This window comes from Pinus tabuliformis, chromosome X, assembly GCF_031772625.1.
Source record: "Pinus tabuliformis cultivar Carrire ecotype Pingquan chromosome X, CPIR1, whole genome shotgun sequence".
In the NCBI taxonomy this organism is placed as follows: domain Eukaryota; kingdom Viridiplantae; phylum Streptophyta; class Pinopsida; order Pinales; family Pinaceae; genus Pinus; species Pinus tabuliformis.
The window spans coordinates 153,224,588-153,296,676 of NC_142308.1; the positions used below are offsets into that span (position 1 = coordinate 153,224,588).

The 72,089-nt window shown below is 35.8% G+C and overlaps 1 protein-coding gene across 2 annotated transcripts; it reads right to left on the reverse strand.

Annotated features, from left to right (window-relative positions):
- Positions 1-27,830: 27,830 nt before the first annotated feature.
- Positions 27,831-38,147, reverse strand: LOC149138906 (uncharacterized). 2 transcript variants are annotated; one of them, XM_089448398.1, is made up of 5 exons: positions 37,873-38,020; positions 28,818-28,942; positions 28,540-28,626; positions 28,354-28,446; positions 27,838-28,181 (listed from the first exon to the last, which is right to left on the reverse strand). In XM_089448398.1, the coding sequence occupies exons 2-5, from the start codon at positions 28,863-28,865 to the stop codon at positions 27,984-27,986; spliced, it is 426 nt and encodes a 141-aa protein (XP_089304524.1). In that variant the 5' UTR covers positions 28,866-28,942; positions 37,873-38,020; the 3' UTR covers positions 27,838-27,983. The 2 variants fall into 2 exon arrangements, with proteins under 2 accessions (XP_089304525.1, XP_089304524.1); XM_089448399.1 differs by lacking the exon at positions 28,818-28,942 and having other exon boundaries at positions 27,831-28,181; positions 37,873-38,147.
- Between the last annotated feature and the right edge of the window lie 33,942 nt (positions 38,148-72,089).

Genomic DNA, 72,089 nt, shown 5'->3' on the forward strand with positions numbered 1-72,089 from the left:
ATTGATAGAGTCCTGATAGGAATGCCAACTCTTCGGAAGACCAAGAAGAGCCAAGCTCACCAAGTCCTCATCATCGACAGTCACCCCCACACTTCCCAGCTCATCCCGGCATTGGGTGAATTTCGTGAGATACTTGGGTATACTTTCGCCTTTCTCACATTTGATGTTTTTGAGTTTATCCTTGAGCGCCAACTTCCTCTGGTCGCTCTTGCTTTGGAATAGATCTGTCAACACTTTCCACATCAAGTATGGAGAAGCCTTTCCATGAAGGTTGGACACAATGTGATCCTTCACGCCCTCCAACAGAATCCTTTGACACTTTGCTGTCTTCTTTTGCCAAACCTCAGCTTCGGCAGCATCAGTAGGCTTTGGGACATCATTCTCTATGAACTCCTTCAGCCCATTTTCATCTAACACCGCCTCCATCCTGTCTTTCCATGCAATATAGTTCGAGCTGCCCTCAAGGGCATACTCCAATCGCAATCCGTTGAAAGACATTGCAACTTTGACACCAAGAAAACACTGCTGCAAACTCGAATTCCACCAGCTCAAAACTAAACCGCTTTTGATCTAAAATTCATGAGAACAAAGTATTTCTCGTACATAGATTGACTGTATGGGCATTCACCGGATATCTCACCTTGCAAAAGAAGGATGAATCCAGAGGCTACCTTGCCCGATTACAGACTCTGCCTGAAGAAATAAAATGTAAACACTTTCTGAATAATAGATCTAATGATCAACAGCTCTGATACCATGTAGAAATTTTGGATAATATGACACTTATTCACATAGATTATCCCGATTATACACTATTTCGGAATACATGCATAATACATAACCTCCTCTACGTTGATCATCAATTTAGCAGCATTAAAAACAATGAAACATCAATCACATGCGCACATTAACACAGTATGTAACCCGGGGAAAGCATATAGCTGAAAACCCCACACTATCTGTATATTATAATGATTGAGAACATGTAACAATACATAGTACAATACTCCTCACAAATACTCAGTACTATCTCCACCTATTACACACAAAACTAGCTCAGATCTGAACAAGTCACAGGTTCAAATCTCCTTCGCTGCTTTGCCTGCCTCCACTGCACAATGCTGCAAGAAATCACTCAAACTGGAAACCACGTGAGCACAAGCTATATTTCTTGGTATTGGCCACAACTGTGCAATACTCATTGGCATAACTCAATCCCATTGATTGTGCAAGATCCCATGCACAACTATAGTCACAACTGATAGCAATCTCAACCTCTAACACCTGTCTCCATTGAACTGTACATGCACTGAGTTAACTGATGTATTCTTTAGTTTCTTTATGAGTTAATAATTAATTCACACAACTCATCATTAGTCTATTTGTAGTTAGACTAATTACAACTAGTTCAACCAAGTCAAACTGAACACAACTCCATCAACTCCACATCCAACTCCACCAAACTCAATTGCTTGAGTTCTAACTGAAGTCATGCATGCAATAGCTCAAATGACTCACAAAAAAAGCATATTTCCTTCTGACAGCTGCATGTGCCACATCTGTAGCTCAAACTGAAGTGCTCCAAGAGGATAAGATCATGTTTAGAGTCTAAATATTATTATGAGATAATAATATCCGACTGTTTCTATTTTTAGCTTGGTAGTCTAAAAATAGAATCCGCCCATATATCTAAAAATAGAACTCCATCTATTTTTACCAACATGACCAATCATCCACAAATAACATACTGCAACTCATAGACCATGATCCATATGTCTAAAAATAGACTTTGCGCCATAATTTTCCTGCGGGCCCACTTAGTGAAGGCGACTCCTTTCCACTAAGCTCCATCATCTTGTTGCATTCTCAACAATGGACACACGGATGAAGAACACTCGTCAGTAGAAGATCCAAATATATCGGGTTGACAAAGCTAGCCAACTCCTTCATGAAGTTAAGTGGCTCACCTGGGACCAAGTTCAACAGAAGTTTCCCCATCTCATGGAGGCACTCAACGCAATGGGGACCATTGCTTCATAAGGGGGGAGGAATGATCCAGGTGGATATTGGTGGCCACCCACCTATTCCACTTGGACCCACAACATTGTCTCTTTCAATTTTTCGGTTCCCTTAATTGTAGCACAATTTGGCAGTTTTTCGAGTCCTGTAATTTCAGAATTATTTTAAATCCCTAAACAACGTTTTTAAGGAAAACAGAAATATTGGAAATGTCTTGAATTAACACATTTGTTTGTTTCTAGCCTCTTCTTCGAGATCTTCTAAAAGAGGTATTATGATAGCTAAACAGAGATCGTATGCCAAAGTTATGACCCCGGAAAGTTGATGTACCAATTTACCCAAACGAGGCCCATAGGTTTGGCAGTTCATCTCCTAGGGTTAGGTTTTTGGATGTTTAGGGGTTTCCATTATTTCTTAATAATAAATAAGCCTTTAAGTCTAATTGTAACACAGTTCAGAGGCATGTAGCTGCCACATATCTTCTAAGAGATAAGCTACCATCGCCCGAGCTAGTTTATTTCCATTCTGTTTGTAAGCATATTTCAATATTATGATATTAATGAAATGAAGTGTTATTTCTGTTGCATTTATGTATTTATGGTTATATGTGTAATTTGTTGCATTCCTGTTTAAGTTTGAATTAGTGGTATCAGAGCAATCTACTCTTTCTCTGTTTTTTTTTTTCACGTCCCCAATGAGGTTAGGGTATATGGAGTTAGGGCTCGATCTAGTTGAACCTTTGCAAGACTAGCCTCACAAACCCCAACGGCCTCTGATGGCGGAAGAAAATAAAGATGAGGGGGTGAGATATCCTTTCAAAATATTTCTCGAGGAAGCTCTCGAGCGATAGAGGAACGCGATGATTGATAAATTTACCCAGATCCTTCGACGTCTACCCATAGGCGATGCATCTTCATCCAGCAGCCACTTTGGAGGCGCCACTCCTTTTAAGGTACAAGCTAACTTCGATATTCCCGTATTTGAGGGACAGATAGATACAGACACTGTAGATAAATGTTGAATTAGTTGGAAGGATATTTTTCTGTTCATGACTTTTCCAATCGGGAAAAGATTACTTTTTCACTTCTCAAAGCTGCCCCACACGTTAAGGACTGGTGGGAAACCTACTATGAACAAAAGGACAAGAGTGAATCCTCACTGTTTTCAGCCACACCCACTTGGGATTATTTTCGATACGCCATCAAGGAACAATATTACCATGTCTCGAGCTATGAAGATAAATACATAAAGTGGACCACACTACGACAGGGAAGGGACCAAGATGTGTCAAAGTTCACAAACATTTTCCAAACCCTCCACACGAAGTTGGGTATCAAGGATTCTGAGTGATCTGAACTTAAATATGAACACAACAACTTGTAGATATAATCATAAACACAGAGATGCAATAGAAAATTACTTCATTTCATTAATAGAAAAATACTAAACCATGCTTATAAATAGAATGGAAATAAGATAGCTCAGGCGATGGTAGCTTATCTATGAGAAGAGATGTGGCATCTACATGCCTCTAAATTGTGTTACAATGAGGCTCAAGGGCCTATTTATTATTGAAAAACATGAGCAAACCCTAAACAACCAAAACCCTAACCCCAGGAGATGTAACACCAAGAGTTTGTGGGCCCCGTTGGGTAGCCAACTTCCCGGGGTCGTAACTTGGTCATATTATCTCCATTTGGCACATACAATACCTTGTTGGAAAGGTATTGCCGAGTATGATAGGTTTCGCCCTAGGATCCTACCTATAGTTTTGGGCTTGTCACGGACCCCAAAAAATGGTCGTTTAGAGGGTCAAAACTGCTCCAGAAGTTCAAGACCCGAAAAAATGCTAAAAATAGTAAATGCTGAAATGAACAAGGAAAAATATGAAACTGACTGGGGGCTCTAAGTGGAATAGGTGGGTGGCAACCAATATCCACCTGGATCAATCTTCCCCCCTTAGGAAGAAATGGTCCCCATTGCATGCAGAGCCTCCATGAGATGAGGAAATTTCTGTTGAACTTGGTCCTTGGTGAACCACTTGCCCTTGCAAAGGAGTTGGCCTGCTTTGACAATTCAATATAACTGTATCCTTTATTGTCAAGTGTTCTTGATCTGTGTGTCCATGATCTGATTAGTTGTGGCCTGTTCCATGTAGTCCGGGTTGAGCTCTGTTGGTGTGAATTGTTATGCAATGTCAGATGTGTCCAACAATGGTGGAAAACATGGTCGAAGGCAATCTACATTGAACACTAGGTGCAGACCAAGGAACGGTGGGATTCTAAGCTCGAAGTCATTGTCACCAATAACCTTGGTGATGGTGTATAGCCCATATCGGAGCGGATGAAGCTTGCGGTGGGGTCCAGCAAGGCGCTCCTTTTGAAAATGTAGCCAAAATTTGTTGCCCACCTGGAATTTGCGCGACACTCAATGCTAATCATGGCGTTGCTTGTACTTAACATTAGATCTGTCTAATATATCATGGACCTATTGGTGAATGTGTTGAATGTGCTCAATGAAGTGTTTAGCCCTTTCAACTTCATACTGAACATGAGCTGAATCTACCTGAGTGGCTGCAAATGGTATGGCCACATCAATGGGGCATAATGGCTGAAATCCCAGCCCTTCCCGAAACTAGCTGTGGCTTGTTGAGTTGTGGAGAGCTCCGTTGTAGATGTTTTGAACATAGTGGAGACTTTCATCCCACATGCGTGGATGGTTCGATTTGTACATGTGCAGATTGTGTACAATCATCTCGTTGACAACCTCTGTTTTGCCATCAGTTTGGAGATGGAAAGTTGTGGACTTAATAAGTTTGGTGTCTAGCATCGACCAAAGACTTGACCAAAATGCACTCAGGAATATGTTTTCCCGATCTGAGACAATGGATTGTGGGATTCCAAATTCTACCCACACTCGCTCAAAGAAGAGCTTAGCAGTGGCTTCTGCTGTGATACTCTTGTTGTAGGCCACCATGATGGCCATCTTAGAGAATCTATTGACGACCACGAAAATGCAATCATTTATGTGCTTAGTAGAAGGAAGGCCTGACATGTAATCCATGGAGACAGACTCCCAAGGTCGCCTAGGAGTAGGTAAAGGAGTATACAGGCCTTGCTTCTTGATAGTTGGCTTGGAAATGGCGTAGACGGCGCAGGATCTAATGTACTTCCCAAAATCCTGATGAAGTTTTGGCCAATAAAAATACTTCTACAATACCACCATTATTTTCTCTACTTTGAAATGTCCAGTGACCTAACTGTAGTGCGTCTCCCATATCATCTTGGCACGCTGACTTGAAGGAACACCGATGTGTCCCAGGTGGCATAATAGTGCATCCTGAAAGCGAAAATTTAGAATTTTCTCCCCTTCTAGGAGTGTCTGGAGCATGCTGCCGAAATTTGGATCGCTCTTGTAAAGATGCGGCCACCCTAATGTCTCGTGCCCAAAGGAGTCGAGCCTAGTGATCAACGCCATGACCGATGGTCGGCTGAGGAAATCAACAACGTTATTGGTCTTACTCTTCTTATACTTAATGTTCAAATGGAACTATGTAGATAGGTGGACCATTTCTGATGGCGATCATTATGCAAATTTCCTTGTGTTTGTATGAACTGTAGAGGTTGGTTTTCTGTGTCGATGACCATTTCCTTCTCTAGAATGTCATGCTTCCATTGACGGTAGGCCTGCACAATGGAATACATTTATTTTTCGTAAGTGGGGTACTTTTGGACTGTGTCTGAAAGTGTGTCATTGTGATAAGCCATTGGATGCCCATGTTGAGTAAGAACCGCACCAATAGCATAGTCGGAGGCAGCTGTCTCAATCTCAAATGGTTGTTGCAGGTTTGGTAATGTGAGCACTAGTGCAGAACAAAGGCGATTCTTCAACTTAGAGAATGATTTTTTTTGGGTTTTCGACCAAAAAAAAATTTGCTTTCGCTCTGCCCTTTGTGACTTGACTTAAAGGCCAAGTGATATGAGAGAACCCCAACACGAACCTATGATAGAAATTGGAAAGAACCAAAAATATGCGGAGCTCTGTTAGAGTGGTTAGGGCTGGCCAATCCTGAATAACTTGTATCTTGGATGTGTCCACATGTACACCCTGTTCATTAATGATGTATCCCAGACATTGAACCTGGGTCAGGCCAAAGATGCATTTCTCCAAGTTAGCACACAACTTGTGTTGTTGCAGGGTTTGAAGGCCCTGTCAAATATGGTGGAGGTGTTCTTCCCAAATCTGGCTAAAGATCAAGGTTTCATCTAAATATACCACCACGAATTTATTGGTGAAGGGTCGCAAGATGTCATCCATCAATCTCATGAAGGTTGCGGGGGTGTTCGTCAATTTGAATGGCATGACCAACCATTAGAAAATTCCCTCCTTGGATTTGAAGGTAGTCTTCCAAACATCAGAGGGTTCGATAGGTATCTAGTGATAACCTGACTTCAAGTCAATATTGCTGAAATATTTTCCCCCTTTGAGTTAGTCCAGAAGGTCATCAATCTGTGGGATTGGGTACCTATTTTGGGCAATGATCTTGTTCAGCGCCCAATAGTCAATACATAGCCTCCAGGTCCCATCCTTCTTATGTACCAATACAATCGGTCTCCCACAAGGTGATGAGCTTGGCTTGATGTGCCCTTTCTGTAATAGTTTCTGAATCTGCCTCTTGATCTCATCATTCTCCAGAACATAGCGTTGATAGATCGGTCCATTGGGCAACGACACGCCTGGGGTCAGATCGATGTAGTGCTTGACCTGACAGTGCAGAGGTACCCCTATGGGTGAGGCAAAAATATCCCTGTACTCCTCCACAACCTTGTCCATCTGTTGTTGCTATGCAGAGGAGCCCTGCCTAAAAGTCATGGCCAAAACATTCTTCTTTCCCTGGGGGCGAATCATAAGGAAAACAAATTTCCTGGTCTAGAAAATGATTTTACTACATTGCTTTGCAGTGATCAAAGAGATGTCGGTAAGGAGGGCTACCTCCAGTATTCAGTACAACTTATTAGCCAAAGTAATAATCACAGAGTGAGGTCTAGACTCATATACAACATGTCGCTTCCACAAGTACGGTTGTCCTAACAATACATCACCAACTTCAAGAGGAGCAACGTCACACAGTACCTCATCTATGAAGGGCTTGATGTTGTAGGGAAGGCGACACTACTGGCTGACGCGAAGATCTCATCCTTGGTGAAGTCACCTGATGGTGTATGTCATGGATGTGTTGTAGTCTTTAGGCCTAGATGCTTCACGGCCTCTGCTGAAATGAGGTTCTTTTGGCTCCCGCTGTCGACAATGAACTGCAACGAAGAACCCTTCACTCACATCTGTGAGTGGAAGAGGCGTTCCCCCTTGTCTAGATCTTTAGGTTCAATCTTCTGGATCTTGGTGGTGGCCACGATGGCACTAGGCTCTACATCAATGATATGCTTCCCTTTATCAGTTTCTTTATCAGGTTCTAATTCACAGTCGGAACCTTCGTCTGATTTGGAAGCCTTCAACTTGGCTGCTAGTGACTTCTTGGCCCAACACTCACTTGTATTATAAATGGAAGAATTATGGAGCTCACACCATTGTTCCGTGTCCTTCTTCGTCTTCATGGTGTTGTTCTTTGCTTGCGGCTTTTGCGGGATATCCTGGGTAGCCTCGCCTTGGCTTGGTCCTTTGTTTTGTGGTTTGGGTGTGCAATTTCCTTGCTTTTGATTTGCAGATCCAAAGTCCCGCTTCTTTCGTTTAAACTTCTGCTCAATCTTGACAGCGTACCGATACACTGTGCCAAGCGAGGAAATGTCCAGGAACTCCATCTCGTCCTGGATGTACTTGTGTAGATAGTCGCGATACTTGAGCACCAAATGCCGCTCAGTATCCTTGATACCCAACTTCGTGTGAAGGGTATGGAAAATATTTGTGAACTCTAGCACATCTTGGTCCCTTCCTTGCCGTAACTTGGTCCACTTTCTGTCTTTATCTTCATAGCTCTCAACAAGGTAATATTGTTCCTTGATGGCATCTCAGAAAGAATTCCAAGTGGGTGCGGCTGAAAACAACGAGGGTTCACTCTCGTCCTTTTGTTCATAGTAGGTTTCCCACTAGTCCTTGACGTGTGGGGTGGCTTTGAGAAGTGCAAAAGTAATATTTTCCTGATTGGAAAAGTCATGAACTGAAAAATATCCTTCCAATAGATTTAACCATTTATCTACGGCATCTGCATCTATCAGGCCTTCGAATATGGGAATATCGAAGTTAACTTGTACCTTAAAAGGAGTGGTGCCTCCAGAGTGGCTGTTGGATGAAGATGCATCGCCTATGGGTAGTTGTCGAAGGATCTGGGAAAATTTATCCATCATTGCATCCATCTTTCGTTCGAGGGCTTCCTTGAGCAACATTTTGAAAGGATCTTCTACCCTCTCGCCTTTCTTTTCTTCCGCCATGGGAGGTCATCAGGTTTTGCGAGGCTGATCTTGAAATGGTTCAACCAAATCAAGCCCTAACTCCTTATACCCTGACCTTGTTGGGGACATGCAAAGAAAAACAGAGAAAGAGAAGACCGCTCTGATACCACTGATCCAAACTTAAACATGAATGCAACAACTTACATATATAATCATAAACACAGAGATGCAGCAGAAAAACACTTCATTTCATTAATATAAAAATATTGAACTATGCTTACAAACAGAATGGAAATAAGATAGCTCAGGCGATGGTAGCTTATCTCTGAGAAGAGATGTGGCGGCTACATGCCTCTGAACTATGTTACAATGAGGCTCAAGGGCCTATTTATTATTTGAAAACATGAGAAAACCCTAACCCCATGAGATGTAACACCAAGAGCTTGTGGGCCTTGTTGGGGTTAGTTGGGCAACCAACTGCCCGGGGTTGTAACTTGGTCATATTATCTCTATTTGTATGATACCTTGTTGGAAAGGTCTCACTGAGTACAACATGTTTCACCGTAGACCCCTGCTGATGGCTATTGGCCTCCCACGGACCCCAAAAAAACACCGTTTAGGGGGTCAAAACCGTTCTGGAAGTTCAAGATCTGAAAAACTACTAAAAATAGTAAATGCTAAAATGAACAAGGAAAAAGATAAAACTGACTGGGGGGTCTAGGTGGAATAGGCGGGTGGCCACCGATATCCACCTGGATCATTGAGCGACATTTGGTACTCAAGTACCGTGGCTGCTTACACAAGCACATCCAGGACGAGATGGAGTTCTTGGACATCTCCTCGTTCGACATGACATACCGATACACTATCAAGATTGAGAAAAAGTTTAAAGAAAATAAGGGAGACTTTGGATCTGTGAATCTAAAGCAAGGAAATGCACCCCTAAACCACAAAGCCAAGGCAGGGTGACCTAGGAAAACCCGTTGAAGCTACAAGAAAAGAAAAACACCACAAAGAAAAAGAAGGACATAGGAAAATGGTGTTAGTTCCATAAGAGCTCCACTCACAACAAAAGTGAGTGTTGGGCCAAGCAGTCTCTAGTGGTCGAGCTGAAGGCTTCCGAATCAGACGCATGTTCTGACTCTGAGTCAAAACTTGACAAGGGGAATGAAAAAGGGAAGAAGATTATTAATGTGGAGCCCAGTGCCACCGTGGCCACCACCAAGATCTAGAAGAATGATCCTGAAGATCTAGAGGAGGGGGAACGCCTCTTCCACTCACAGATTTGGGTGAAAGGTTCTTTGCTGTAGTTCATTGTCAACAATGGGAGCCAAAAGAACCTCATTTCAGTAGAGGTCGTGAAGTGGTTGGGCCTATTGACGAAAGCACTTCCGTAGCCGTACACCATCAGGTGGCTTCACCAAGGACGAGCTCTCCATGTCAGCCATCAATGCTGCCTTCCCTACAACATCAAGCTCTTCACAGATGAGGTTTTGTGTGATGTTGGCTCTCTTGAAATTTGTGATGTATTATTAGGACATCAATACTTATGGAAGTGACATGCTTTATATGAGTCTAGACCTCGCTCTGTGATTATTACTTTGGGCAATATGTTGTATAGGATACCAGAGGTAGCCCCTCCTACTACCATCTCTTTGATCACTGCAAAGCAATGCAGTAAGATAATTTCCCAGACCAGGAAATTTGTTTTTTCTTACAATTCACCCTTAGCACAAGAAGAAGGTTGTGGCCATGACTTCTAGAAAAGGGCTCCTCCACACAACAACAATAGATGGACAAGGTCGTGGAGGAGTACAGGGACATTTTCACCTCACCTACAAGGGTACCTCTGCACTGTCAGGTCAAGCACTCCATCAATTTGATCCTGGGCGCGCCGTTACCCAATGGACCAATCTATCGACGCTCTATTCTGGAGAACGATGAGATCAAGAGGCAGATTTAGGAGTCGTTGCAGAAAAGGAACATCAGGCCAAGCTCATCACCCTGTGGGAGTCCGATTGTATTGGTACAGAAGAAGGATGAGACCTAGAGACTCTATATTGACTATCGGGCGTTGAATAAGATCACTACCTAGAATAGGTACTCAATCCCATGGATTGATGACCTTCTGGGACCACGCAAGGGGGGCAAATATTTCAGCAAGATTGACTTGAAGTTCGGTTATCACCAGGTGCCTATCGAACCCTCTGATGTGTGTAAGACTGCCTTCATATCCAAGGAGGGCCTTTTCGAATGGTTGGCCATGCCTTTTGGGTTGACAAATGCCCTCGCAACCTTCATGAGATTGATGGATGAAATCTTGCAACCCTTCACCAATACATTCGTGATGGTGTATTTAGATGACATCTTGATTTTCAGCTAGAGTTGGGAAGAGCACCTCTGCCATATTCGACAAGTCCTTTAAACCCCATGACAACACAAGTGTTAGAAAATTATATATTACAAAGCAATGGAACACATAAAATATTGCAGAAACATAAACACAGAAAATGCATGAAACAAGAGAGACAAAAATATATGTGGTTCACCCAATTTGGGCTACGTCCACAGCGAAACAATCAATCCTTCCTTTTATATTATCCAGCGAAATGAAGAGATACAACCTATATTAGATCCGCTGTAATTCCCTCTTCGCTCTCACACAATCTCCTCTATCTTTCTCGCTTAGAATACACATATATTCAACTGCAATACAATTCCCTCATATGTAGCGAGGGGTTTCCTTCTAGCGAAAAAAGGCATAAATTAAACATAACTTCTACCATTAGATCTCCACCTAATAAACGACCTAGATTGGCTATGAAATTACAACATTTTACAAGGAAATTTTACATCTATTTTTACTTTCGAGGGCATTGCCCCCGAACCCTTGCCAGGGGGGGCCTCATAAAATCATTGTCATCCCCCTTTGGACCTCCCTGACAGAAATTAAACGATGGGCGGGAACTGGGGTCCAATGTGGTGATACCTCTGAATAAAGAAGATAATCAAGATCCACACCCAACAATCTCCCACTTGGAGACTGATGATAGCAACTCCACCGCTAATTCATTTGCTAGACAATGAATCCACTTTGGACCTAGTTATTTCTTATCTTCATCATCATACTTGAAGACCAATTGAAAATGACCAAAATCTCAGTTTCTCCCTAGTTACAACTTTTGTTAACATATCTGTAGGATTCTGGATAGTGTGTATCTTGTCCAGCTTCAACTGTCCATCTTCCAACACTGGATGTATAAAATGGTACTTGAGTTGTATATGTTTAGTCTTAGAATGAAATGCTGAGTTCTTTGCAAGATTAATGGCACTCTGGCTGTTACTATATAACCTGCCCAACTCCTGCTTCTTACCCAATTCATCCAAAAACCTTTGCAACCAATTCATTCTTTACTAGCCTCTATAGAAGAAACATACTCTGCTTCTATCGTTGAAAGTGCAACAACACTTTGCAATTTTGAAACCTAACTCACATATGTTCTACCTACAATAAACACATACACTGTGGTGCTCCTCCTATTATCTTTATCACCTACCATATCTGCATCAACATATCCCTGTAGAGCAATATTTCAATGACCAAAACATAATGCTTGATATGCGGTACCTCTCAAATACTTGAGAATCCACTTTACTGCCATCCAATGTTCTTTTTTTGGATTGTTCATGTACCCGCGTACAACTCCCACTGCATGTGCAATATCAGGCCTTGTGCAGACCATTGCATACATTAAGCTTCCAACTGCTGATGCATATGGAACTTTATACATATAATCCATCTCTTCCTGAACCTTGGGACACATCTCCTTACTTAGTTTGAAATGGCTAGCCAAAGGTGTAGTAACTGGTTTTGCGTTCTTCATATTAAATCTTTCCAACACCTTTTGTATGTACTCACTCTGAGACAATGTTAATTTGTGATTTTTCTTGTCTCTAGTTATTTTCATACCAAGGATTTGTTTTGCAGCACCCAAATCCTTCATTGCAAATGAATTTGTCAATTTTCCTTTGAGCACATTTATTTCCTGCATGTTAGACCCTGCAACAAGCATGTCATCTACATACAATAGCAATATAATATAGTTTCCATCATTTTGCCTTTTGAGATAAACACAATGATCAGAGTGACATCTAGTATAACCTTGTTCAGACATAAACCTGTCAAATTTTAGATACCACTACCTTGGAGCCTGTTTTAAGCCATACAAGCTCTTCTTCAACCTGCACACTAGTTTCTCCTTCCCTTTGACCTCATATCCTTGTGGCTGCTACATATAGATCTCTTCCTCCAAATCCCCATGGAGAAAGGTCGTCTTTACATATAACTACTCAAGATGCAAATCTTCTGCTGCTATTAGACTTAAAATAGTTCTGATTGAAGTCATTTTAACAACAGGAGAAAATATTTCATCAAAGTCAATACCTTTCTTCTGTGAAAATCCCTTCACCACAAGTTTAGCTTTATACCTTTTTCTACCTCCATCTTCTTTCTTCAACCTATAAACCCATTTATTCTGCAATGTTGTTTTACCTGCAAGCAACCTGACTAAGTCCCAAGTTTGGTTATGTACCAATGAGTCCATCTCTTATTTCATGGCTAGCTCCCACTTTTTCCTAGTTTCTACCTGCACTGCTTCTTCATAACATTCCGGTTCACTAGAATCAATCAACAATACATAATATAATGAAGGAGAGTATCGTTCAGGGGGTCTACTTATCCTGGTAGATCTTCTCACACCACTTTCACATGTTTGAGGTGCCTGTTGCTGTTGTGGTTGCTGTTGTTGTTCTGGCTGTTGATCATTTTGATTTTCAGGCACCTTTACTTTTTCCGTGATCTCATCAAGCACTATGTATTCTCTATTTTATTTTTCCTATTTCTTTTCCTGCATATGATCCTTATATAAGACCTTTTCATTGAATATGACATCTCTACTCCTAATGATTTTGTGATTTTCATAATCATATAAGTGATAACCAAAATCATTAACACTATATCTAATAAAGGTACATTTCTTTGATTTCTCCTCAAGTTTTTTTCTATTTTCTTTATTAATGTGGACGAACGCTTCACAACCAAAAGTCTTTAAAAAAGAGTAGTTTACCTTTTTACTTGTCCATGCCTCCTCTGGACCTCCATCTAAGGAACTTGAAGGCCTTCTATTTATTAGATAAACAACATTATCTACAGCATCTGCCCAAAATTGTAAAGACAATTTTGCATGCAATCTCATGCACCTTGCATGCTCCATGATTGTCCTGTTCATCCTTTCTGACACACCATTTTCTGGTGGTGTTCTTGGAACTATTTTCTCTCTGCTAATTCCATGCTCTAAAAAGTACTTATCAAACACATTGCTGCAATATTCACCTCCATTTTCTGATTTGAGACACTTCAACCTTTTTCCTGTCTCATTTTCAACCAAAGCTTTCTATTTCTTGAAAGTATCAAATACATCAGATTTATTTCGAATATAATAAATCCAAATTTTTCTGGTTGCGTCATCAATAAAAGTAACATAATAGTGAGAGCCACCGAGAGATGATACCTGAGAAGGTCTCCATACATCTGTATGCACAAGCTCTAGTTTTTCATTCTTCTTTTCTTTCCCAACTCTCAGAAATCTGAATCTCTTTTGTTTTCCATAAACACAATTCTCACAGAATTCTAAATCAACATGCTTCAAACCTCGCAACAAATTTCTTGAGTGAAGAATCTGCACCCCCTTCTCACTCATGTGCCTAAGCCTGTGATGCCACAATACTTTATCTGCTCATGTAGAGGTTAAAGCATTAACATAATTAGAAATATCATTGCATAAATACAATGTACCAACATTTTCTCCTTTTGCTATTACCAAGGCTCCTTCAGTGACCTTCCAGGTTTTATCTGTAAAAGTAGTTACACAACCTTAACCTTCCAACTGTCCTATTGAAATTAGATTTTTCTTCAGATCTGGAACATGCCTTACCTCCTTCAATAGCCATTGGTTTTCATTCTAGCGTTTTATGAAAACTTTACCCATTCCAATGATTTTACAAGGTTTATCATCACCCAAATGAACCTGTCCAAAATCTCCTTGAACATAATCATGAAAATGTTCCCTATCATGTGTGACATGGAATGAGGTCCTTGAATCTACCACTCAGGCATCAATAATATTTTCTAAAGAAATAATCAAAGCATCTTGCAACACATCACCAGTCACATTCGCTTCATGATTGTTTTCTTGTTGTGTGTCTCTCTCTTTTCCCTTCTGAGACTTGCAATCTTTCTTCAGGTTTCCTTTCTTCCAATAATGAAAATTCCAATATGGCTTGTTTGAAGCAGCGAAACCCTAGTATCCAAAGCTATGATACCAAATGTTATGCAACCAATTTACAAAACAAAAGAAAAGATAGCTCAACGACTTGAAAATAAGCCTATTCGAAGGGGCAACCTCCTTTACATGATAAATGAACAATTCTTGGATGCTACAAATGACCATACTTCATTTGTATATATAGGAGTCTAAAGGGTCACAATATAATTAGGGCTATAACAATAATAATGTACGGGCACAATAATAACAATAGTGAGCTTCTATGGGGCACAACAATAACAGTATGGGGCCTACATGGGGCACAACAATAACAATATGGGGGGGGCTACACTAGTATTATGAGGACCTAACTGATTCTTAGTTTTTATTTTACTTACAAATAAATATATACTCATTAAAAATTCAACATATTATTTATAAAAATAAATAAATAAATATTCAATTAATTGAGTTATTGGGTGGTTGCATTCAATCATTGTGATCCTCCTCATCCAGGTTCAAGTCTTGTAATTTGACATGTATAAGTTATGCCTAACAACTCTTTTTCCAATGATTCCTAATACTTTTTTTTTTAAAAATATATTCATTAAAAACTCAACATATCATTTATTAAACTTGATATTATTAAACTAGCCTAGATCCATCTTAAATCCACATCTACCAAGTGCCAAGAGGGATCAAATCTAAAAGATTTGCACCTCAAGATATTTGATCCCTCTCAGTACTTCGTAGATCTAGATTTAAGATGAATATAGACTAGTAGAGTATATATATATTGTTTTCCTTCTTTGGTACATGGTATTGGCCCATGGTATTAATCTATGGCATTGGTGTACATTTGTTAGATGTATGAACAAATCAAATTAAAATAAAATATATGTAGTATTTTGACCTCTTTATGCGTTTAGAATATTAAGTGAGAAATGAATTACAACTGTTTGGGCACATGGTATTAATAATCCATGATATTGTAACAAAGTAAAATATATGTAGTATTTTGACCTCTTCATGGGTTTAGAATGTTAAGTAAAGAGTCAAACGAAATACATTTGTTTAGGCACATGGTATTAATAATCCATAATATTGTAATTTTTTTTTAATCCATAATATTGTAATTTGATTGAGTTAAAATATTTATAAAGCAAGATAAGATTACATCTTTTCTGTATTAAGTATTCTTATCTTTTCTATATTAAAGAAAAAGCACCTGAGTAAAAAAAAAGTTGTTATAAATTAAAAATATTAAATTTATATAAAAACAAATAATTAGAGTTAGATTTTATAATTAATTAAAAACAAAAATTATCTCATGAATAATCAATCAAATTTGCTTTCCACGAGTCAACTTTGTGATGATATTTGTAATAGCAATTAAATTTGATTATTCATACCTATCTAAAAGGTGCCAAAGTCAATTTTATGATAACATTTATGATATCATTTAATTTTATGATTGGTAATGCTCGTCTCAAAAGTAGTATGCTGTCTACCATGTGAATTCGTACGCTGGCCGTGGGTCGCATGAAAATATATTTAAAAAAGGGTGATATATCCTTTTTGTAAAAGGAATATTTGATAGGGAATTAGTAATTTTTCTACATATATGTAACAACCCATAAGTTAGATATATGTAATAACTGGTAAGTTATATATATTAAAATTTTATATTTCAGGATAGGATTGAAATGCTTGGAGATCATTGCAATCGCAGTCGCAGAAAGTATATAATAGAAAATAAAGTAAATAATGTTGATACTTATATTTTCAACTGCTAAAATAAATATTAAAAATTAAAAATAAAAATAATTTTATGGTATTTACTCATGGTAATAAAAGTAATAAAAAAACATTAAAATAAAAAAGAAAACTTTAAGGTATTAACTCATGGTATTCATGTGGAATATAGCCTATTTAAAAAGTGAAACTAAACTAGTCTAGATTCATCGTAATTCCAAATATACTAAATAAACCTCTTTTAAAATAAAAAAATATGTGATCCCTCTTAACACTTGATAAATCCAAAATTAAATTAAATCTAACCTGATTTAAATTATCAAATAATTACATCTTACTTAATATTACTTTAAAAATTACACTTATTTAATTTATAATAAATGAATAAAGCCACTCATTTTTTTTAACTCAGAAGTTTTTGAGTTATAGAAATGATAAAAGTTAGATAAAAGGAGTTGTTATTAACTTTATTGGACGTTACAATATTTAAAAAAAGTCACGGTTAAATAATTTTTTTGGTTAAAGTTTATATTCATTGAATTTAGAAAAAAGTTATAATCCATTTTATTTATATAATATATTGATTTACACATATTTTTTAATTTATACAATACATTGATCTACAATTTTTTTTATGACACTGATTTTAATTTTATATACAATATATTGATTTACAAATATTTTTAAATTTCATTGATTTTAATTTGTTTTGGTGGGACTAATTTTAATTTTATATATCATACAATATATTCATTTACAACTATTTTTTAAATGTTTTGATTTTAATTTTATATATGACGAAATGAAGAAAAGTTTTAAGGGTTAATTTAAGTGGTCATAATAATATATTAGATATTTCTTTTATGTTTGAGATATCTTAAGTTACTCTTTCTATATAGTTCTAAGAGTTAGTTTAAGTATTCATGAATTAAGTATGACATGTTCCTTATTTGTCATTTAGGTGAGGTGCGGATCTTTGGACACCCATTGACAATGATGAAGTTTCTAAAGATTTTTCATGTTTAGTTATATATATTATTATTATTTTGTTTTGTATCCCAGAGGAACCCAACAGTTTGCCTGACACGTAACTACTAGTAAGCATATGGGGGTCTACGACTTGTCCTCCTCTCATGAACCAAGTTACAATCGGGAGATTTGAACCTTGGATCTCTCAGTTTTCACAGATTTCAGATTACTTCGATCACCAATTGAGCTGCTGCAAAGACCATGTTTGGTTATATATATATATATATATATATATATATATATATATATATATATATATATATATATATATAAACAAAATTTGTCCCATTTTTAAATCTATAAGGAATGATAAGATTGTTGGTACCTTATCATTTTTATCAATGATTAGTTAAAATTTAAATTCAAGTGTCGTGTTTTAGTAGCTTGAGCGATTGGAATGGTTTGTTCTGTCATTCATTTGGGTTAAATTTCAGTGGACATGTTTGACTTGTCATAAGGCTCAAGGAGTAGGGCCCCTCACCACACAAAGTCTCTGGTCTTGCTTTGTCATAAGTTATTGGTTTATTTGGCTTGTGGACTATTGGATATACTCTTTGTGTTATAGTGGAGTAGTTGGGTGCAGATTGTTCTCTCATCTATCAATGTTCAATTCTAAGGGACACATTTGTCTCGTTGGGATAGGCTCAAGAAGTAGGCTCTCCCACCATGTAGAGTCTTGAGTCTTACTAAATAATAAATCATTGGTATATCCAAATTAATTTGAATGGACCTGTGTTCCAATTGACATGATAAGTCCTATGTTGGAGTGAATTCTTTAATGATATACTTGATCTTGGAGGGCATATGACACCGTGTTGTATCCCATATTCTCATGAGGAAGCATATGGCACTTGCCCCTCCTCTATCCTCTCGAGACACCCCTAACGAGGAACTTTTCTCAAAAAGTTGATTTAGTTAAATTTAACCACATAAAATCATGATTATGATAATGATATTTTATCATTTTAAAAATAATATAGATGGATTTTGTTATGTAACTAATTCATAAAACAAAAGAAAATATAGTTCAACAACTTGAAAATAAGCCTCTTCGAGGGGGCAACCTCCTTTAAATCAAATAAATGAATAATTCTTAGATGCTACAAATGACAATACCTTCTTTGTTTATATAGGATTCTAAAGGGTCACAATATAATTATGGCCTACAGAACAATAATAATGTAAGGGAACAATAATAACAATAGTGGGCTTCTATGAGGCACAACAATAACAATATGGGGGCTACACTAGTATTATAGGGACCTAACATGCCCCTCTCCTTCAAACAGGTGTTGTTCCCAATGCTTAAGTAGTTTTCTTTTGTATAAAACATTCATCCTCCCATGTGGAACCTTCCGTGGGTAAGTTATTCCACTTAATGAGATATTCTGAAATTGATCGATTTCATAGCTGCTAGATTCTTGTTTCCATGATTTCTTCAGCCTCTAATATGATTTGTACTTCCTCATCAAGTTTTGGCAATATAGTTTGAACTGGAAGCTTGTCACCTATAACCTTCTTCAAACACGAAACATGGAAAATCGAGTGTATTCATGAAGATGCAAGTAGCTCCAATTTGTATGCCATAGTACCAATATTTTGCAATACCTTATAATGGCCATAATACTTGGGAGATAATTTATTATACTTCTTAGCTTGCTTGAGTGAAATTTGCTTGTATGGTTGTAGCTGTAAAAGTACCCAATCACCCATGTCAAAACTTATTTCGCTGCGATGTTGATATGCTTGTTGCTTCATTCGATTCTGCACTAGAGTAAGATTATCCTTTAAGAGTTGGAGAACTTGTTGTTGATGTTTGATGTGGTCTTCCACTGCTTGAACCTTAGTATTGTCTCTTAGATATGATTTGATGGATGGTGGATGATATTCGTAAAGTGCCATAAATGGGGCCATTTTTTTGTGGTATAGAAGGACGTGTTATACCACAATTTTTCCAGAGGTAACCACTTGACCCATTTTGTTTGTTTATCAAATACAAAGAAAAAAATATATCCTTCCAAACATTTGTTCACTATCTCAGTTTGCCCATCAGATTGAGGATGATGAGATGAGTTATGAGCCAATTGAGGACCAAGACAAGAAAATAATTTTGTTTAAAAATTTCCAGTGAAAATGGGATCTCTATCACTTACAATAATCTTTGGATTTCCATGTAACTTTTGAACTGTTTCCACAAATGCAGTAGCGACTATAATGGATTTGAAAGGATGAGATAGAGCACAAAAGTGTGCATACTTGGTAAGTGTACCAACTACCACCATGACGACACTCTTTCCTTTGGACTTGGGTATACCTGTGATAAAATCCATTGAGACCTCCCAAAATTGACTTGGAATCGCCAATGGCTGTAAAAGACTCGAAGTTTTAATTGGCTCGACTTTATTTTGTTGGAAAACCAAACATTCAGCAACAAACTTCTGAACATTAGATTTAAGGCCATGCAAAAAACATTCCTACTTGACCCTGTGGTAAGTTTTTAAAAGTCTCGAGTGCCCTCCTGTAGGAGAGGTGTGCAATTCCAAACGATTTTTTTTTTAGTTTGGAATTCTTACATAGATATAAGCGATCCTTGTACCATATTGAATCATTTTTCTAGATAAGAGTACCAGATGCACTAGGATCTTGCTGCAACTTTTCAATGAGTGTCCACAATTGTTCATGATTCTTCCATTCATTCCTTGCTTCATTTATCCAATTAGGTAGGATAATAGAAATGGAACAAAGTAATTTCTCCACATCCTCATCCTTTCTTGAGAGTGCATTTGCAACAAAATTTTTCTTCCCTTTCTTGTAGAAGATTTCAAAGTCATAATCCAACATCTTTGTGATCCATTTTTGCTGCTCTTTTGAATATAATGTTTGTTCCAATAAGTATTTAAGGCTATCGTGATCTGTTTTTACCTTGAAGTGTCTTCCAATTATGTAAGGGCGTCATTGCTTCAGGGCATGTAGAATTGCCAACATTTCCTTCTCATAAATGGGTTTGTGTAAATTCTTTCCTTTGATTAGATGACTTTCAAAGGCAACGAGTCTTCCTTTTTGCATTAAAACAACTCCAATTCCATTTCCTAAGGCATCACATTCCAAAATAAAGGTTTTTATGAAGTCTGGTGTAGCTAAGATCGAAGCTCAATAGATTGCCTCTTTAAGATATTCAAAGGCCTTAGTTGCTTATGGAGTCCAAGAAAATCACCTTTCTTCAGTAATGTTGTTAGAGGTGCTACTATTTTTCCATAATTCTTAACAAACTTGCGATAATACCCTATCAACCCGAGTAATCCTCGAAGTTGTCTTAAAGTTGTGGAGATTTTCCATTCCTTGATGGCTTTAATTTTGTTAGGGTCTACCTTAACACCCCTGTGAGATAAAATATGACCCAAATTTTCCACCTCCTGTACCCCAAAGAAAAATTTGGAGGTTTTTGCATACAATTGTTTCTCTTCCAATAGTTTGAGAAACCTGTCAACATGTTGAACATGATCCTTCCAAGAAATAGTTACCAATCAAACGAGAAAATCACTGATTACCCATTTTTTTGAGGTAGCAAAAAAAACATCCAATTTTGAAAAGTGGTTATTCAGAAGAACCCTTTTTTTAGCATATTTTTGGCACTTAAAATTTTCTCATGTAACATTTTTTTTAAATGTTAGTGATTTTCATGCTGATTTTGAAAAGTGTTGATGCAACATCAACCCTTTTTGTTTAGAGGGCTTATTTTTTACATTTTAAATTTTCAAATCTATTAAGTGTGGATATTTTTTTTAAATGTTGGTGATTTTCATATTGGTAAAAAAAAACAAAAAACATGACTATATATATGAAAAAAAAACAAAACAAAAAAAAACAAAAAAACAAACTAACTAACTTGTAAAAAAAATAACAAAAATTAAAAAATATATATATAAAAAGATAGGTTTAAAAAAAGGATTTTTTTCAAAAAAACACATAATTTAAAGAAAAAAGTAAAAAAAAAACCAAAAACATTTTTTTTAAGTAAAAATAAATAAATAAATAAAAACTGCATAATTAAATAATAATAATAATAATAATAAATAATTAAAATAAAGTTTTTAAAATAATTAAAATAAAATAAAAAACAAAAAATTAGAAAATAAAATAAAAAAATAATAATTAAATAAAAAACATTTAAAAAAACAATATTTTTTTTAAATATGAAATATATAAAAGAAATTAAAAAACGGACATCTCACCCAGGTGGTTGTGCGCTGGGCTCTGTGTTGGCGGGGAGCTGCGCGAATCGAACTCCCCCCGCCTAGGTGGCCATGGGGGTTGGGCCCCGGGCGGGCAGCTCCCCGCCCTCCCAGGGCCCAACCCTTGCGACATCATTGGTGGGAGGTCCGTTTTTAATTTTTAATTTTAATTTTTTAAAAAATAATTTTTAAATGATTTTATTTATTTATTTTATTTTAATGTTTTTTTGGTTTGTTGGTTTGTATATATACATTTTTAATTTATCTCATCAACATTATTTATTTATTTTTTATGTTTCTTTTTTTGTCAATTTTTTAAATTCTTTTCTTAAATTATGTTTTTTTTTTCGAAATATTTTCCTTTATTTATTTATTTAATTTTTGTGTTTTTTGTTCGTGTGTGTGTTTCTTTTAATCTTAATTTTTTTTGTCATATATATCTATATATCTATCTATATATATATATATATATATATATATATATATATATATATATATATATATATATATATATACTTACTACTTATTATTTTTTAATTATTTTTGTGTATTTTTTGTTTGTTTTGGTTTTTATTTTCTCAATGTTTTCATATTTTCAATATATTTGAATAGATATATATGTAAAAATAAAAAAAATGTAAAAGTAATAAGTTTAAGAGAACATTTTTTTGTTGATGGTGTACTTCGTTAGCGGTTGATAAGATTCTAGAAACTACTTTTTTTTGCATAATCTTTAATATGTTTATTAGTTTCGATTTATTAATTTCGAAAGAAGTATAATTTTAATATTAAATTATTATTATATATAATATATATATATATATAATATCTATCTATCTAGATATTATATATATATATATATATCTATATATATATATATAGTTTTTAAAAAACAATTTGCAAATTTCAAAATCTTAAAATTATTTAAAATAAAATATTTACACAAATTTCCAAAAAACATAACGTTTTAATGCAGAGTATCAAAAACTCCAAAATCATATATAAATTCATTTGTTTTGTAAAGTTGTTCATTCATCATAACTGAAGTGTTTCCTATCTAGTGACTTCAATACATTATATAAAAAGACATTATATTTAATAAATTGTTATTAATATGACAAACTTAAAACAAAATAAATTAATATAAATTAAATGGTAATAATTTTTTAAAATAATATTAACAACATGGCTGAAAATTGTTGGAATTTTAAGGCTTTTCATAGGGGTGATATTTTATCTTTAATGCCATTCTTGGAATTTTATGGCTTTTCAGGGACATGATATTTTGTCTTTAATACCATGCCTAAAAATCGTTGGAATTTTAAGGAGACGTGATATTTTATCTTTAATGTCATGCCTATAGTAGAAATTTTAAGGTTTTTCAGAGTCATGATATTTTATCTTTAACATCATTATTAAAAAATGTTGACAATTTACCCAAAAAAAAGACATTATTCCAGCATCAACACTTTTCATTTTCAGGGTGTTTTTTGCACACAAAAAATGGCTTTTACTTCAATTTTTAAAAAATGTTGAAAATTTACCCCGAAAAAGGAAGAAGTTATTCCAGCATCAACACTTTTCGTTTTTAGGTTGTTTTTTCATGTTTTTTTTGGGTTTTTTTGTTAGAGTTCTCATTTTGAGGTAATAGTTCTCGTTTGATCAATAACTTTATTCTTGTTGTAGATTAATATATCATCAAAACTACCAATACAATTTTTCTAAGGAAGGGTTTGAAAATGTAATTCATCAAATCTTAAAATGTGAAAGGTGTATTAATAAGACCAAAATACATGACCAAAGATTCATAACGACCTTCATGAGCTATGAATGTTGTTTTCTGAATGTCTTTAGTCTTCATTCTAATTTGATGATATCATAAATGAAGATCTAGCTTGGTGAAGTAAATTGCTCCATGTAATTCATCCAACAATTCATCAATGGAAAGAATGGGAAATTTATCTTTAATAGTGAGCTTGTTGAGCTCCCTATAATCCGGACACATATGCCATGATCCATCCTTCTTGTGTACCAATACTACTGGAGCAAAGAAATATCTTTGGCTAGGTTGAATTATACCAACCCCTAACATTTCTGCAACCATACATTCAATTTCACTCTTTTGAGCATATGGAAATCTGTAAGGTTTGATGTTTGGAGGAACAATTCCTGGAATCAAGTGAATAGCATGATCATGATCACAAATAGGTGGGTGACCCTTGGGAGTCTCAAATACCTTGGAATGATTATCAATGAACTTTTGGAGATAAAGAAAAATGAGAGACAAATATGTTTGAACGTCTAGTGAGTATAATTGTGCAATTACACCTCATTGTTGTTTCTTCAAAAGCTTTGTCATGCCATTAGAGTTGTGTTAGGTCCCTATAATACTAGTGTGTTCCCTTATTATTATTGTCATTTTAGCCCCTTATTGTTATTGTTGTTCCCAGGTTGTCCCCATATTGTTATTATTGGGCCTTGTAGAAGCCCACTATTAATATTGTTGTGCCCTTACATTATTATTGTTATGTCAACTATGATTATATTGCGACCCCTTAGAATCCTATATATAGAAATGAGATTTTGGAATTTCAATCATCAAAGAATTGTTCATTTGTGTAATGTAAAGGAGTTTTCCTCCTCGAAGCAGCTACTTTTGAAGTCGTTGATCTATCTCATTCTTCTATTTTGTGAGCTGGTTGAATAACAATTAGTATTAGAGCTTTGGATTCTAGGGGTTCATTGCTTCAAACCAGCCATCGTGGAATTTTCACTATAACTTTTTTTTCTACGAAGGTTTAGAAGCTGAAATTAAAACCCATTTGAGCCGAAATCATGATGAAGCTCGAGACCGAATTTTAGATCTTGTCGCAATGCGGTTTCGGAGATATGAAATGAGGAAGTTAGGATTTTTTCAAGCTCCCAAATTTGATCTCAAACAGGTCACCTTGGGAAACTCGTTATAACTTTTTCCCTGAGCATCAGATTGAAATTTAGTAAATAGTTGCAGAAAGAGGTTGGACTTTAGTTTTCTATGTATCGTTTTCATGTCCAAAGGTCGAAACAGTGACACGTGGCACTTCTTACACATTCGCTCTACTGAACCAGTCTATAATCAAGTCATCGTGGTATATTTGACATAACTCTTTCTTGGAGAATGCAATCTAGATCAGACTTGTGGGGTTGGAAATAGGATGTAGAGGGCTATCACAGGACGAAATTTCAGACCTTGGAGATTTGAAATTACAGATATACAACAGATTCAATATCGAGCTCCTACAAAGAGAAAAACAAGGTGTGTAGTTTGTTTAAAAAAAATGCATAAGTTTGGTTTGAAAAAATTGTTTGAAGTGATTCAAAGGGCACAATGAAGCATATTTATCATTAATTGATTCCCCGAAGAAAGAAAATGGAAACACCTAGTAAGCAACTTGAAATATCTAGCATGACTTATGAAGAAGAGGAAGAAATGCAACATGAGATATCAAAATTACGAGACCAAGTGCAACAAATTTCACTCTCACAAAAATTAACAGAAGCTAAGATGGATGGTTTAAAGAAAGGTGTGGAAGATAAGATGAATGGCATGGAAGCTAAGATGGATGGTTTAAAATTAAACATTGAAGATTTGAAGAAAGACATGGAAGGTTTGAAAGGAGGTTTGGCAAAGTTGCTACAAGAAATGTTTCCTAATGGCGAAAAGGTAGTAGAGGAAACTCATGATGAGAACAAAAGAAATGTTAGTCATGATTTCATAGACTCTAACATTGGATTGAAGACCCACCATGTTCCAAAGATTGATATGAGGAAGTTTGATTGCAAGGATCCCGTAACATGGATACTACAGATGGAGCAATATTCCAATCTCAATAATGTGCAAAACACACAAAAGTTACGCATTGCGACTTTATAGCACATTATAGGATACAAAAAGCAAAACATTTTTTAGCCAATTGATAAATCTCAAACAAAAGGGTTCAATGGTGGAGCACATTGAGGACTTCCAAAAATTGAATATAAGGGTAAAAGATATTCCAGAGGAGCATAGGATTGATGTGTTCATAGGGAATTTAAAGGATAACATCCAACATGAGGTTCACCTTTGGGAACTTGATTCATTGGAGAAGACATTCAGGTTGGAAAGAAAAATTGAAAGAAAAATTATGGCAACAAGGAAGCCTACCAATCACAACTATAAAGATGGAAGTGTTGTTCCCCCACTACAACAAAACCAGCGATTTGCGCCAGATTTAGCGCCAGATTTTAGTGCATTTTTTTTGTAATTGTGATGAGCAACCTGGCGCTAAATCTGGCTCTATTGTACAATTTTTAAAGCGTCCTTTTTTGCACCTGATTTTTCATCCTTTTTCACGCTAGATTTTGCATCATTTTTTACACCAAACTATGCATCATTTTTTGCGTCAAATTTTGAACCAAGATTTGCATCTTATTTTATGACAAGTTTTGCTTCTAGTTTTGTGTCATTTTTTGCATCTATTTTTCATTCTCTTTTGCTTCCTATTTTGTGTCATTCTTTGCTTCCATTTTTGCACCATCATTTGCATCAAGTTTACACTGTATTTTGAATCCAATTTAACGTCTTTTTATGCATCCATTTTGTGTCAGTTTTTGCATCTAGTCTTACGCCAGGTTTTGTATCTAGTCTTACACTAGTTTTTGCTTCTATTTTTGCACCAGCTTTGGTGCCTATCTTTGCACCATGTGTTGAATTTGATTTAGCACCAAATTTTGCATCCATTTTTGTGCCCATTTTTGCATCTTTTTTTGGACCATTTTTTACATCCACATTTACGTTTGATTTGTCTCCATTTTTCCCATCTCATTTTGCACCATATTTTGTGTCATTTGTTTCATCCAATTTTGCATCATTTTTAACACCATCTCTTGCATCTAATGTTACATCATTTTGAGCATCCAAATTTGCATTTATATTTGCATCTTATGTTGAGTCATGTGTTGTGTCCACCTTTGCATCTTATTTTGTGTCTAATGGTACATTCAATTTAGAGCCATTTTTTATGTCTACTTTTGTATTTGTTTTTGCACCAAGTTTTGCATCCAATTTTAAGCTATTTTATGCCCCTTTTTGCACCATTTTTTTGTGTCTACTTGTGTCCAATGTTGCACCATTATTTACACCGACTTTTTCATCCAATTTTGCATTTTTTTGGTGTCTAGTTTTACATCGTTTTCACTATCCAAATTTGCATCTTTTTTTGCCTCATTTTGTGTCCACATTTGCATATAATTTTGTGTCTGAGTTCGAGCCTAAATTTGCATGTGATTAGGAATCATTTTTTACATCCAATATGGCATCCTTGGTTTCACCTTTTTTCAGCCCCATTTTGCATCTTGTTTTATGTCTTTTCTTACATCTTTTTTTTTTTCCTTTTTTGCACCCAAGTTTGCATCCCAAATTTACACCATTATTTGCATCATCATTTGGCATATTAATTTGTAACGTTTTTTGCTTCTTTTTAACGCTCAACTTTGCATCTTATTTTACATCTAGTTGTTGTCTTTTTTTGCATCTAATTTGGTGCCCATTTATGTGTCCTTGTTTTTGCCCAATTTGATATCCTTTTGTATGCCATGTTTTGTTCCCTTCTTTGTGTCAACTATTGCACAATTTTTCACTTCTAATTTAAAACACTTTGTATGTCAATTGTTTGCATTTTGTATTAATTCCTAGTTTAACATCCAATTTTACTTTCAATTTTGCATCCATGGTTACATCCGCATTTGACTTCTTATATAGAGTATATTTTTCTTTACATATATGACCCCCTTTATAGATTCATAGTGAAATATATGATAGTTTCTAAATATCATTAAAGCAGATATCACAATTCAAAATCATTTGTAAAGAAATTTAAGAGAAATTGACAACATCCATCCAAAAAAATAACAATGTGTCATTAACAATTTTCAAAACATGTATAAAATAGCAACATAATACTAATAAAATCAGTATTATTTTTAATCAAAGCAAGTAAAATTAAAATATGATTAACAAATCAAAATATTTCATGAATATCGTTATTCTACGATAAATTAACAACATACATAAATCAAACTCATTGTATGATTACAAAATCAAAATGTCTCATTGATATAGGGTAAATTCACAACACCCATCTAAACATAACAATGTCATTCTACACAATAATTTCTTCATAAAAAACAATGCATGTGCATGCCTAGCTACCACCACCAAGATCATCCTCATGATCATCTTGACCATCCTCATTACTCTGATCCACATCATCACCAACACCGCAACTATCATCATCATCTCCTCCTTCACCACCATCATCCTCATCCTCATCCTCATCATCTCCTGATATATGTTGAACATAATTTGGATCATCGTCTTGGCAATCATTACCTATAGCATTCTGACAAAAAAAATCAATATTACATGTTAGTATTAATTACATAACACAACGCATGTTTTTGTTATACAATGTTAACCATAAAATGAGGTAAGATATAATATCTAATAGTACTAAAAAATAAAATGAAAATATGGTTTAAAAGTATATTAGAAATCCAACTAAGATTACATACCATAGAGTCCATCCAAACAACAAATTCAACCCATCTCTTTTGCTGCAGCACCTCCTTTTCCAAATGATTTGGAGGTCTTCCATATTTTAGTTCCTATCAATCAGTAAATAGGGAGAAATTAGATAACAATGACTTTCTTCTAGTACAAAATTTATTAAAAAAATATCACATGTTTAATATACTTACAAAGGTTGTTATCAGTGCTTTTAAACCTTTCTGGCCACTACGATGAGTGACTTTTGTCTTGGTTAACCTCGCCTTGGATGCCTTGTCCTTAAACATAAACCAATTCAATTTATTTTCACACAAATACATGTCTAAGATACTTATAAGTATTAATACATTCTAAATAATGTTTAATGAAAAATTCAATACCTGAATTTTTATTTCATATATCTTATTTATAACTTTTTAATGATTACAATAATACTCTTGTTACCAGATATTGTCAGAAGAAATCTTACAAGACCGCTACCTAAGAACATTGGACAGTTGAATGCATTAGTTAACATGTTTGAAGAATTCTATCTTCAAATCTAGATCCATCTCATGTGATTCCCGTATGTGGTATAAATTGTCTTGAAGGTACCTGCATCATTCGACACAAAGCTATTCAGCACAATCGTTAACAAAAAACATCACAACTGCACAATATGACCGGTGCATCAAAATTGGCATTCACACGTCTAAGGTCTTTTTGGCATATCTGGTGTGGGTATAAAAGGTTTCCATTAAATCTCGTAAGCCTTTTTAACTATTATAAATAAACCACTAAAGTAAAACAAACAAATTAGTTATAAGAACTGAAAAGAAAGCTTGAAAAAAGATTAACATTTTCTAGAAGGCAAACACTAGAACACACTTCAAAATACTTTTCCTAAAATACTTCTTCAACCTGGCATCAAATTTGAAGGGCATGGTCATATTTCAATATGAAGTCATACTATATTTTCAACCCTTCTATGTTGGCAAGTTAAAACTAATGTTCCACCAAGACTCCGGGATAGGGAGATGCATGTCTGGGGTGATGCACAGGGGGGGCGTGTGAGAGTACCCTCAAATTTTAGGTAAAATTAGGGGGCAGGGGGATATGGGGGTATATAATTTTTTTAATATATATATATATATATATATATTTTTTATTTTTTATTTTTATTTTTATTTTTCAATAATGAAAGCATAAATACATTGATCCGTACATGATTGAATTAAATAATGAAATACACTGATCCATACTCATCATTCATACTAATACACACATCATTCATTCATACACCATGAGATTCAATAATGAACTAGATTGATCCATATTCATCATTCATTATTCAACATTCTAGAATCTAAATTGATTTAAAAATTAAATTCATCATTCATCATTCTAGATTCTAGATTCTAAATTGATTTAAAATTTAAATTCGTGATTCTAGAATCTAATTAGTACTAACCAAAATAGACTATAGTAGATACTTAAGCCTGAAGATTGGAATAGTAAATTGATATAACTCAAACTCAAAAAAAGTAAAGAGTGAAAATCAAAGAATCAGTCTAAGGTCATCCATATCTAAAGTCAAGACTCGAAAGTTAAAACTGACGATTAAAAATGGCCAATAAGCATTTTAGGAGTGCCATGGAGGAGGAGGTGCAACAGTTAACTGGTAAGTCAAATAGTGCTGCGCAGCAAGCTGAGTAGACATAAGCTTGGTAACTCGAATGAGTGAGTTAGAGATTGCAAATTAGTTTAGGTTTTGATATTTGTTATGTGTTGTTCTTTTTAATTTTAAATTTTTTTTATGGTTGTTTTATAATTTTTTTTAATTTCTATATTACAATAGTTACTAGAAAAAAAATTAGTTAATTATTATGTTTAGCACAATTGCAAGTCGTGTGGTAATACTAAAATAGGATAGATAAACAACAGTGTTTTTTATAATCACTACATAGTCGAATTCCTATCAATCTTATGTGGAAATGATGTAGCTTGAAGTATCTAAATGCAATACCAAAGTAGAATTGATACCAATAACCAAACAAGGCAGTGATAGCACAAACAAAATTTGTTGTAGCATCAAACTACAGAACTGTATTATCTAAATTTTTTCCTGGTAGCACTCTCATTTCCGTAAAATGTTTTTAATTCCAATGAACAAAGACTTGTCTGACTCGATAACGAAATTGTGTTCCTTTGACATCAAGGATTTAGAAAAGGATTTAGAAAAGAATTTAAAAAGAACCAATCATAGTAGAAGGATCATTACAGGATCTAAATACTAAAAAATAATCACCATAAAATAACACTAAACATTAAAAGTTAAAACTAAAGATTGGAGTATCTAAAGAACAGAACCTAATTATTGACAAAAACTAGACATTAAATGAAGGATCGTGGGATCTATGACCCAGTGCCGATAAGAATACAAAATCAACTTCTGCATTCCCCTCATGACCCATCTGGATATGGACTTAAGAAGACCAGAACCAATCTTAATAGATTAATTACAGGATGTACTGCACAAGCCTAGTACTCCATGAGTCTATCCCCCATCTGCTTATACTAGATATAAACAACACGTTTGTAGAAAGTTAGAAAAATACATTGTACAATCAGGTTGAACTCAATACAGATTCAATTGGACCTACAACACATTCCAGCCACAAAGCTGGAAAGAGCACAATAAAAATAAAAGCAAACATTGAATCTTATCACTGTTGTGGATTTTGTCCTTAGAATGACATGAGACATTCCAAATATGATGCCCAATCTGATATGTTGGCTCTTCTAGCATGGATGCAAAGAGAAAGCAATTACAGTACTTGATCTGTTTTTTATAATATAAGACTATATTTTGCTAAGAAAACAAAGGTATACAAAAAAGCCCACATGCATTACATATCGAATATCATTCCTTCGGGAAAGCCCTAAAAGCCAAGTGTATGTGGAGACTAATATCAAAAGAGGACCTCTGGAATCAGATTCACATTCAGAGATATATTGAGCCCAATTCAGCAGAAGACTGGATTGGAAACCCAAACAAGTCAATCAACAATGCATCCATATTATTGAAAGTACTGACTATAACATTCCCTTTAATAGGCAAATTGCTGGCATGGAAGGTTTGCAATGAGGCTAAGGCGAAGATCAGTATAGACCCATGGATAAGCAATGGAGCTGAGTACAAGCTGCCAGAAGCAGTGATAAACTCTCTTCAATCTAGACCAGGCAGTTGGACCAGGAAACTCCTCCATTTGCCAGCAGGATTGGAATAGCGTTGAACAGAGAGACGACTCAAAGGCCAAGAAAATATTCAATCAAAAGGATTTATAAACAAATCAAAAGTGTGCCATGCCTATATAAAAGACTCTGATGATGAACATGTCTGGTCTAAAATCCAGCCTTGGGGATTTACACTCCAAAGTTAGGATAAGAATCGTGTACCCTGGACAGACCAGAATGCACACTCTCATGGTGGAAGCGCATCTGGATAAGAACCTTTCAAAAGTTCATTATTTACATGCAGTTGGCAATCTTAAATAGAGCACCCACATAGGAAGTTCTTAAGAGAAGAAATGGATCAAGTCCAAGCAAATGTATCATGTGTAAAAGAGTTGAAAAGAACATAGACCACTTACTGATATTCTGTCCTTAATAAAGGAAATCTGGATGGTTTGACAAGGATAAAGGACTGTGGACAAGGAGGTTATGCTGAAGAGTGCTCTAAAAAGTGGTAGCAAAACTCAGTCCTCAAAGGCCTTCCTCTAATAGTATCATGGGGAATCTAGAAAGATAGAAATGTTGAAATCTTTGAAGACAGGTATATAACTCTTTCAATGTGCCTTCCAAGGTCAGTCAATCTTCTCAAACTTCAAAGCTTTTTCATCAACCCCAACACAGAAAAAGTTGATTCGTGCTCCTATGGACAAATCTGGAACATGGGGATTACTTTGATGGAGCTAGTCAAGGTACCCCCCAAAAAAGGGAAGCCATACGTGTTCTCTATCTCAATAACTCTCACTGTATCAGATTTAAAACAGATTTAGGTGAGGATCAAATAACTACACCGAGCTTATTTCCCTAACAATACTCTAAAAGCTAGCAGCCCACAGCGGCATTTAAAAAAATACCAGTGTTTGTTGGCTCATTTTTGTTAGATAGTGTACCCCAGATCATCTTCTACTAGGTTGGAGCACACATGGCAGATCTGGGCACCTTATATTACAGCAGCATTACAAAAATACATGCAGCATTAAATTCCAAACAGCATAATGATCTGTTGGTGAGAATGCAGCAATAAATAGACAGTAGGAGCACATCACAAATTTTACTATTCCAGCAATAAGGGCACACACATGCATGTATGGACCAGCCATAAAAAGAATAAGATAATTTTATCATTATACTTCAGGTTAAAGATAAAGTGCTAAAGTTAGATGAGTCAGTTCTATTTTATTTTTCAGTCTTTCTGAATTCATTTTTTATCAGTTAGATAGAGCACAGATCCAGAGATCTAAGTAATATATCTATTTTTATAAACCCTAGGTGTCACTTATAAGAAAGAGTGAGAGTATGGATCTGTAATAGGGTTAGTTTCAGTTCTTACACAAAATCCTTTCTGGCAAATTTTTATTCAGCGGTATTGGAATAGCAGTAACAGGTGTTTTTGACATTGATCTGTGTGTTCCAATGTATGTATTCCAACTGTGTTTGTAGATTTTAGTGAGATTCAGATTGCAGTTTTGATTAGCCTTTAAATTTAGACAGTGTTAGTTTCCACTAGAAGAAGAATCTGTTTACAATGAGTTAGACAAAAATTCATAATGGTATCAGAGAAAGGTTTGTTGAAACATTCTAAAAATCCTTGAATAGATAGTAGGACTGCTACCTATGAAAGGGAGCTGTCAGGAGGCTCCAAGGATCGGATGCTGTGATCCATGCTTGAGAAAAGCACAGTGAAGTTTCAAGTTGTCGGGTTCTTTGTTAGGCTGCTGATCTGCCTTAACTTTCGTTTAGGCGATATTCCAATGCAGTAGTATGGCTATAGTCAATCTCAAATACATGGACAGATTGGAAGGTACCTCTTAACTTCATCCCAGGGAAGTCTCAGGTAACCAGCCTGCATCCATCTTAACTACAGATCTTCCAAGCATTTGGCGGGATCAAATTTCTTTTCACTCTAAAAGAGGTTTGCACCTCAATAGATTTGATCCCTCCCGACACTCGATAGATCTGGAGTTAAGATGGATCTAGAGTGAGAAATTGTTCTTACATAAGAATACCATTAGCAAAACCATGGGTTGTCAAAACCACCAACAATAAATTGACTATTTTACCTCAAGTTTATTTTAATTATTAATTTTATTTTTTATTTTATTTTATTTTAATTTTATTTCATTTCCATTTTATGCAATTTGACTGAGTCAAAATGTTTACATATCAAGACACGACATTACAACATCTCTTCCATACCAGGCTGGTGAGCGCCTCTAGGCAGAAAGATATTGTTGGAGTAGGATTTGTCTAACTTCATTGAGAAACTGGTTGTAGAGCCTCCCAAACCTGTGTAATTAGTAAATCATAAAAAGAAGATGGCCAAGGTCAAGTGAGTCATACTTGAATCTATGAAGGATCATTAGATCCCTCACATCACCAAAAAGACCACAATAAAGTACATGTTTGATGCTCTAGTCACTCTATCAGAGTGAGAACAACAAACAAAAGACATTGCTAAGAAATAAGCTTAATCCCTGCAAATGAGTAAAAGGATATTGTAGTTTCCTACTTAATGAAGATTATTGATCTCCATGATCAGCTTGCAGCAATTGAGAGGAGGTGAAAGGTGAAAAGCTAGTACTCATTGCATTAAATAGGTCCTGTTCTTTTTGGAAACTTTTTGGCTATGACATCTAGGCCAAAAAAAAGTTAAAACTTCCCATTTTGAAGAGGCTATGGAATGACTTCAACTAGAAGGAGCAGAATGTTGTCCCCATTAGTAAGACGAAGAAGGGCAACAAGAAAAGAGGAACTAAGAAGTATTAAAAAAGGAAGAAAGAGAAGCCAGGTTCTTGTAACCAGGGAAGGAAGGACTTGAGCTACATCAAGTGCTTCAAGTGTCAAATGTTTGGGCACTTCACTTCCAATGTCATCAAAAGAAGGGGAAAGGAAAGAAACTTGTAAAGAGTACAAAAGCATCAGCTCAAGTGGATGAGCTTTCATCCAATCTCGAGATACACTTCTCAATGGTCTCATGCCTGTCATCTGACATCATGTCTGATGTGGACTGGTATGTGGACAGTGGAGCCTGCAAACATACAACCTCTAACAAGAGTACCTTTAGTAGAACTTGGTGATGATGCCACATATCCAGTTGCAAGAGTGGGATCCATCAAGTGATATCCTTAAGCTTACTAAGTTAATGATGTTTTGTATGTACCTAGCTTAACTAAAAATCTCTTTCCAATTTTAGTGATGATAGATCCTACATATATGGCTAACTTTGAAGATCAACAAGTCCTCATCCTAAATTGCAAGGGAATCCTATAAGAACTTTAGGGTATGATAGTGACAACATGTGTGAGATTTGACAAAAGAGACTAGGTCACTTGCACTAGTGAATGTTGCCAATCTTGAAAAACATGGTGTGGGCATTGCCAATCTTCAAGGCTGAGAAGAAAGGTGTGTGCAAAGGTTGTGCACTTGGCCAGCATGTAAAGGATGTTTTCCTAGCAGTAAACATAGGTCAAGAGGGGTTTCTGACCTAATCAACTCAAATGTATGTGGGCCCATCTCTTCAACTTCCTTATCAAGTAACATTTACTATGAATATTTTATTGATGATTCTTCTAGGAAGTCTAGACTTAATTCACAAAAACCAAAGGAGTTTGATACCTTTTGCATGAAATCAAGAATCAAGAAAATGTTGATAGTTCCCTACAACCCTCATTAGTTTGGGGCCTTGATTCATGATCTAGTTCTGCTCATGTGTCTCTGTGTATAAACATGTCTCATCATTGTCTATATTTTGAATAGGTATCCTCACAGAATTTTGAAGGATAAGACTGGAGGAATTCAGAAGCCTCAAGTAACACATCTTTGATTTTTTCAGTTGTCCTATCTACATTCATATTCTAGATGGGAAAAGGACCAAGTTGGAACCTTCTAGTTTGAAGGGCATTTTTGTAGGTTAGAGTGAAACCTCAAAAGCTTATAGAATATACATTCCATCTCAACATAAAGTAGTTGTGAGCAGAGATACCAAGTTTGAAGAAAATGCATGGTCCTCTAAGTCTCAAGAACCTCCAATAGTGACCATGGAGGCAAAAGAGCTTGGTATCCCAAAAACAGATCTGCAGAAATCAAAAAGATCATGAAACGCATACTTAGATCAGCAATCTTTTGGAAGTGCAAGGGGTGCCTCTTTACCTTCAAGTTCAGCTAGAAAGCCTAGATGGCTAATCTAGACATTAAAAGAGGCAACAGAGTAAGTTGGTGCTCCAACTACTTCCCTTCAAATAAGCCACCCTCCTAAAAAGTTCCCTAGTTATGTTGCACTAATATCTTTCATTATTGAAACAAAACCTTCTAGTAACCGCAGTAAGGAAGCAAGTACTGCAAAATGCCATGATGGAGGAATACATCTCCTCCTAAAGAATGATGGGTAGGAGATAGTGCCTAGACTAGTGGAGAAGTCAGTATTTGACTCTAGTTTTTCTTACAACAATCATGCATGGTTAAGCATGCACCAGATAGCAGCATATAAAACTGCAAAGCTCGGTTTGTGGCTGGACGGTTCTCCCATTAAAAAGGAGTTGACTATGAGGAGACTTTTGCTCTTGTTACTAAATATACCTCTATCAGATTTACTATGTCTTTCACAACAATCTTCCATTGGATTTTATATCAAATTTATGTAAAGACAACATTTCTTAATAGGTTGATTAAGGAGTTATATGAATAAACCAACCAAGAGGCTTTTAGGTGAATAGGCTTGAGACCCATGTTTACAAGTTGAAGTAGGCCCTTTATGAGTTGAAACAGGCACCATTTGCATGGCACTCCAAGATCGATGAGTAACTTTCAGATTTGGGTTTCACTGAGACAGATGCAGATTCTAATTTTTACAATTTGGTAGATCATTCTAATCTGCTTGTTTTAGTCCCATATGTAGACAATCTTACACTCACAGGAAGTTAAAAGGAATCCACAAACTGGTGCAGGGCAAAATTGGCAAGAGAATTTGTCATGACTTGAAGCACTACTTGCTGGCTCTAGGGGTGTAGCAAAGTGCAGGTGAAGTGTTCCTTGGACAGAAAAAGTATGTAATTGAAATTCTTATAAGATTTCAAATGATGGACTGCAAACCCATGGCTACTCCAGTGTATGCAATTGAAATTCTGATGATATTTCAAATGATGTACTGCAAACCCATGGCTACTCCCCTGTGGTAGTAAATCCATTGTACTTTGCTGATTCTAATTCAGATTTGATGAACATCTGTATACAGGGAATTGATAGGTTTCCTCATGTACTTAGTTAACACAAGGCCTAACATTTGTTTTGCAGTTAACACTTTCAGTACATGGTGCAGCCTAGGCAAGTTCATCAGGTTGCCACAAAACACAAGTTCTAATACTTGGAAGGGGGCAGTGCATTTTGCACTGAGATATGTTAGTGATGCAGCTTTTTATTCAATGATAATGGAATAGCATTAATAGGGGTTCTCGACAGTGATCTACATGTTCTGTGCATGTTTTCTAACTGTGTCCGTTTATAGGCTCAAACGACATTCAGATTACAGTTTCGATTAGCCTTTAAATTCAGACTGTGCTACTTTCCTGTAGGAGAAGAATCTGTTAAACAAGTGTTACTAAATTCATCAGTTGTTAGTAATTAATTGGATGAATGGCAGTAGTAGAAGATGAAATCAAACGTTCTGTCCGTTTTTATTTCAGAGTGCTTTGAACATGTCTACAAAGAATTAAATGGTGAAGCAGACACCTTGAGGAAGGAAGGACTACAGTTGGCTGAGGGTTCAAGGTTATGAAGTGAAATCAAGGATTGCCATATCTTACACGAACATATTTCTGCATCCTCGAATGGGGATTCTTATGACAGTCAGTATTCTGAAGATGATCTAAGTGCCTCAAAAGAAGAATTCTGAATTTTAGAGAAGTTACAGGACCCTTCAATCAATATCAATGCCTTCTTCAGGCTTAGCAAAGAATGTATATTTTCGTTTTGATATTTCTCGAAGCTTAAAGCATTTACAGAATGTATCTCTTTATACTCGGATGAAATAAAAGAATAGAAAAATTGAGGGAAAATATATCAATATCGATCGATATGTAAGCCAATAAATGCGCCAAAAAAAACACAGATTGAAAAAATATGCCTGGTGTGAGTCTGTGAAAGCAAATATAAGAAGCACCTCTTCTGGAAAATGTGAAGCGGAAATACAAAACAAAAAAGACATCGTGATAAGAGAATATGGGTTGAGAGGGACAAAAGAAATCGAGGCTTAGACTCACCTCTATCCGATTGCATATGAGGATCTGAACCAGCCGCATCGGTTATCCAAAAATGCACCTTTGTCCGTGCACCGATCAAGTCAATCCGCCGCCTGGAAAGAAAAATAGCACAATGCAAAGGGGGCGCGGCGTAAGAGGCCCTCCTGAAACCCCTCGGAGAAGGATATATCTGCGGACCTGAAACCCTACATCCGATATAACAACCCATTTTAAGATATAAATGTTTTAAAAAGTTAAAGAGCATTGTCGCCGACCCTGAAACCCTACATCGTATATAGAACTAGCATTTGCACAAACCGGTGCAACGTCATAGAAGTAGTGGGATATGGAAGTAGGTTTGTGCAACGTCATAGAAGTAGTGGGATATGGAAGTAAGTAAAAGTAATATTTTAGTAAAATGTTAAATATGTGTTGTATGAATTAATAATTTTATTATATAATTAATAAAAGAATTAATAGAGAAGGGTTATTATTTTAAAATTTAGGATATAATTATAAAAAAAAATTGAGAGGAAATATTAGTTTTAAGATAAAAAAAATTAATTAAAAAGAGCGATAAATTTTAGGTTTAATTCTAAAGCCTCAATGCGAAAGGATTATATTAGAACATCCTAAAAAGTCTTTTAAGAAAAATGGCGATTAAAACCTTTTCCAAATAAATTTTAAAGGTTTAAAGCATAAATATAATAAAAGCCGGCATATATATGTAAATAGTAATAAAGAGGTCGACCCCATAAAACTGCCACGTTGCATATTGGGATCTCGCGAGTGGCGTTTTTGTTTTATTGTCCATGACCAAACTTCCGAAGCCTCTAACTTGCGACTTTATTTACACCATATCCATTCAATTTAATTATTTACACCATAACCATTGCAACTTTTAATGTCCATGACCAGACACACGTCTTTAAAACTTGTGATATGAAAGGCGTGACATGGAAACTGTGATATTATATTAAGGTGTGCTATGATGGAGCAGTCAAGTCTGCAACACGTATTGCAATCGGAGGTTTCAAAGTGACAAGGCTTCAAAAGTTGAGATATGGCGGATGCGATATTAATGGCCAAATGTGGAGAATTAATGGTTTTCGATAGAATAAACGCATTCATTATTACTAACGGTTTCTTGAGATTTCACTCATAAAAGTCTTGGATTATTATGTAATCGGTTATTTGCTAAGTTATTCGCTCTGAATGTTAGTTACTCTCAACCTTGTGTTTCTCTTGACAAGTCAGTCCCAACAAGCATAATTCAACAAAAATGTCTTGGTCGACCAAACCCATGAAGAAACCTGTTGTTCAACAACAATCAGTTGCTCTTCCCCCTGAGTTTGCAGAATTTCTTGCATTATTTACCGATACCACATGCACCTCAAACAACGGAACATCTACCTGGGAGGCCACATATCAACTTTTCGAAGATGAAGAGCCGAGAGTCACAGAAAGAGTAGTCATAGTCGAAGATTCATACCCGGTTTCTGATACTACATATAGTGATCTGGCCAATTCATTCCTCCACAGAATTGTTGCTCAGCTGAACATCCTTCCTTACATGATATGATCACATGTGTTGTTGACCATCTAAACATCGCTGACAGAAACTTTATGACCAAGAGGAACACAATCATCGGCTCTTTCACCAACAAAGATTCGACTCGAATGTACCAGTTGTCGGTAGCTCAGAAGAAATATGATAGTGACTTCATTGAGAAATTCATGAAGGAAAATCAGGATCAATCTGAAGTCATCAAAGGATGGAGAAGAGATGCCAGCAAGCACAAGCGAGAAATTAAGGGTATGCATTCTATAGCTTCTCTTGTCGGTCCATATTGTTATGTTGCCACTATGATATGTAGATTATTTGGTTATGTCAATACCCAAAAGTTTTCAGACCAGTGGGTACCCTTGATTGATGCAGCTATGTTATGGACTGGGGGACTGTTCTATCTAATAATTTAAGTATCCAAATCCTAGATTATAGGAAGAACTGTAGTTTTTTTATTCTAGAAAACATTGTTCCCCCATTTTACATGAGTGCCTATGTAATGGATGTTATTTTATTTACTTCTGATTTCCCATCCATGGGATGTAAATGGACCATACAGGACCCTATGTCTATCCACGTTTATCATAGTATTCTCCGGGAGTCAAAATATAGGAAAAAGAGCATCATTCCTTTGTTAATTCTCATACAGAATACAAATTAGATGCATGGTGTGAAGGAAAATGAAATTTACAGGTTTGTGGTTGAAATTTATTGGTGTATCTATACGTGTATCTATAAGTTGTATTTTCATAGTCCAGGGGTTGGGAATACACAATTCCCATCCACTTGAGCTCAATTTTATCTCGCAAAACTTCATTGGGATCTACCTAAACACATATGCAAACATAGGTGAAAATGCCTTTCAAAAGTCTTTCCCTGTCTACTTTGACGAATCTTCCAATAAAATTGCCCACTTTTTCTAAGAGATCTAGATGGGTAAAGTGAATGGGAAAACTGGGAATCTTACCCATACTAGAGTAGTCATCGGCAACATAGTGAGAGGATTGAAGTTGGGAAACCATGGCTTCACTAGAAGACCAACTCATCCCCAAAACCATGGACCTTGGTCAAGGATTTTTGTCTTATCCTCAAGACATTTGAAGATCACCACAAAAAAACATGGGTCTACATCCACCCAAACCGGCGTTCATCCAATCCTATCATAATCGAACAGAAAAACGCTACTTTTTCAATAGAAAATGGGGAATAAAAGTATCACCCAAGGATAATGACCATCGCATCAAGCGCTCAATCATAAGGGAGGAGCAATAATTTGACAATCACACGTCCTTGATTTCTGTTGATTTAACTCTGAACACTCACGTAATATTCTCTTGCTTGGCGAATTAAACACCACTACATGGAATGGATGAGGATTGAGCCGAACCCTGGATGAAGCCCACTTCATTCTCATCTAAACACAAAACTATATATACGTCAAAGCTATTACAATAGATTCTGACTGTCAACACCTCGAGGTTCTGTTTATATGTGGCTACCTTTTATGGTTACTATTGAATGTGTGATTGGAAATAGTAATGGCAACTTAGGGCTGCCAAATTTCCTTCGATTCCCTCACTACATCCTAACACAAATAGTTGTTCAATGCCTTGGTTGTCTTTCAAAACTGGTAGGCAGCGTTTTCTTTGATATTTCTCGATGGTTTTAATTCCACTACAATCACAACTTTCATTTACATAAACTTCGTGTTTTCGCACGAGCGACGATTGTTCCAAGGTGAAATGTCACTTGGATGGTTTCAATGTTGTTGACCCATCATAACTAACTAACGGATATGCCCATTACAATTTTATACCACCCCATTATCAATATCAATTATGCATGGGAACCAATTAAAGCAAATTTTCACATTAATTTTATATGAGCATGAGAACATGTGTTAAGAAGCAGCCCATAAAGCCTCATTTTGAATGCCATAGTCACTTAGAAGGAATTCCTCTTGTAGTAGCATCCTCCCTACTAAACTTTGCTAGTGCTAACATTAGAACCACCATTACAACATGATATCTTTCTAGTGTTGACAACACCATTATAGTAAGATACCTCAAGAGAGACAGAAAATTTAAAAAGTATGATAGTAATACGTATCCAGAAGATGGTATTGAAACTAGTAATTGTTCACGAATCCATAAGATTGTAAGGTCATTCTCATTATCATAATCATTGTCATCATCATCACCATCATCCTTGTCATTGTTATTGCCATCATTACATTATCATCATAATCAACATTCATGCCATCATCATCATCATTATGGACATTGTTTGCAATTGTTCATAATTGTAGATGTTGTAAGAAATATCATCAACCCAAAAAATGTGATCAGTGCTAGAAAAGGGTTGTTTAGGACACATTGATATACGTAAGAGAAATAACAACTCTATTTTTGACAGATGATCGATGATGATCGTCATCACCACCATTATCATCGTCATTGTCATTTTTATCATCCCCATCATCATCATTAATGTAATTTCTATCGACATTGTTGTAATCATGCATCATCATCATTCATGCCATTATTGTTTTTGATGATGACATAGATGAAAATGATGATCATGACACCAAAGATAATGCTTATGATTATGACAATGACAACATCTAAAATTGGGAAGATTCGCCAATGTCATTAGCATCGTCATCATCATAATCATTGCCATCATCGTCATTGTCATTGTAACCACTATCGTCTTTATCATCATAATCACAATTCATGTCATCGCCATCATCTTCATTTTCATCATTGTCAATATTATTGACATTGCAATCAATTGTTCATAATTGTCAATGCCATAAGGAATATCATCAATGCAGAAAATATGATGAGTGTTGGAAAAGGGATGCAAAAGCGAACATAGAAATGGGGGCAACAATAGAAGTAAAATTGGATGAAAAGTGGATACAACATAAGTAGATGCACAACAACATGAAAAACCTGACACAAAAGTGGATGCAAAATTAGATGCAGTTGTCAATGCAAACTTGGATGCAAACATGAAGGCAAAAGTGGAAGCAAACATGGGTCCAATGGTAGGTGTAAAACTTGGCACAAATTGTGGTGAAACAAATGTGGATGCAACAACGGAAACAAAAGTATATGCAAAAATGGATGAAACAAAAGTGGATGCAATAGGGGATGCAAACGTGGAAGCAAATGTGGTTGCAATGGTAGGCGCAAGATATGGTGCAACAAAAGTGGATGTAACAATAGACAAAAAATATGCAAAATAAGATGCAAAAATGGATGTAAAAGTGGAAGCAAACATTGATGCAACAGGCAAAACAAAATTGGATGCAAAAAATGGATATAATGTAAGTAGATGCAAAAGTAGATACAAAACGAGATGCAAAACCCAATGCATAAACCTGACATAAAAGTGGATGCAAAAATAGATGCAATATTTGATGCAAAAGAGGATGTGAACATGGATGCAAAATTGGAAGCAAACGTGGATACAACAGTGAGTGCAAAACATGGTGCAAATTGTGGCATAACAAAAGTGGATGTAATGATAGATGCAAAAAAAGAATCAAAGTATGATGCAAATGAAGATGTAAAAAGGGATGCAAAAAGTGAAATTTAAAATGGGTGCAACAGTGGATGCAAAATTGCATGCAAAAGTGGATGCAATAGAAGTCGATGCAAAACGAGACACAAAACCCGATGCAAATCCCGGTCCAAAATTGGATACAAAAAGGGATACAAAAATAGATGTAGTAGTTGATGAAAACCTAGACGCAAATGAGGATGCAAACGTGGATGCAAAATTATAATCAAAAGTGGGTGCAAAAGGAGGTGCCAAACTAGGCGCTAATTGTGGCACAAAAATATTAGATGCAATAGTGGGTACAATAATAGATGCAAAAGAGGATGTAAATATGGATGCCAAACAAGAGGGAAAAGTGGATGCAAAATTTTATGCAAAACTAGACACAAAACACGATGTAAAACTTGGCGCAAAAGGGATGCACAAATGGATGAAAAAATGGATGCAAAAAATGATTTAAAAAAGGATGCAAAAAAGGATGCAAAAGTCGATGCAAAAGTTGATGCAAGTGTAGGTGCAAAAAGTGGATGCAAATGAGGATGCAAAAGTATGTCAAACAAAATTAGGTGCCAAACTTGATGCAAAACCTGGAACAAAACCTGGTGTAAAGGATGACACAAAACTTGGCATAAAATTTGGTGCAAAACGTGGTGCAAAACCTATTGCAATACCTGGTGCTAAACTTGGTGTAAGGTTTGGTGCAAAACTTGATGCAAATTTTGTGTCAAGTTTTGCACCATATTTGATAAATGGATGCAAATAGCACCAAAAATGGGCTCTAGATGCAAAAAAAGAAGTAAAAAGGGACGCTAATCGCTGGTTTTGTTGTAGTGCCCTAGCCTTCCACAACCTACAAGGCTGAAACCACAACAATTGGAAGAAAAAAGAGCAAAAGGGCTTTTTTACAGTTGTGATAGCTAATACACTAAAGGTCATAAGTGTGTTGAGAAGAAATTATTTTACATAGATTGTGAAGAGGAAGAAGAAAATGAACAAGAAACATCAAAATAAGAGGATACACACCAGGAACAAACCCTAGAGAAAGAATAAATGAATCCAACCATACCTTGTAATGCATTGGTCAGAATTACCACTCCTCAAACTATCAAGATAGAAGGACATATCAAGAAGAAAAAGGTATAGTGTTGATTGATTCGGGTAGTACCCATAATTTTATTCATTGTAAGATAGTGAAGGAGTTGAATTGCTTCCTATATCTAGCACCAGAGTGTTAAGTGATGGTTGCAAATGAAGGAACCATAAATTGCTTTGGAAAGTGCCATAATATCAAGCTATCCATGGGAGAATATGTGTTGAATAGTCCAATGCTTTCCATTCCAATGGGTGGTGTTGATGTTGTACTAGGAGTCCAATGGTTACAATCTTTGGGTACGATAACTTTTAATTTTCAAGAACTTTTCTTGATTTTTTATTTTTATTTTTATTTATTTATTTATTTTATTTTTTTTTCCAGAAGGAAAGGAAGTTGAATTAAGGGGTATCGCAGGGAAACCGGGAAAGATAATCAGCTCTAACGGCATGAAAAAGCTTCTAAAGAAAGAACAACGTGGCGTAATTACACAATTATGAACACTAGAGGTTCCCACATCTAAATCATCTATTTCTCCAGATCTCCAAAAGGTATTGGACAATCATTCCAAGGAATTTGAGACTCCCAAAGGCCTCCCACCTATTCGTGATCATGATCATGCTATTCATTTGATTCCAGGAAGTGTTCCTCCAAACATCAGGCCTTACAGATATCCTTATGCCCAAAAGAGTGAAATTGAACGTATGGTTACATAAATGCTAGAGGCTGGTATAATTCAACCTAGTCAAATTTTTTTCTCTGCTCTAGTAGTATTGGTGCACAAGAAGGATGGATCATGACGCGTGTGTCCGGATTATAGGGAGCTCAACAAGCTCACTATTAAATATAAATTTCCCATTCCTGTCATTGATGAATTATTGGATGAATTGCATGGAGAAATTTATTTCACCAAGTTTGACCTTCATTCAGGATATCATCAAATCAAAATGAAGACTGAAGACATGCCGAAAACAACATTTAGAACTCATGAGGGTCATTATGAATTTTTGGTCATGCCTTTTGGCCTTACCAATGCACCTTCTACATTTCAAGGTTTGATGAATTCCATTTTCAAACCCTTCCTTAGAAAATTTGTGTTAGTATTTTTTGATGATATACTAATCTACAACAAGTCTTGGAAGGATCATGTTCAACATGTTGATAGAGTGCTCAAACTGTTGGAGTAGAAAAAAATATATGTAAAAACCTCCAAATGTTTCTTTGGAGTACGAGAGGTGGAATATTTGGATCATATTGTATCTCATTAAGGTGTTAAGGTAGACCCTAGAAAACTTAAAGCCATTAAGGAATGGAAAATCCCCACATCCATAAAGCATCTGCGAGGATTTCTCGGGTTGAGAGGGTATTATTACAAGTTTGTTAATAATTATGGGAGAATAACAACACCTCTAAAAACATTACTGAAGAAAGATGCATTTTATTGGACTCCAGAAGCAACGAAAGCCTTTGAACATCTTAAAGAGGCAATGTGCCAAGCACCGATCTTAGCTATGCCAGACTTCACAAAAACCTTTATTGTGGAATGTGATGCCTCATGAAATGGAATTGGTGTTGTTTTAATGCAAGAAGAAAGATCCATTTCTTTTGAAAGTTGTCCAATCAAAGGAAAGTATTTACACAAATCTATTTATGAGAAGGAAATGTTGGCAATACTACATGCACTTAAGAAATGGCGACCTTACCTAATGGGAAGACACTTCAAGGTAAAAATGGATCATGATAGTCTTAAATACTTTTTAGAACAAAGATTATCTTTAGAAGAGCAACAAAAATGGGTCACAAAGATGTTGGGTTATGACTTTGAAATCATCTACAAAAAAGGGAAGAAAAATGTTGTTGCAGATGCACTCTCAAGAAAGGATGAGGATGTGGAAGCATTGCTTTGTGCCATTTCTATTATCCAACCAGATTGGATAAACGAAGCAAGGGATGAATGGAAGAATGATGAAGAAGTGTGGGAAATCATTCAAAAGTTGCAGCAAGATCCCAATACATCTGATACATTTAGTTGGAAAAATGATTCATTATGGTACAAAGATCGCTTATACCTCTGTAAGAATTCCCAACTCAAACAAAATATTCTTCTGGAATTGCACACCTGTCCCTTAGGAGGGCATTCAATATTTTTAAAAACTTACCACAAGGTTAAGAAGGAATTTTTTTGGGATGGCCTTAAATCTGATATTCAAAAGTTTGTGGTGGAATGTTTGGTTTGCCAACAAAATAAAGTTGAGACAATTAAGACCCTAGGTCTATTACAACCTTTATCCATTCCAAGTCAATGTTGGGAGGAAGTTTCAATGGATTTTATCACAAGTTTACCCAAGTCTGAAGGAAAGAGTGTCATCATGGTGGTAGTTGATAGACTTACCAAGTATGCACACTTTTGTGCATTATCTCATCCATTTAAAGCCAGTACAGTTGCTACTTCATTTATGGAAACAATTCAAAAGCTACATGGAAACCCAAATATTATTGTAAGTGACAGAGATCCTATTTTCACTGGAAATTTTTGGACAAAATTATTTTCTTGTCTCGGTACTCAGTTAGCTCATAGCTCATCTTATCATCCTCAATCTGATGGGAAAACTGAGATAGTGAACAAATGTTTGGAAGGATATCTTCGTTTCTTTGTATATGATAAACAGACACAATGGGTCAAATGGTTGCCTCTGGCTAAATGGTGGTATAACACTTCCTTCCATACTGCAACAAAAATGACCCCATTTATGGCACTTTATGGATATCATCCACCATCCATCACATCATATTTAAGAGAAAATTCTAAGGTTCAAGCAGTGGAAGATCACATCGAGCATCAACAAAAAGTTCTCCAACTCTTAAAGGATAACCTGACTTTGGTGCAGAATAGATGTAGGTGACTGGGTATTTCTATGACTACAACCATACAAACAAATGTCCCTCAAGCAAGCTAAGAAGGATAATAAATTATCACCAAAGTATTATGGTTCGTACAAGGTGTTGCAAAAGATTGGTACTATGGCATACAAATTGGAACTTCATGCATCTTCTTGAGTGCACCCAGTTTTCCATCTTTCATGCTTAAAGAAGGTTATAGGTGACAATCTCACAATTCAAACAATATTTCTAGAACTTGACGAGAAAGGAAAAATCATATTGAAACCTGAAGCAGCCACTGAAACAAGAACTCGACAACTACGAAATCGACCAATTTTAGAGTATCTCATCAAGTGGAAGAACTTACCTGCAGAAGATTCCACATGGGAGGATGGGAATTTTATACAGAAGCATCCAGAACTACTCAAGCGTTGAGGACAACGCTTTTTGAAGGAGAGGGGCATGTTAGGTCCCTATAATACTAGTGTATTCCCTTATTATTATTTTCATTGTAGCCCCTTATTGTTATTGTTATGCCCATGTTGTCCCTATATTGTTATTATTGTGCCCCATAGAAGCCCACTATTATTATTGTTATGCCCTTACATTATTATTGTTATGTCGACTTTGATTATATTGTGACCCCTTAGACTCCTATATATAGAAAGGAGGTCTTGTCATTTCAATCATCCAATAATTGTTCATTTGTGTAATGTAAATGAGGTTGTCCCCTCAAAGAGGCTACTTTTGAAGTCGTTGATCTATCTCATTCTTCTATTTTGTGAGCTGGTTGCATAACAAGCTGATTATCTTACCATATTTCCCAATGATACCCCTTAATTCAATTTCCCTTCCTTCGCAGAAAAATTTCAAAAAAGATCTTGAAAATTAAAAGCTATCATCCCCAATGATTGTAACCATTGGACTTCTAATACAACATTAGCACCACCCAGTAGAATGACAATCATTGAGATATTCAATACATATTCCCCCATTTTTAGATTGATATTATGGAATTTCCCTGAGCAATTTATAGTTCCTCCATCTGCAACCATCACTTGACACTTTGGTTCTAAATATAGAAATAAATTCAAATCCTTGGTTATCTTACAATGAATAAAATTATGGGCACTACGTGAATCAATCAGTACTATTACCTTTTTCTTCTTGATATATCCTTCTATCTTGAGAGTTTGAGGAGTGATAATTCCCGCCAATGCATTACAAGATATGGTAGGATTCATTTCTTTTTTTTCATACCCTAGTGTTGGTTCTTGGTGTATATCTTCTTCTTTTGATGTTTCTTGTTCATTTTCTTCTTCCTGTTCACAATCTATGTAAGGTAATTTCTTCTCAGTACATTTATGCCTTTATTGTATTTTCTGTCACGACTGTAACAAATCCATTTTTCTATTTTTTCGTCCAGCTGTTGTGGTGTCAACCTTGTAGGTTGTGGAAGGATAGGAGCTACAACACTTCCATATTTATAGTTGTGAGCGGTAAACTTATTTTTTTCCATAAATTTGCTTTTAATTGTTCTTTCCACCCTAAATTCATTCTCCAATGACTTAGGTTACCAAAGGAGAACATCATGTTGGATATAGTCCTTTAAAGTCCCTATGAAGACATTAATCATATGCTCCTGAGGAATATCAGTTATCTTTATATGCAATCTTTCGATTTCCTCAATATGCTCTGCCATTGCACCCTTTTGTTTGAAATTTATCAATTGGCTAAAGAAGGCGTTTCTCTTTGTATCCTCATAATGTGATATCAATTCTTCCATAAAAAATGATCAAGTTACAAGTGATTTTGAGAACAAAGCCGTCGATACCACACAAACTAATTGAGTTCTAAATATAAAGTTGCAATGTGTACCTTTTGTGTGTGTTGCACGTCATGTATATCAAAGAATTGATCCATCTGTAGTATATATGTTACCAAATCCTTGACATAAGACTTCGTCATGTTTATCTTTGGAATGTGGTTGTTCTTAAACCCAACGTTGGAGTCTCTAAAATCAACACTCATATTTTTTTCCTCATGATTTTATGGATTACCTTGTTATCAGTAGGAAGCCTTTCTTGTAGCAACTTTGTCAATCCTTCCAACTTGACATTCATCACGTCCATTTCTACTTTAAAAACTCCCATGTATGCTTTTAAACCATCGATCTTGACATTCATCATCACTTCCAATTCAATTTTTGTTACTCTTTGCGAGAGCGAAATTTGTTGCACTTGGTCTTGTAATTTTGATATATCATGTTGCATTTCTTCCTCTTCTTTAGGCATCATATTAGAGATTTCTAGTTGCTTAATGGGAGTATCCATTTTCTTGTTGCGAGGCATATTGGAACCAAATAATGATATCTACGTTTTACTATGTCCTTTGAATCACTTCAGAGTGATTTTTCAAACAAAAGTTATGCAAAATTTGTTGCACTTGGTCTTGTAATTTTGATATATCATGTTGCATTTCTTCCTCTTCTTTAGGCATCATATTAGAGATTTCTAGTTGCTTAATGGGAGTATCCATTTTCTTGTTGCGAGGCATATTGGAACCAAATAATGATATCTACGTTTTACTATGTCCTTTGAATCACTTCAGAGTGATTTTTCAAACAAAAGTTATGCAAATTAAAAAAAATACACACCTTTTTTCCTACTTTTTGGAGCTTGATATTGAAACTATTGTGCCTCTATGATTTCCAGCTCTCAAGGTCTAAAATTTCTTCCTGTGATAGTCCTCTGTTTCCTCTTCCCAACACTTTTAGTTAGACTGATATTGAACTTTTCAAGATAAAGTTAGGCCAAATCTCCCAAGATGACCTGCTTATGGACTCATTTAGTAGAGTGAACTTGTATGGTTTGCCACATGTCACTATTTCATTCTTTGGCCCTAAAAATGGTACCAAAGAAACTAAAGTCTGTGTACTTTTGGCCACATTTTACAAAATTCAATTTGGATCCCTGAAATGAAATTTATGATGATTTTCTCAGAGACACCTTTTTGTGACAAACTTTTGGAGCATAAAAAAACTCTAACTTCCTTGAATCATATCTCTGCGAATATAGCGAACAAAGTTATGAAATATTTACACGATGTTCATCAAGATTTTGGCTGTGGTCGAAATTTCAGCGTCTGAAGCCTCGCAAAAAAAGAGTTATAGTGAAGATTCCAATATGGCTTGTTTGAAGCAGCCAAACCCTAGTATCCAAAGTTATGATACCAAATGTTATGCAACCAATTCACAAAATAGAAGAAAATATAGTTCATTGACTTGAAAATAAGCCTCTTTGAAGGGGAAACCTCCTTTACATCAAGTAAATGAACAATTCTTGGATGCTACAAATGACAAGACCTCCTTTGTATATATATGAGTCTAAAGGGTCACAATATAATTAGGGCCTACATAACAATAATAATGTACGTGCACAATAATAACAATAGTGGGCTTCTATGGGGTACACCAATAACAATATGGGGGTTACGCGGGGCACAACAATAACAATATGGGGGCTATACTAGTATTATAAGGACTTAACATATTTTTAGTTTTTATTTTACTTAAAAATAAATATATACTCATTAAAAATTCAACATATTATTTATGAAAATAAATAGATAAATATTCAATTAATTGAGTTATTGGGTGGTTGCATTGAATCATTGTGATCCTCCTCATCCAAGTTCAAGTCTTGTAATTTGACATGTATAAGTTATGTCTAACAATTTTTTTTTCAAAATGATTCTCAATGCCTTTTTTTAAAATATATTCATTAAAATGTCAACATATCATTTATTAAACTTGATATTATTGAACCAACCTAGATCCATCTTAAATCCAAATCTACCAAGTGCCAAGAGGGATCAAATCTAAAATGTTTGCAGCAAGACATTTGATCCCTCTTTCGTAGATCTAGATTTAAGATGAATCTAGACTAGTATATATATATATTTATTTATTTATTTATTTTTTCTTTTTTTTTGGGCAATCCATGGCATTGGTGTACATTTGTTAGATGTATGACCAAATCAAATTAAAATAAAATATATGTCGCATTTCGACGTTTTTATGGGTTTAAAATATTAAGTAAGGAATCAAATACATTACAATTATTTGGATACAGGGTATTAATAATCTGTCATATTGTGACAAAGTCTATTTATTTATTTTTAAACTTGATTTTATTTCCATTATTATTATTTTTTAATTAATATTTTTTTAATATGATTTGATTGAGTTAAAATATTTATGGGACAAAATAAAACGTTACATCTTTTCTATATTAAGTGAGGGAAAATCTAAATAAAAAAAACTCAAATAATTAAAATTATTAAATTTATATAAAAACAAATAATTATAATTAAATTTTATAATTAATAAAAAACAAAAATTACATGAATAATCAATCAAATTTGCTTTCCACGAGTCAACTTTGTGATGATATTTATGATACCAATTAAATTTTATTATTCTTCCCTATCTGAAAAGTGCCAAAGTCAATTTTACGATAACATTTATGATATCATTAAGTTTAATGATTGGTAATGCTCGTCTCAAAAGTGGCAAACATGATTAAAAAAAACAGAAAGCATATAGTGGAAAATATAAATATTTTCTTAACCATTCAAGGAAACATTTATGCTATCTTCCATGTGAATTGGTAATGGGTTGCATGAAAATATATTAAAAAGAAGGTGACTGGTCATGGTCATGGGTTGTATATAAGTAATTTTTTTAGATATGTGTAACAACTTAGTTTAGCATAAGATTGAAATATTTGGAAATCATTGTAATTGGAGTGAGGTTCTTAAATTTCAATAGTTTATACTTTCAGTTTTATTATGATGGACAATGTCTCTCGAGACTTGAACTAAGGTGGATGGGATAACAAATCACTATTCCTATCACTTGAGCTAAGTACATGTTGACAAGAAAGTGGTGTATTGTTAGTCCATTGGTGTTTTTGTGCTGAGACATATTATGCATCCTAATATGGAAGAGATGTTGTAATGTCTTGTACTATAAACATTTTGACTCGGTCAAATTACATAAAAAAAAATAAAATTAAAATAAAATTAATAACGTAAAAATATTTTTAACTTCATGGTATTGACCAATGGTATTCATATGAAATGTAGTTTATTTAAAAAATGAATTTAAAACGGTCTAAATTCATCGTAATTCCAAATATACAAAACAAACCTCTTTTAAAATGAAAATATATTTAATCTCTTTTAACATACAAAACAAACCTCTTTTAAAATGAAAAAATATTTAATCCTTTTTAACATTTGATAAATCTGAAATTAAAATAAATCCTAACTAAATTAAATTATTAAATAATTACCACTTACCTAATATGAGTATAAAAGTTACACATTCCATATATAATAAATGAATAAAGCAACTCATTTTTTTAACTCCATAATCTATAGAGGTTTTTGAGTTAGAGAAATGATAAAAGGTAGATAAAAGGAGTTGTTTTTAACTTTACTGGAGGGAGAAATTGAAAAGATGTAAAGATTGACGTTACAATGTTTAAAAAAATTGGGCATATGGTTAAATAATTTTTGGATTAAAGTTTATATTCATTGAATTAGAAAAGTGTTTATAATCCATTTTATTTATATAATATATTGATTTACAAATATTTTTAAATTTATACAATACGTTGATCTGCAATTGTTTTTGATGTGACTGATTTTAATTTGATCTACAACTATAAAATATTTTGAATTACAAATATTTTTAAAATTTCATTGATTTAGATTTTTTTTATTGGACTGATTTTAATAATATATATAATTATACAATATATTGATTTACACATAATTTTTAAAAGTTATTGATTTTAATTTTATATGAGACGAAATGGAGAAAAGTTTTAAGAGTTAATTTAAATGGTGATAATAATATATAAGATATTTATAAGATATTTCTTTCAAGTTTGAGATATCTTAAGTTCAACTCTTTATGTATATCTCTAAGACTTAGTTTAAATATTCATGAATTTAAGATATTTATAAGATATTTCTTTCAAGTTTGAGATATTTTAAGTTCAATTTTTTATGTATATCTTTAAGAGTTAGTTTAAGTATTCATGAATTAGGTATGACGTTTTTTATTTGTTATTTAGGTGAGGTTTGGATTTTTGGATAACCGTTGATAATGATGAAGTTTCTAAAGATTTTTCATGTTTGGTTATATATATTATTATTATTTTGTTTTGTGTCTTAGAGAAACCTAACACATTCATGAATTAAGTATGACATGTTCTTTATTTGTCATTTAGGTGAGTTGTGGATCTTTGGATACCCATTGACAATGATGAAGTTTCTAAATATTTTTCATGTTTGGTGATATATATTATGATTATTTTGTTTTGTATCCGAGAGGATGAATTAAATATGACATGTTCCTTATTTGTCATTTAGGTGAGGTGTGGACCTTTGGACACCCATTGACAATGATGAAGTTTCTAAAGATTTTCCATGTTTGGTTATATATATTATTATTATTTTGTTTTGTATCCCAGAGGAACCCAACAGTTTGCTTGACACACAACTACTAGTAAACATATGGGGGTCTACGACTTGTCCTCCTCTCGTAAACCAGGTTACAACTGTGGGATTTGAACTTTGGATCTCTCAATTTTCACAAATTTCACATTACTTCAATCACCAATTGAGCTACTACCGGGACCATGTTTGGTTATACACACACACACACACACAAAATTTGTCCCATTTTTAAATCTATAAGAAATGATAAGATTATTGGTATGTTATCATTTTTATCAATGATTAGTTAAAATTTGAATTCAAGTGTTTTAGTATCTTGAGCGGTTGGAGTGGTTTGTTCTGCCATTCATTTGGGTTAAATTTCAATGGCCATGTTTGACTTGTGATGAGGCTCAAGGAGTAGGCTCCCTCACCATGCAAAGTCTCTGGTCTTGCTTAGTCATAAGTTATTGGTTTATTTGGCTTGTGGACTATTGGATATACTCTTTGTGTTATAGTGGAGTAGTTGAGTGCAAATTGTTCTCTCATCCATCAAGATTCAATTCCAAGGGACACATTTGGCTCATTGTGATAGGCTCAAGAAATAGGCTTTCCCACCATATAATATCTTGACTCTTACTAAATCATAATTATTGGTATATTAGACTTATAGTTTATTGAGTATATAACAACTAATAAATTTGATCATATTTCTCATCAAGTCCAACACATAAATTCACCTAATTAAAAAAATAAAATAATCCAAATGAATGAAATAACATTTTTTTTCCCTCACCATTATTTGTACTAAAACCAATTAATAAATAATATATATCATATATTCAATATATAATATTATAATTAAAAAAATAAAATAATCCAAATGAATGAAATAACATTTTTTTTCCCTCACCATTATTCGTACTGAAACCAATTAATAAATAATATATATCATATATTCAATATATAATATTATAATTTTATGTAAAACCTAAATTTATTATAAACCTAGAGCTTAATAATACTCGAAATGTTTACATATTCATTTAACACTCCACGCTGCTCCATAAGATAGTCAACTTTTAGGAAGAACTTTCGGCACATGCTTTTAACAATTTTGAATCATTTTGATAGGAGCTCATGACTTCTTTGTCTACATTCATCCCAGAGTTGGTATCTTCCTAGATGACTTCTTTGTCTACATTCATTCCATCTTTGTCTAGATTCATTCCATGGTCGTTACCTTCCGTGTATTTCCTTTCAATACATATATGATGCAATTTCCCCATAAATATATTATTAATGTATAGTACGTTATGGAATGTTATTTCAATTTTTTTCAAAGGTTGCCCCATGTGGACATGATGCAATTTCCCATAAATATATTATTAATGTATAGTATGTTATTGAATGTTATTTCAATTTTTTTCTAAAGTTACCCCATGTGCACGTGGGTCCACAACTTGGTCAATATTCAAAATTAATAAGTGGTACATGCAAACTTCAATAATATTCAAAGTTAATTAGTGACACATCTAAGCCTATAAAACTTTACAAGATTCTTGGATGATAGTACATCATAATAGAAATCCTTTCGAGAAGGAACTCTTTTGCATCCTACCATTTATGAACATGAGCAATATAATACTTAACAATGTTTGTGTAAACTCTTTTTTTTGGGGCATTAATGATAATGTTTATAATGTTGGGAATGCATGTTCTTCCTCTGTGGTACCTACTTCAATTGACTCCTCTAGGGATATATTTCCTTATACTATGAAGTAGAAATGAACTTTCAAGTGGTATCCCTCCACATGGGGTGTGTAACGCCTTGCGGTTGTGTGCACGGGCGTGTGCCCCTCCCATTGCGAAAAATGACTAAGTCATGGAGTGTGAGCGCTCAAACAGCGAAGGCGCAGTCATAACGTGCGCGCGGATATGGGAGAGAGTTCACATGTTTATAGGGCGAGTTGGCAGCTCGCCCCACACATGAAGTCGACCAAAGGATGGATTAAGCGTTGGGCGAGCCGACGCTTGAAGACATGATGATTGGGCGGTGGTGTTGGAGATTGGAGGGTCGGCCGTGGAGATGGTCGCCACACAATCGAGCGTATAAACACAAGGATGGAGCGTTCATTTGCAACATCAACTTCGCATAGCTCTTTGCACAAGAAATAAGTGCGCACAAGAGGTGCGAGGATTACACTTAGCCACAGTTTGGAGTATGTTGGGATGCGCCCGCCGAGTCGGGCAAGACGACACGAACTTTTGCTGCGCGGGTTGTAGTGCGGGTGGAGGGTGCGCCAGGGTGCCCAACCGCCAGTTGTTGGCGCGGAGCTTGGTTGTAACGGGCGCGGGTGTGCACGGGTGCGCCCGCCCGTCGGCAAAGAGTTGTGTGTGTAGTGTGGGTCGTGCACGGGTGCGCCCACCCGGTTGTAACTTTGTATTGTATTCGGTTGAAGGTTGAGGCAAGACCGCCGTGCGCTCTTGCACGGGTGGGCGCCCACCTTGTTTATAAATGTCGGTTGAGCGTTCGCTCCTAGTCATTGTAATCTTTCGCATATATAATAAAAAGATTACTTCTCTTATATTATTGGGTTATTATTATTCTTGTATTATTGATGGATTCTGCACATTAATAATGTTAATTCATGATTATTATGAATTGTTGAAGGCGTAGTTCGTAAAGTTAATTAACGATGGATAAAGTTATTAACTTAGGCGGTGCCGCACCCGGCCAATTTAAGGAAAAAAGAATTGGGGGCGTGACAGTTGGTATCAGAGCAGGTTCACAGGTGGTGAAGCCGTTGCTTGATGATGAACGCAGAGAACAGACATGTATGCAGGGAAAAGTTATGGAGAAATCGTGGATGAACAGTCTGGGTTTCGTGGACTTGATGGTTCATGGCAAGACCATTCAAGCTCTGGTGGACACGGGGGCCACTCATAACTTCATGATGACACGGTTGGCAAAAGAGGTTGGACTGATGATCTTCCCATCGAATGTGGAAGTCAAGGCAGTGAACTCTAGAGCTAAAGTGGCGGGTTTGGTACACGAAGTACCTGTGCAGATAAAATACTGGAAGGGTCAGTTGGACTTCACGGTGATGGAGATGAATGACTTTGATATAATACTCGGATAGGATTTCTTGAAGGGCAACAAGGCTATTGTTGTCCCCTTCTGTGATGAGGTGGTGCTGGTTGGACAGTCACAAACTTGGACTTTGCCCACTCATAGGCAAAGGAGGGAAGTCAAGGTGCAGCATGTTTCGGCTTTGAGTTTGGAGAAGGCTATGAAGGAATCAGATATGGAGACATATGCGGTGATGTTCAAGGATGTCAAAGGTGATGGAGTGGGGACACCTGTTCCAGCTGAGATATCTGATGTGCTGACCAAATATGTAGATTTGATGCCTGATGAGCTTCCGAAGAAGCTTCCACCAAGGCGTGCAGTGGACCACAGCATTGAGCTTGAGCCAGGAAAGCAACCCCCGGCTAAAGCACCTTATCGATTGTCAGGACCCGAGTTGGAGGAGTTGAAACGATAGTTAAAGGAGTTAGCTGATGCAGGTTTCATCAGACCTTCAAGGTCCCCTTATGGAGCTCCGGTATTGTTCCAGCGGAAGAAGGATTCGAATGAGCTACGGATGTGCTGTGATTATCGTGCATTGAACAAGCAGACGGTAAGGAACAGGTATCCTTTGCCATTGGCTGCTGATTGCTTTGACAAGCTTGCGAAAGCCCGAGTGTTTTCCAAGCTAGACTTGAGGCATGGGTATTATCAGGTGCGGATAGATGAAGGAGACGAGAAGAAAAACACGATAGTAACAAGGTATGGTAGCTTTGAGTTCCTTGTTATGCCATTCGGGTTGTGCAATGCTCCTGCTACATTTTGCACTTTGATGAATGATGTCCTACGACCATACTTGGATTCGTTCATAGTAGTGTACTTGGACGATATAGTGGTGTTCAGTGACAACATGGAGGATCATAAGAAGCACTTGGCGATGGTGTTCGAGGCATTGAGGGCAAATCAGTTGTTCTTGAAGAAGTCTAAGTGTGTGTTCGCTCAGACCGAGATTCCGTTCCTTGGGCATATTGTTGGTCAAGGGTACATACGGATGGAGCCGAGCAGAGTGAAGGCGATTGAGGACTGGGTTGAACCGAAGAATGTCCATGAGATGAGGGTGTTCTTGGGCATGACCAACTACCAACGGAAGTTTGTAGAGGGGTACTCCAAGGTGACATCGGCACTGACAGACCTATTGAAGAAAGACAAGAGGTGGAGTTGGACGAGAAAATGTCAAGAGGCATTTGATGACTTGAAGAAGAGGATGGTTACAACACCGATACTGAAGTTGCCTGACTTCGAGAGACCGTTTGAGGTACACACAGATGCTTCAAATTTTGCCATAGGAGGGGTTCTTATGCAGGATGGGCATCCAGTGGCGTATGAGAGTCGGAAGTTGCAGGATAGAGAACGGAGGTATCCGGTTCATGAGAAGGAGATGACTGCGATCATTCATTGTCTTCATGTGTGGAGGCATTACCTGATTAGGAAGCCATTTGTTGTCAAGACTGACAACGTTGCAGCGAGTTATTTTTCATCACAACCGAAGCTTTCTGCGAAGCAAGCTCGTTGGCAGGACTTCTTGGCAGAATTCGACATGACTATCGAGTATAGGCCAGGAAGGCACAATGTGGTAGCAGATGCCCTTAGCAAGAAGGGACAACTTGCAGCATTGGAGGGAGAAGACCGGGCAGCTAGGAGTAGGAGTCGAGTTCAGATGTCAGAAGAGATGCAGAATAAGATCAAGGAAAGTGTTGAAACTGATACTTTGGCGCAGAATATAGTGAAGCAGATAAAGGAGGGGAAGACACGAAAGTTATTTCTACGAGACGGGTTCTTGTTCTTTGGAAACCGACTCTATGTTCCAAAGTCATCTAGACTCAGGAGGCACCTTTTGAAGGAGTGCCACGACTCGCCATGGGCTGGCCACCCAGGGATGCGTCGTTCTTTGGCATTGTTGGAGAGAGGATTCTTTTGGGAGAAGATGCGGGAGGATGTAGAGGAGTATGTACATACGTGCATCATTTGTCAGCAGGACAAATCGGATACTCAGAGGCAAGGAGGACTGTTGCAACCTTTACCGATTCCTGAGAGACCATGGATGAGTGTCTCGATGGACTTCATCACTCAGTTACCACAGGTTCAGGGGTATAATGGGATTATGGTCGTGGTTGATCGTTTTTCCAAGTATGTTGTCTTTGTTCCTACAAAGATACCTTGTGGAGCCGAGCGAACTACGGAGTTGTTCTTTAAGAACATAGTGAAGTATTGGGGGATGCCATTGAGCATTGTGTCGGATAGAGATCCACGTTTTACAGGCAGATTTTGGACCACATTGTTCAAGCTAGTTGGGACAGAGTTGTTGATGAGTTCGAGTTACCATCCGCAGACAGATGGGCAGACCGAGAGGATCAACGCATTGCTGGAGGACTACTTGCGACATTATGTGACGGCTGATCAGAAGAATTGGCCTGAACTCTTGGATATTGCCCAGTTTAGCTACAATATTCAAAAGAGTTCTGCGACGGGGTATAGTCCATTTGAGTTGGTGAATGGGCAGATGCCGGTTGCACCGCATACCGTAGTGACGGGAGGCTTCTTGAGAAGTCCTCATGCGAAGAAGTTCATGAAGGCTTGGGAGGAGACCTTGGAGTTAGCACGGTTACGCTTGCACGATGCTGCAAGGAGGATGAAAAAGTATGTTGATCGTGGAAGACGGGAGGCACACTTCAGTGTGGGAGATATGGTGTTTCTCAGGATTACCAGGCGCAGTTTTAGCCAGCCAAGGGGACTACGAGCAAACTGACATGGAAATATGAGGGACCATTCCGAGTGAAGAAGAGAGTGGGGGAAGTTGCTTACGAGCTAGAGCTTCTGCGCCATATGCACATGAAGCATCCAGTTTTTCATGTGAGTCAGTTGAAGAGATGTAGACTTTATTTAGACCATCCAGAGAGAGTTGAACCATCGAGAGGACCAGCCGGGATTGTGGACAAGCCAGGACTGGAGTTGGAGAAGATTTTGAGACTCAGAACTACAGGGGTTGGTTGCCACATGAGAAGGGAATTTCTTTGTAGATGGAAGAATGCACCGGAGGAAGAAAGTTGGGAATCGGAGGACTCACTTTGGAGATGGAAGGACAAGATCGAGAAGTACAACAAGAAGTTGATGAGACGAGCAGGATTGTCGAGGGCGACAATGATTTCCAGTGGGGGAGGATGTAACGCCCTGCGGTTGCGTGCACGGGCGCGCGCCCCTCCCATCGCGAAAAATGACTAAGTCATGGAGTGCGAGCGCTCAAACAGCGAAGGCGCAGTCATAACGTGCGCGCGGATATGGGAGAGTGTTCACACGTTTATAGGGCGAGTTGGCAGCTCGCCCCACACATGAAGCCGACCAAAGGATGGATTAAGCGTTGGGCGAGCCGACGCTTGAAGACATGATGGTTGGGCGGTGGTGTTGGAGATTGGAGGGTCGGCCGTGGAGATGGTCGCCACACAATCGAGCGTATAAACACAAGGATGGAGTGTTCATTTGCAACATCAACTTCGCATAGCTCTTCGCACAAGAAATAAGTGCGCACAAGAGGTGCGAGGATTACACTTGGCCGCAGTTTGGAGTATGTTGGGATGCGCCCGCTGAGTCGGGCAAGACGACACGAACTTGTGCTGTGCGGGTTGTAGTGCGGGTGGAGGGTGCGCCAGGGCGCCCGCTCGCCGGTTGTTGGCACAGAGCTTGGTTGTAACGGGCGCGGGTGTGCACGAGTGCGCCTTCCTGTCGGCAAAGAGTTGTGTGTGTAGTGTGGGTTGTGCACGGGCGCGCCCACCCGGTTGTAACTTTGTATTGTATTTGGTTGAAGGTTGAGGCAAGACCGCCGTACGCTCTTGCACGGGCGGGCGCCTGCCTTGTTTATAAACGTCGGTGGAGCGTTCGCTCTCGGTCATTGTAATCTTTCGCATATATAATAAAAAGATTAATTCTCTTATATTATTGGGTTATTATTATTCTTGTATTATTGATGGATTCCGCACATTAATAATGTTAATTCATGATTATTATGAATTGTTGAAGGCGTAGTTCGTAAAGTTAATTAACGATGGATAAAGTTATTAACTTAGGCGGTGCCGCACCCGACCAATTTAAGGAAAAAAGAAATGGAGGCGTGACAGGGTGGGTCCTTCACAAATATATTTCACAATGTTTATTTGTAATTAATAATGTTTATGAAAGTTGTAATTATATTATTAAAATATAAAAATAATTTAAATAAAATAATTTTAAATAAAAATGTAAAATGTTTTTATATATTAAAATTATTTATGATTAAACAAATTATATTTAACGAATGAAAACATATTTTATTAAAAAATAAATTTGAATAATATAAATAAGTATATATATTATTAAAAAAATAAATTTTAATTTTTATAATTTTTAGTTAAGTAATTTTATTATAGAGTTGAGACTTCTGTGATCCGTAACATGTTTGTGAGTAATAGTAATATTATTTTGAAATTAATAATAATAATATTACTAGTATTTTAACATGATACTCGTGAGTAAAATATTTTGGTAATTAGTAATAATGGAATTATTTACCTTAGATGATTATTAATATTAATAATAGTAATAGTAATAATATTATTTTGAAGTTAATAATAATAATATTAATATCAATTTAGCATTGGTCACTTTAATTTTAATATTGGATTTACCCAAATATTAAGAATTTTAATATTTTTTTAGTATCATAGTAACAATAATTTAGTAATAATAATATTATTATTCTTTTAATAGAATTATTTACCTTAATATTAATACTAATAATAAGAATAATAATAATATTATTTTAAAATTAATAATATTAGTATTAATAATATTATTAATAATATAAATTTAATTTAATTTGACCTAATAATTTATTTAAGAGATTTTTCAACTTTAACATCTTTGACTCCTCCCCTTGATCCTTATCAACCTGGTCCCTGGTCAAATCTAGTTGTTGGAAGTCATCTTTAACCGTTGTCCGGTCAAATATAGTTGTTGGAAGGACTTGCATTCCCTATTTAACTTGTCGCTCAAATTTGTTCTTCAACTTGTCCTGACGATGAACCACACTGGTTGGTTCGAAACACATTGACAAATGATTTTCTATGTGATTTTGCCGAAATCAATCTCACAAATAAGTAGTTTTATTTTTAATGAGAAATATTTCGGCAGAAATCACATTGTAATATTTTTGTCGACGCGTTTCGAACCAACGAGTGTGGTTCATCGTTAGGACAAGTTGAAGAACCAGATCATGGCTACAGGTTAAATAGGGAGAGAAGATCTTCCAACGACTATATTTGACTAGAAAACAACTATATTGGACCGAGCAATTTGACTGAGAAACAGCTAAATTTGACTGCATGCACCCAGAGAGAGGAAAAATTATTAATGTTATCGTTATTGTCATATTCATTATCAACATTTGAATAAAAGTAAAATTTGTATTTAAAATTAAGAAAATTAATAAATTAGTTGTCACAATTATAATTAAATAAATAAAAGGTTAGTAAATTAATTTTATTTTATTTTTTAAATTTTAATAATAAAATTTTTAAATTTACTATTTAACAAATTTAATATTATTTTTAAACATATATAATATTAAGTGTATGAGAAGTTTAACTGATAATTATCATGTTTTATGAGAAGATTTTTCGACGTAAATCACATTATAATACATTTGTCGACGCGTTTCGAACCAATGAGTGTGGTTCATCATCAGGACAAGTTGAAGAACCAGATCATGGCTGCATGTTAAATAGGGAGAGAAGATCTTCCAATGGCTAGGTTTGACTAGGAAATAACTATATCGGACTGGGCAACTAGACTGGACCAACGACTATATTTGACCATGAAACAACTAAATTTGACTAGCCAACCAGACTAGACCAAGGGATAGGGACATGGACTAATATTATATTTGATAATATTATTTAATTATAATAATATTATTAGATAAATAATTATTCAATGTATTAATAGTGTTTAATATCAATATTATTAATATAATATTTTTTAATGTTCTGAATGCCATTAATGTCTAAAATAATAATCTTATGAAATGCTATATATGAATATTTATTTTAATACTTTTATGTTAGTCATGTTTATTATTTAAGTAAAATGTTAACTATAGTGGGTCATATATATACGATTGATCATTATTAATATTTACTAAAACCAATATATATAATATTACATTTAAAAATATATAAAAACATTTATTTTATTATTAATTTATTTAATAATTACAATTAAAACCTTGGATGGTGTGATTGACATTTCACATCTTTAATATTGAGATTCATTAACCTCTTTTATCCATTTTCCATTGTCTTTTCATTTTCAATTTTTGTATCTTTTTTGTTTTTGTAAGTCGCGACCTTCTATTAACTACAATTGTTAATATTTACATATATATTCCATAGAATTCTATTGGTCTCACCCTGACCAGGTTTGTTGACCAATGCAAACTGACCATTAAAAATATTCCAAAAATTACATTAGCTAGCTGACCATAGCCTAAGAGGCCAAAGATGCAAAAAAAACCAACAAAACAAACAAGACACCAGTAGGCATGATTAATCATCAGAATTAACAAAAGCCAAATTGTTTGGCCCAATCCTCGGTGGAGGGGGAGGGTGATAGTTGCACCTAACATGTTGCTCTAGGTGGATCAACCAGGCTTCCAATTTTTCCATCTTCTCCAGAATACAGGTTTTCCCACACCACACCACAATCACGCATTCCCTTAGGTGGCACTGAAAATATTGTAACTAATTCAGAGTTGAAACAAAGGTCTCGTGCTCCTCTCAGCGAGTCCGATCATACTCTTCATGATGAGCTTTCAGCTTCTGTTGTTGTTTTTCGGACAAATCCCTTCTGCGGACAAAAGTGATCTCCCTAGGTTCAATGGCTTAACCTAGACACTGCCAAACAATGTACATTATCTTTCCCTAGAGATATTCAAAGTATAAGAATAAAATTTACTTAATGTTCACAAGCTTTCCTCCCCTCTTTACTCACTCACTCTAGTTCCAACTTTAACTCCCGAAAGCAGAACCTGCAAATTAGCCAAGACAAGCAAAGAGATCGATATATACAACACAATATATTTAAATAACTCTAAATAAGAGATCAAGGAACCTTATTCTACACATGTATAATGAAAGACATGATGTATGGGAAAAACAATGCAATTTGTATTAATGATAACATAGAAAGATTACAACCCTTGTTGAGGCCTTGATGTTGTGAATCTCTCCCAACCTTCTCATCCTTTCTTTGCCACAATGATAAAGCCTTCAATCTCACCAATGCATAAGGATGGATTATGGACCTCCAAACTCAAACATATAGCATAAGGGTAGAATCAAAGTCTCCAAAAGCCAACCCAAACTCTATAGCAGGTACTACTTTTATAGGGAAAATGAGGTAATTTTAGATCCACCATACTAGGGCTAGATCCACTTTGAAAGGATGTAAGTTCCATTAGATAAGGGATAAAGCCTCATTAGTAGGAATATGAGATCATGCTCAACAAAAAATGGATGTATATGTTCTTGAAGCTTCTATAGGGGGAAGCTTCAAAATTCTATTTTATTTTTCCTCATTTCCAAGTGTCATCACAATTTTTGTAAAGGCAACCTGTGTTGACTAGCACAGGTTGCATGTATGCAAAATTCACCATCACAAGTTTTAATGAAGCAAGGTGCGATGAAGTCTTAAATCCAGAATCTAGGATTTTTATTACTTTTGGGAATAATTTCTCTTTTGGCCTTGCAGGGGATTGATGCAAATTGGAATGGTGGCGAGAGATTTGGGATGGGGGGCCTTTTGCTTAAGTGTGACAAAATGGCCTGTAACAGATTGCCCCTTAAAGTAGAAAGTCAAAATTTGTGGATGAGGACTAAAGTGCTTTACCATGTGAAAAGTATGGATCGAGAATCAACTGGTTGAGATATAACAATTATAAATCAACTGTTATAATACATTATCATCATGATATCACTGTTGAGGTAGGCATACCAATACTCAACATATAAGCCATTTTACATGTATAATGATCAAATTCACATCCACTTGCTATGCATTGCGGACCCATGCTTGGAGGTATTTCTGTATGACCATAGCCACCATACTTTGTAGATCTATGTATGAATCCTAAAACCGCAACCCAGATAAATGAAACTAGATCTAGGGTTTTCAATCTCGTCACTCGACAATATGTATCTAGCCATGTGAACATATGTGTTGAAGTCAAACATAGTAGATACCATCTGATTACAGGCCAATGATGAAATTCGTGAACAAATGCGAGAGGGACCACCGATAATGATAATTGCCACCAAGGTACTAAGCACAATATATGAGGTATGAATAAATGAACTGAATTCGAACACCACACAGAATCTTTTGGTCGAAGGCCAATGATGAGAACTTGGTGCTGAAAGCGAGGAAAATTTCCATTGAGGCAAGCAAGTTTCAAGGAACTGAGGGGATCTTCTAGATCAACTTCTTATATAATGTGTTGAGGTCGATAGGAAGTAACCCATCACAAGAGGGCCTTCATGTATCCCCATCAACAACACGAAATGGATACCAAGATTTGAGACAAAATGTGAAGATACAGAGTTGGTTCAGGGATGATTGGCATAAAAGAAGGCTATAGGCATTGAAGTAGATGTCAACTGAAGGTGGACTTCTCTTGTACATATCGATGATACTTATATGGAAATGGAAGGATTGACTCAAAGACCCATTACAAATACCTTCGATAAGGTGTAACCAATAAGGAGGAAATTAAATTTCCCAACCCAAAATAGTCACATAGGTGAGAAGGTGTCATGTTCAAGAGTTATTTACTACTAAAAATTAGGTTATATGCCTTATTGTTGGAAATAATACTAAGAGGGGGGGTGAATCAATATTTACAGTTCAATAATTTTAATTTCCCAAATAGATTATATATGCTACTTCTGTGAAGTGAACTTGCGTGTACACACTATTGTGATTAGAGAAACCATCGTATACCCAGAGAACTTATGATTTAATCAATTTATCATGTGTTGAACCTTAATCATTGCATTAGTAACTTGTTAAACAATGCATTAAAAACATAATAAACCATCACACATAAGAAACACACATGAACACCAAGATTTAAGGTGGAAACCCAACGTGGGAGAAAAACCACCTACTGTTGTCATGTCTGTCTTTTTTTAATATTCAGAAAATATGTTTACAATATTGTACTGGTGCATACACATACCAATATGCAGGAACCCACTTGTAGAAGGCTACAACCTTCTCTCATTTTCCAGCTTCTACTAGAAGGGAGCTACAACCCCCTAGCTCTTGTACTATCCAATGTGTTTACTGGTATGTAGGTGCCGACCTACAAAAGGCTATGACCTTCTCTCTTCCTCCTGGGACCACGTTTCATAAATTTTCAGACTAGATGCTCCTAGTACACAACAATACACATGTAGGCCTCGTTTCATCAAATTTTCATACTAGACCCATCAGAACTTTCAAATTGCATCAACCAATAATCAGTTAATCTGAACAGTCAGATCACTATCACCAGAATATTGTGCTGAACCCAGAAACCTATATCATTATTCAGAACCAACTGCAACCTCAAAAATCATGTATCAGAATGTATATGCTACTTTACTAAACCTAAACTACATGTATACACTACTTCCTTTAACCAAACCTGTGTATACCTTCAAAACTACTAAAACATAAAACTTTTGAATCAAGTTTGTACCAACCAACAATATATTGAACATCTACTGTCAATTTACAGAGCTTTAGACAGGAAGTAGAAGAGATAACCCTTCTCACATAAACAATCAATCAATCAGACACAAAACTTCTTATGCATTCAGTTTTACATTCAGATCTAAGAAGACTTCATTGACAGACATCAGTAAGACAACAAAACTGTTCAGATAGATCAGTCATTTATGAATAATAGGCTTTTCCTTTGTATATGCTACTTGGAAGAGTTGAACCTGTGTGTATACGCGATTTTACCGAGGCGAACCATCGTATAGATCTACAATATTAACTCACAACTTCGTTGCTATTTCAGACTTCAAACAAACCTAGATCATGACATTTAAAGAATAAAATAGGTGTACGCAATCAGATCTAGCCCAACCAATATCAGATCATTCAATGATAAGTCATTTCAGGTCTCATGATCCTGATCTAGCATTGAATTCAAGGTGCACAAAATATTTCAAATCAAATCACAAAGATAGCCCCTGCAACATAAAATGTACTTCGGATATAAGTATTCCTGAGAAACCATTTTCACTTGTACACTCTGGGCTTTTGATATTCTCCTCTTTATATAGTTTTTGGCCTTTCTCAATACTTAGGACCAAAAATACTTAGGACCCGTGGTATTCTTGGATAGGATCAAATAGTCATTACTTTGCTCAATATTGTGGGTTGATACCATGGTATTGACCCCTGGTATTCTTTACTCTTGAATTTCCTTTATTTTCCAACATATACGCGCTTTTCCTCTTGTGGTAGTGCATGTATACATATACACTCTTTTTGTTCTGTGAACCAGCGTGTATATGTTGTTTTGACTAAGTGGACCTGCGTATACATCTTAAACTGCTTTACACCATCCTTTTCCTTCAACTTCTTTATTCTGATCAGTAGACCTTAGTTCCATCTTCCTGTTCTTCTATACCAATGCCCTGTTACCTCTGTATAGACCTGTTACACTGAGAGTTGCCTTTTATCAAAACTGAACTGACCTGTGAGTGAGTTGCCATCAAGGACAACACTTGTATCATAATGCCAACAATCTCCCCCTTTGGACTTGATGGCAACCATGTTGGTGTTGATTACTACAAGTTGTAGAAACTGTTAGAGATAACAAGCAACACCAAAATACTCTCCCCCTTTGACATCAAGGGCAAAGGGTGGACCAAGATACTCTCCCCCTTTGATATACATTATGCTATCCATGCTCCCCCTGAGTACATGCAGAGTCTGCAGAGATATGTTTCAAAAGAATAACATGACTATATAACTCAACTAAGTGAGTATGACCTCCCAAAGACCAATGACTCATAGATACATCAATCACCCAACCAAGTGGGGATACACCACATTTGAATCATCCAACCAACTAAGTGGGGATATACCAATTGTTTATGTATGACTGAAATACACAAAATATTACATCATATGTCCAATAGGACTCATTCAAACATAAACTGTGATAGGAGTCATATCACACCCTAGATCTTTACATGACTTATGCAACAAATGATATAAATATATGAAACCATAGCTGAACTCATCATCCATAATGCCAAAAATGCAGAATGTGTGTGAAGGCTAATGCTCCCCTTGAACCTGTGCTACCTATGCATTGTCAATAAGACATTCATCAAGGCATCTTTGTCAGTCAGATAAAAATCAATGAACAAAGCATATCGTCAGACTGTAATCATAAATATCAGACTGAGCACCCATATCAGAGTCTGGCCCACTGTTTTTCTGTCAGAAAAACATATATGCTTTTACAGCCACAGAAACCCACATATATACGCGATTATACTTCATGAAACCCGCGTATAAGAACCTTCCTCTGAAAAACTGGATTTAACAACAGGATGATGCAATAACTACTTCCAAATTTTGTCTGAGATATTCAAATGTTTCTCTCGGAAGCGGTTTGGTGAATATATCAACAACTTGTTCTTTGGAGGGAACAGACTCCATTTTAACCTTTTGTTCAAGCACTTTTTCTCATCGAAAATGGTACTTAATGGGTATGTGCCTGGTCTTGGAGTGCATGACAGGATTTTTCAAAATACTGATGGCCCTTGTATTATCACATAGAATGGAGATGGATGGAGTACATGTGATCTGGATTTCTTGCAATGTTTACATCATCCAAAGTAGTTGTGTGCAACAAGATGCAACAACCACATATTCTGCTTCAACTATAGATAAGGCAATCAACTTTGTATTTTATTGAACCAAGACACTAACTGTGAACCCATATAGAATGCACCTCCACTACTTCTCTTTCGATAATCAACATTCCTGCCCAGTCTACATCTGTATATGCATGAAGAGTAAGGTATGTATCTTTAGGATACCATAGTCCAAAGTCTCGAGTTCCTTGAAGATATTTGAAAATTCTTTTAACTGCCTGAAGATGTGATTCCTTTGGATTTTCTTGGAACCTTCCAACAATTCATATTGCATGCATGATATCAGTTTTGGTACTTGTTAGATAAAGTAGACTTCCAATCATAGATCTGTAACTGTTGGTGATTCATCATTAGAACTGAGACTACATCCTGTTACCATTGGAGTACATACTGGTTTAGAATCTTCCATTTCGTACTTCTTCAAGATCTGCTTGAGATATTTGGTTTGTGAAAGAAAAATACCATCTTTTGTTTGTTGTACTTGTAGACCAAGAAAATAAGTAAGTTCACCAAGTAAGGACATTTCAAATTCTTGGTGCATTATCGCAGCAGAATTCCAACTCATAGATTCTTCATTGCTACCAAAGATGATATCATCAACATAAACAACAATAATTAGTAGTTTATCATTTTCAATCTTTGTGTATAAGTTGTTATCTGCATAACCTTTTGTGAAACCTTGTTGTTGTAGATATTTGTCAAGATGGTAATACCAAGCCTTAGGGTCTATTTCAGACCATAAAGAGCCTTTTTGAGCTTGCATATGAGTTTTGCATCATTTCTTAGAATGAATCCTTCTGGTTGCTCAATATAAACTTCTTCTTCTAAATCTCCATTAAGAAAAGCTGATTTTACATCCATTTGATACACTTTGAATTTTCAAAAACTAGAAAGAGCATGAAACATTCTTATGGCTTCAAGTCTGGCAATAGGTGCAAAAGTTTCTTCAAAATGTATACCTTCTTGTTGAGCATACCCTTTACAAATAAGTGTTGCCTTGTTTCTAATAACTTCTCCATTTTCATTCAACTTATTCTTAAATATCCATTTTGTTCCTATAACATTTTTATCATGAGGTCTAGGAACTAATTCCCAAGTATCATTCTTTTCAATTTGGCCATGTTCTTCATCCATGGCCTTAACCGAACATTCATCTTTGCTAGATTCATTTACAGTCTATGGTTTTGTGGAGGATAGTAATGCTAGATAACTTGAGGTCCCTGTAAGCGTTCTTATTGTCTGTACTCCAGACCCTTTTTCTCCTGGAATTTAAGATTCTAGATGATTCTTTTGAACATACCTGGATGGAGTATTTTCGCCGTCTCTTGTATCTTCTTCTGGTGCTTCATTGGTTTCTTCTTCTATGTCATTTTGATTTGATACGAGAAAGCATTCCACATCTTCCTCATTGTCATATTCCTTAGTTTATTTTATTTGTTCCGGATTTCTGCATGCTTCATCAATTACAACATCAATACATTCAACAATTTTTCGAAGTCTTTTGTTATAACATTTGTATCCTTTACTTCTAGATGAATAACCAAGAAGAATTCCTTCACCTGCTCTCGGTTCAAACTTACCAAGTTTTTCATCAATCCTTTTGATGAAACATTTGCTTCCAAAAACTCTAAAGTGTTTTACAATAGGAGGCTTACCATACCAAATTTCATATGGAGTTTGATCGCTATTTACTCGAACATTCGCTTTGTTGAGAATGGTCATGGCAACAAATGCAGCTTCACCCCAGAAGGTTGCAGGAGTTCTAGATTCATCAAGCACAGCTCAAGGCATTTGTTGAACTGTTCTGTTCATTCTTTCCACCACGCCATTTTCTTGAGGAGTTATGGTGATGGAGAATTGCCTTTTTATTCCATGTTGTTCACAAAAGTCAAAGAATTCATCTGATATGAATTCCCCCCTCGATCAGATCTGAGACATTTTATTTTTCGATTTGATTCATTTTCAACTAAATCTTTGAAGGCTTTAAACATTTCAAATGATTCATCTTTATGCTTTAGTAGACCTATCCAACACATCCTGGAAAAATCATCAATAAATAAAATAAAGTATTCTTCTCCACGAGGTGACTTTTTCCTTGTTGGTCCACATAAATCAGTATGGATGAGTTTAAGAGGCTTACTTGCTGATCCTTCTTTTTCACTGAAGTGAACTCTGGTTTGCTTACCGACTTGACATGGTTTTCATATGGTATTTTCTGGGATGCTGATATCTGGAAGATCACGGACCGCCTTGAGCCTGCATGCTTTTCTTATTTGAGAAAAGCTTAGATGCCCCAATCTTCTGTGCCATAGCCAGTTTTCATCTGTTTTTCTTAGATAGCATTGTTGTTGTCCTCCTTTGAGTATGTATAAATTGTTTGGAGTTCTTGTACCTTTGATTACGGTCTTTCCTGTATCAAGCTCACGAACCACACATTCGTTTGATCGAAACACAACTTCATTTCCTTGATCACACATTTGACTGACACTTAACAAGTTATGCTTTAAACCATCTACATACATGACATTTCTGTCTTTAACCTTTTCTTTCAAGAAAATAGAGCCCTTACCTTTAATGATAGTTGGTGTGTCATTTCCAAATGAGACATTCTTTTCTTTTTCTATGGCATTATATGAATGAAGTTTCTATTTATCACATGTCATGTGTTTGGAGCATCCGTTGTTGATGTACCACTGTTTCGCTTGTCCTTTTGCATACAGAGCTATGCCACATAGTTTTGATTGAGATTCCTTCTTTCTCCATATCTTGGAATTTGATGATGTTTGCTCCTTTTGAAGTGTTGGCCAAAATTTTCTCCTGCATTCAAATTCTTCATGACCAAAGTTGTTACAAATCGAACATTCTATTTCATCTTCAAGAGGAGAAAAGTTATTATAGGAACTTTCCTTGATTCTTGTTACACTCTTATAGGAACTTTCCTTGATTCGTGTTACACTCCTTTGATTTCATGCTTCTCTAGTCATGATGGTTTTGTAAGCAACACATTGAGTAGCCTTATGCCCAAAGTTATGGCATGAAAAACATTTCCCATTAAAGAAGTTTATGCGATCATAGAATATTTTGGCATTGTTTACCTGTTGGTTGAAGCTTCTACTGATATTCATCCTTGGAGTAAATTGAGTATGATTTACCTGATGAGTACTTTTAGGCCTTTTCTGATGATTGACATACTATTCACTGGTCTTTGCTACATCAATATAGCTTCTGGTGGAGGCTGACGACTTCTTTGATTGAGATGATTCTTCAGTATATCCAAGACCCGTCTTTATAAGAGGAGAACAATGAAATTTGATGATTTCATTTAAAGTTTATGATCCTTTAGCAAATATAAGATTAAGAGATTTTGTCTTCTCAAGTTCTTTTCTTAGACACACAATTTCACATTCTAGATTTTCATTGTGTTTTTCTCTTTCAGTGAGTTGATGTTTCAATGTATCTATGATCATATTATTTTATTCTAAACAGATTTTGAGTCTTGTGATTTCTTCAAGAAATTCT

What these genes read in the sequence shown, in the direction of transcription:
- LOC149138906 (XM_089448398.1), bottom strand. Translation starts at nt 28,865, where the DNA reads ATGTTAACTAATGCATTCAACTGTCCAATGTTCTTAGGTAGCGGTCTT. An exon ending in TGTTCTTAGGTAGCGGTCTT is followed by an intron (nt 28,627 to 28,817) that starts GTAAGATTTCTT and finishes TTTATGTTTAAG; the next exon opens with GACAAGGCATCCAAGGCGAG. An exon ending in AAGCACTGATAACAACCTTT is followed by an intron (nt 28,447 to 28,539) that starts GTAAGTATATTA and finishes ACTGATTGATAG; the next exon opens with GAACTAAAATATGGAAGACC.